Below are 72,089 nucleotides of genomic sequence, written 5' to 3'. Positions count from 1 at the left end.
TATTTGCTTTTTGGCAGACATCTGTGGACAATAAGTAATTTAAACATCTGATCTAACATTCATGTACCTCCCAACTAAGAATGTTCCTTATGGATTGCAGCAATTCAATGAACAATCCCTCAGTGAACGTTAAGCAGGCACACATTGATAAAGTGAAGGCATAACATATTAAATATATTTAATTCGACCACTCTGAAATTCATTTTTCACCAAGCTGACAAAATGACTTGATTTTGACTTGAGAGTTTGGAAAAAATGTCGAAATTTAATTATTTAACAATTTCTAAAGCTAGTCATGAGTTTAAACTAGAAGTACCTTAAAGGCAACCTCAGATCGCCCCCGCGCACCCCAGACTCTGACTCACTGAGGGCAGGGAATGTCACTGTTTATTGTTGTATTGTACTTTCCCAAGTGCTCAGTTCAGGTCTTTGCACACAGTAAGTGCTTAATAAATACAATTGAATGAATGAATGTAATTCGTACTTAAGGAAAAAAAAGCAAAATCATGTATAATTAGTACTGATTCTCCAGATAAAGGGGGAATGAGGGAGGTTGAAAGAGTGGATATGTCCTAAATTCCTATTGAATGATTTTCTCTAACGAGGTGGAAAGAAACTTCTAATTCTTTAAAATTTGAATTTCCTTGGGAGGGTAGACTAGTAGATTTACTAAGAGGAGGGAAATCAGAAGGTTGATTTATAGTTAGATATTTGGAAAATACAGCGTTTTGTTCAGAATATAATTACCAATTTTGGAAGGAAGGTGCTATGATATTCCAGGGAGTCGTGATAGCTCCAAAATTAACAGGAGAAATTTTCCAAAAACCAAATCTGGGTTCCAAATTAGCTTTACATTTGTAAGCCAACTGGGCAGTAAAAAACAGCTAGGGAACTTGATTGATTAATTGATTAGCCCCATTGTGAAAGTTTCCAGGGACAGGAGAGTAGTGAACAGTCTTGTAAAAATTTCTTGGGAAAATAATTCTTGCCAGTTATTCGGCTTAAATGATTTTGTCATTATTACATAGCTTGGTTGTCTTGCATTAATGTACTGGGAAAACTCTCGTCTTCCTCCAGAGTGCCAAATAGTTTAAAACTACTAACCATCAATACCCCCTCATATGTCTCTAAAGATTTGGGCTTTTTGGACATTTGCATGCTGAAGTCTTACATGAGTTGAGTTTTGAACTTTGAACTTCAGCCCTACCCATGGGAAGGTGAGCTGGGAGTGGGCGGCAGCAGAAAGGATCGCTCAGGCCCAGCTGGCAAACCTAATCTGGTGAAAGGCCCCTCTGCGAGGGCTGAGGTCGGGATGCTACCGGATGGATCACGTGCCTGAAGGGCCCACTGGATGGAACGACAAATTTCAGCAGCTCCCAGGGTCCTCGGGACATACTTGAGGTAAAGTGGTCATTTCTCTGGGCTTGCCAATGGTGCACCACCAAACCAAAGAAAGTCCTTATTTCTCTAATTACAAATCATTTAGGTGGCATAAAGTCTCCCAAATAATTTCTATTTGCCAAGAAGCGGCAGAAGAGGGGACTGCACAAAATTTCTGTGAATGAGTGGAGTGAGGAGTAACTGATAGGTCAAGGTTGTAAGTGCACAGATCAGCTTGACTCACCTAATCTGCATTATATTCCACCCCCGATTTGGGTGCTTGGTTTCCACACTGAAGCCAATGGAAAGGCATTTTCATTGTTCAGAAACTGAAAGGGGAAGGCTTGGGAAGAGTCCTCCAGGTTCATCTGCCCTGCCCTACTGTTGGGAGCTCAGGTGAGCTGGAGGGAAGGAGGGAAGGAATGGTTTACTTGGCAAGGCAGGGGGGAGGTTATGACCCAGACCTCCTAATTACCATAATTCTAAGGGAGGATATGCCAATGATATGGTAATTTTCAGGTGCAACTCTGCTTTTCTTGAAAGTTAGGAAGCATCTTGCAATATGTGGATATACTAATTGATCGATCATTAGTATTTATCGAGCATTTACTGTAAGCAGAGCATTGTAATAAGTGGTCAAGAGGATATAATACTATAGAATTGGTAGACATGATACTGACCCATGGGGAGCTTGCAGTCTAGAGTCTATATGTACTGAGTAACCTAGTAAAAAGAATGGGTCTGGGAGTCATTACTTTTACAGCATTTGTGGGGGCTTTCCATAAGGATGAAATAAAAATAAATTTGATGGGCTGGGCCATTTTTCATGCATATTGAAAAACTGCAGTTCTTAATTAGATAGAGATAGGAATCAGAGGATCCATAATATACATGTTTAATAGTCATATAGGAGCTAAAGGTCTCACCAGTTAGCTCAAAAGCATTTTTCTTTTTGTCTATCTAATCAAGCCTTCCCTGGTGTTTTTTTTTTTAAAAAAAAAACACCTTAGGAAATAGGGGAAGATGGAAAAACCATAGAGAATAGCTTTGGGAGATTAATGAAGCAAGATCATTCATCCCAAAATAAGTCTGCATTAAAGAAATAAAATCTGAAGAAATTTGGCACTGAACATTTTTCCACACTGAAAAGATGTGCAGCAAACAAGGATGAGACAATTGCATAGTTCCGACAAAACAATTTAACATAATTATTTTGCAGTAAGAAAACATATCCCCTACATGGTACTGTAACTCTATTGGAAGTAATGATAATTACATAGTTACTGAATTTATAGCCACCCAAGCAATCTCCTGGGAGCTATGCAAATTCTCTCTGTTGATATAACAGTGGAGAAGTTCAGGGCAAATTTCTCTTTTCAGCTTTCCATTAGGGAGATTTTCTATATACACTATGGATCTTGCTCACATTTTCATCTCTTATTCCACAAGAAAATCTCCCAAGATTTCCCCGGGAGCTAAACAAGTGGTAGCAGGGGAAGACATTATGCAATGCTGATCCAGTCCGATCGTCACAGTTTTCAGAATACACTTTGAGAAACACTGTACTCCAATCAGAATGAAAGTATAAAATAATCACATTAAATAGGGTGAGAACAGAATCTGAGATTCCCTGTTATCCATAAATAGTAGTTTCTAGTTACTCTGAATCAATTAGAAAATATAAAGAATGCTACTATTATCTCCAAAGCTGTGCTGACAATATGCTTTTATTGAAATTCTGATCACCCGTGAAATTCTAAACTATTTTTAAAGCCATTGATATTACTCTTGTTTTTTTAAAAAAGCAGAGCACATAAGGCAATAAATGTATGTTAGCCAGATTAAAGTCAAAAGGAGAAGGGAACGATTATTCTATTTTCCAATTTGGGAGATTGCGATGTAGTATAAAAAGTGGTTCAAAAGTCTGTCCGGGGGTGTGAGTGCGATTTCTGTGTCTGTGACTTTAATTTTATGTAAACAGGGGAGACAGGAAATTATAGGGCTGCTTGCAGCAAAGTAGAGAGCAGTTGTGCAAGCTTCCCCACAGTTCTGCCAGATGCTTCTGTGACGCACAGGACCTTTCTATCCGAATCTGGCAATCGCCCGTCCTGAGCTGACACTGACCCTTCTGTCATGGGTGGCTTTGGGTCCAAGTCATGTGTCCTTAAGAAAAGGTTGAGATCGCCAGTCCCATATCACTTCTGAGTCAGGCAAAACTGGAAAAGAAGCCTGCCAGAGGAAAGGCTAAAATGTTAACCATTTACTCCCCGACCTATAATTAATTAGATTTGGGTCATTGAGGTTTAGTACAAATTGTCCATTTCCTTACCATTTCCTTTTGTCCTGTATCTAATGTGGGGCCATCCAAAAGTGATATTTTCATTTGCAAAAGCTTCCAAAAAGGCTTTTCCTTTTATACCGTTTCATTGACAGGACAGTCACAATTTCTGTCAATCGATGGTATTTATTGAGTGCTTACTGTGTGCTGAGCATTATACTAAGCGGTTGAGAGAGTACAAGAGTTGGTAGATGTTCCCTGCACTCAGTATGTAAGCACTCATTAAATCCCACTGATTGATAGGCTCCAGCCAGGTCCCCCAAGCTGGCCGGGAAAAAGCTGGGCTCCCCAAGGTGCATCCCCAACAAGCCAGCTAACAGAGAGCTACTTTGGGGGGATGTACAGACTGTCCATGCCCAGGGATTTTGGCTTGTGAGGGTCTGCCAGGAGTTTGGGTAATTGCAGATGACCTGCAGTGGGCCCCAGGTGTCCCAGGGAGACCAGGGCCAAATCAGAATGGCTTCTAAATCTGCATCACCCCATCACAGGGCTTCAAGAAGAGAGCCTGAGCTCCTCTTTCTGTCAGCCTGGCTCTGGGTCATCCCGTTCAAAAGACAAGCGGCATGGCAAGAGGACAGGAAGGGGTATCAGGACACCTGGGTTCTAGTCCCAGCTCTGCCATTTCTCTGTTGTGTGACTTTGGTTAAGTCACTTAACTTATCTGTGCTTTGGTTTCCTCCCTTGTGAAAGGGGGATTAAATGCCTGTTCTCCCTCCCCCACAGCTAGTGAGTTCCACATGGGAGAGGGACTGTGTCCAGTTTTTTTTTAAATGGTATTTGTTAAGCGCTTACTCTGTGCCAGGCCCTGGACTAAGCTCTGGGGTAGATACAAGTTAAGCAGGTTGGACACAGTCCCATATGGAGCTCACAGTCTTAATCCCCATTTCACAGATGAGGTAAGTGAGGCACAGAGAAGTGACTTACAGCACTTCCAATCCACCACTTGTGTATCCCAGATCCCTCTGACTTTGAGGCCCACGACCTGATTATCTTGTACATAACCATATCTTGGTGCAATGCTTGGCACATAGTTATTGCTATTATTATTACTGTTATTATTAAAAGAGTCCCCCACCTGAAGAGTTGGGCTCACTAATAATGAGACCATTGCATTTTTCCAAGTTAGAAGACAAAACCAACGCAGGGTTAAAACAGGAGTGTGGTCTGTCACCAAAACTAGGTGAGAGGGTAATTGCATGAAAATCAAACCTTCCTTGAGCTTAGAAAACAATATACAATCACATAGCAGAGAGCTCTGGAGGTGACAAAGTAATAAAATAGGTCTGAAAAAATAAATGAGAACAGTACTAAAAGTAAACACACATCCAAACCCAGAAAACATTTAAATCTGGAATGATTGGTCTTCTGAACTTTTCAGAAATGGCAGCCTATTAGATTCTCCATTTTAGATGAGGTGCATGACCTATAGCAGCGGTAGTGATGGAGTTATCATGCCTTCAGCCTGGATATTAGTCTTCCCAAAACACCAGCACTGCAAGGAAATGATGCAACTGAATCACCTTAACTTGGTGTGAAAGCTAAATTTTGACATAACTGATTTAGCACTAATCCAGATCTCTGGCTAAAACAGACTATTTGGAAGCAAATTCAATTTCAGAATGGAGGATCTCACGTGTTTAGAGGGCAACTTTTCTGATACACAACCACCTAAGCTTGTTCGTACTCAAATACTTAGATGTGATGTTAAAGAGGAATATAAACTTGTGCCTGCCTACCTCATTCTTCTACCTTTGCCTTGCAGAATCGTAAAATTTGAACCCAGAGGCCATGTAAATGTAAGGGTCTGTAGCAACCATTCTGCATTGAGAGCAACCTATGGTAGATTATAAATTTAGGAAAAATTGTGGTTGATACTAGTTTGAGAAGATACTGCCAGTATTCTGTTTTTATTTGTAGCAAAACAATGGAATTTCAACTTGTGTCTACCCCAGTGCTTAGTACAGTGCTTGACCGGTAGTAAGAGCTAAACAAAGACCACAGTTATGAACTAAACAACTTCAGATTCCCCTCCCTTCCTTCTGTAGACCACATCAGCTCCTCAGGGAATCGTGACTGCATCCCTAGATAATCTCCCCAGGCCAAGAGCATGAAGCGAGGGAGAAAGAAATACATTACCTGTACCCCAAGCTTCTTCCACATTCAATTCCGAACTTTATGGCTTTAAAGAAAAGGGCTGGAGAGGCTCACAAACCTTTCTACCCACTGAATATTTTGATGGGTAAATGGTAAATACTCGAACAAAATGGATATATTTTGAAACAAACATGTAAGGGTTTGAATATTGTGGGAATACGTATTTGGGGCAAAACATGTTTAGACTTTTAATAAAACTAGGTGTATTTGAAGAACAGTTTAAACTACTGTGGGATTCACCTGTCTTACTTCTCTGCAGCTATTGTAGATGAGACCTCTGCCTTTCATTAAAGAAATTCACAACTTCATTTCCCCTTTTCAGCTGAAGCACAGCTATAGTCTAAAATAAACCACGGCAACATATCTTAAATCTTTAACAAAACATCTCAGCGCAAATTAAATAATTGCATTTTAGTGACCGGTGATTACACAGATCGTTTGAGTTCTGAATACAAAATCCTTCAAAAAGAACTTTGAAGATTCTGTTCCTTGCTTTACTTTTGACAACTGAATGCAATACTCATCAGGTGTCTTCTTGGAAGCTGTCAAATTATTTAAATGAGAACACATCTGACATTTCCAGATGATAGTGCTCAATAAGTACCTTGAAAAGAGTGTTTTGAAGGTGTCTGCTTTGATGGACACCATTCAGACTTTTCAAAATAAAAGTTTTGAGCGCTTTAATTTTGGAATGACTTGCCATAGTTCAATATAGAGATTAAAATGCTCTTAGGTGCTCAGGAGAAGAATGTCAAAAAAAGTTTTATACTTTTATTACAAACAGACATACACTCAACAAAGCACTCTCGTGACACTTGAAAGGCACTGATGGTGGATAATAACTATTCATAATATACTTAGAAACTCTTAGTTCTTCATTGTTCCTTATGTATCTAATTATTACAGGTATTGTCATGTCAAAAAAAGTTTCATGTGACATATTGTTTCTTTTTAAAACTACTAAAGGCAGAGACTGTACCTCTGCCTATTGAGATTATCTGTAGAGTCACTATTTCAGGCCTGTAGCTTTCTAAACGACAATCACAAGGCAAGAATACATAGCACTTTTAAATACAAAATCATGAGAGAGAAATCATGAAAGATTATTGGCCCAATCCCCAGTTTCTAGGCATGTGAATGGCTAAGCCATCTAAGTCAGATGCTTTGTCGGTTCTTTCTATGATTCCCTGGGATTGGGACTCCCCAAGTCTCCATTCCTAGTTTGTTCTGCTTCACCCAATTCCCTGGAACCAAGCTGTAGGCTGGTGAGAGGTCATGGTAGGACCACAATTTTTGAGAATCTTGCTATCCTGGTGCAAAAGGGGGAATGGAGGGAAATTCAGACCAGTAGTGACAGAATGTTCTATTTTGTAGCCTCACACTGCTGTCCAGTAGCCGAAGGTTATGAAATCTTAATTCCACTATTTCTGGTTTCTACCTTCTCCCTACATATCTCCTTGGTGATATCCCTTAGTTTAGTGTTCAATCCGATTTTCAGGCTTTTCCTATCTATTCATTCATTCATTCATATTTATTCATCAATAGTATTTATTGAGCGGTTACTACGTGCTGAGCACTGTACTAAGTGCTTGGAAAGTACAATTCAGCCATAAAGAGAGACAATCCCTGCCCACAACGGGCTTACAGTCTAGAAGGGGGGAGACAGACATCAAAACAAGTAAACAGGCATCAACATAAATAGAATTATAGATATATACATATATACATAAGTACTGTGGGGCGGGGAGAGGGGGGAAAGGACAAAGGGAGCGAGTTGAGGTGACGCCGAAAAGAGGGGGAGCTGAGGAAAAGGGGAGCTTAGTCTGGGAAGGCCTCTTGGAGGAGGTGAACCTTCATTATGACTTTGAAGGGGGGAAGAGTGATTGGAGGATTGGAGGATTTCTATCTATATCTACTCATATCTCTCCTGTTTTAATTTAATTTATTTCCTCTGGTTTGATCTTCCAGGTCCATAGAGAACAGATCAGCATTCTTTCCATAAAAAAGTTAAATATAATCTCTATGCCTTCTCTTCTCCACATTAAACAGCTCTAATTTCTTTAAAAACTGTTTCATCTGGTTTAAAAATTAATGCACTATTTGTTTCTTATGGTCTGAAGGATTTCTATATTTCTGTATTATGTTGATCCCTAAGGAGTTCTAGAGTGGCACATGTACCAAATGAAAATTCCAGAATGAGGAAGCAATCAGGAATACCTTTCACTTCAGGCTACACATAAATGTCTTATTTCTTGTTCTTGATTTTTAAATGTAATTGTGGTATCTTCAAATGGTTCATATTTTGGGACTTCAGTGTTATCTCTTGCAAAACCATAGACATTGAATTACGCACATTTTTTCAAAGGATACGTGTGCCAGTGAGAAGTAGCCCATTATTATTGCCAAAGGCTATTTATTTATTATTGATGTGATAATATCATATGTAGTAATATGATACTACTCAAAATTTAGCTACACCTTACCTCTGAATTTAGAGGACAAAACATTAGACAGGAGGAATTTGAGGCAAAATGACATTATGAGGAGTTATTCAATGACCCAAACATTTATCAACATCTTTCATGTGGGTCTCCTTAGGAGATTTCATATTGGAAAACAAAAATGCAGTTGTCTTAGAGGTGGTATATAAGCACAAACGTGTCCTTGGGTATATGGTACAGGTAGTCTGTTTGTTGGGTGAAACTTTCAGCTATGGAAAATTTCCCCAAGTTTGCTTTGGACTTGAAATGTGAAGAAAAAGATTTAGGTAAGAACTAAACTAAGACAAAGAATGAAACTCCCCGTGGTATCTATGACATTTCTTCTTCAAAAATGTGAAACTAATTTTAGTATATTTGCATTTGATCTAGTAGAACTGTCAAAAAAATTACAAGTTATTTTTACCCATGTGCTCATGAACCGTCACACATTCCTGGAACTGAAGTTAACAAGAAGGTTCTAGAACATTTTGTTGGGTTTTTTCTGCCTTCGTCCAAAAGAGACCGGTCACGAGAGGACTGATGCAATAACTAAGAAAGCTATTATTTTGCATTTTTGCCCATCACAGTCCCGAGAGACCATGACCAATAGGGACAAGAGAGTTTGAGTGCTACTGTGTAAACCTTCACTATAATCAATCCCTTCACGCAGGTACATTCATTCATTCAATCGCATTTATTGAGCGCTTACTGCATGCAGAGCATTGTACTAAGCGCTTAGCAGTGTAGTAAGCTTCTGTACTAAGGTTCACAGTACTGAGGCCTCGGATCAAGTCTCATCCATCATTCAGCACAAGACTCCATCACCATCGTTTTCTTTGAGGATCATAACCTTGAGTTGCCTACTCAGAAGTCAGGTAACTTATTTGAGATTGAAGTTCCAATATTTTTTAGGCACTCGTATCTCTGGTTTGGTGTTCACTCCTCAAAGCTCAGTGGACCTTTAGTTGAAATTCCTTTGGCAAAAATTAACCTCACTTTTTACTTGATTAATTTATAAGTAGAACAGAGCACAGTTCAGAATGTGTCAACAGAAAGAACAGGGAAAACAGCAAAGCAGTAGAACACAAAATGCAGTTCAATAGACCATCCATTTAAAAAAATATATAAGGAAAATAAGTATTTAACTACTGCGAAACCCAGACTGGTACTTGGGCTGTTACAAAACACCTCACTGTTGCTTTTTAAGGGGGTGCGTCAGTATCCTCAGGGAGTGAAAGACTGGGTGTCAGATCAGTTATTCTTTCTTTACAGTAAGAAAGAGAGCCCACTAAAAGCTTTCTACCATCTCACTTCTTTAGAGAAACTAAACAGCTGACAACTCTATTCCAGATGCACTTCAGACACATACCTGGTTTGCTCCTGTAGACCCAAGTTAATTCCAGGCCTAAAATACATTTTGACTTCAATTACCCAGATAGTTCACATCAAACGCTTTTAACCTGAAATATCCAGGCTGCAAGCCCCATGCGGGTGGACAAGGATTATGTCTGACCTGATTATCTTGTATCGACCTCAGTATTTAGTGCAATGTTTGGCACAATAAGCACTTAACTCCCACTACTATTAATTATCATTACATTTCATTAATAAAATGTGGGGGGGGGCAGAATTATTCAGGTGATTTGTTAATTGTAAACCCAGCCTCAGATTTTCTGCCTGATAGGTGGTAAGACCTATCTCTTTCCAGAGATACTGATTTCAGACTGTCTGGTGCATGTTTTGAGCCAAAAATGTACTTGTAATTTGTCTGGGTTCTTAATTTCTCTCAAGACGAAATGACAGACTCCTCTGCTCTTCTCCTCTGTGTGCCCTTTTATTATTTCTATTTCTTTATTTTTCACTCTCTCCCACTCTTTTTACTCCTCGGCTTCCCAGCTGCATCCTATTGTTACATCAGCATTATCCTACTCTGTCTGCCTGGCAACCCACTATTATGCATTTATTTTATTACTTGGTTTCCTTTCCTTGATCTTGTGATTCATTTCTAACCTTTATTGAGTGTAATATAACCCTTTGCTACCTATTTCATTCCCGATATTTAATCTCCCTAACCCATAACTTGTACACTGTTATTCATTTTAAAATATGGTTTTAAAATCCTGAATAACAACTGGCCAGAAATATTCTTATCTTCTCTGTAGCCTTCCTTTGCACTCCCAGGACATCAAGTCTGAATTCATCTGTAATTAATGTTCACCATGGCCTTTAAATCTAGCAAAAACCAAGGCGTGAGAGAAGTATTAAATGAAGGAAAAAATAAACTGCACCTCCCCCAAAACAAAGCTATAAATTATCCAAGAATCAGTTAATGAACCCATGTTCAAAAGTCAACGCACACCTCTTGGTGCTTGTATTTGATAGCTTAGGCCAAACAGTTCAGAGAGAGGAACTTGATAAGGTAATATTTACAGTACAAACAGCACCATCCACTGGCTCTATTTCTAAGTATTATAGAATTTATTACTGCGAAATTGATAGGTTTTGGCAGACTTAGGAACTTCATGATACTGCCTGAGTAAAAAAAAAGTGTAATTTAAGGAACTCTTCCACTTTGTAGAAAAATAGAGAACATATTCAAAATGAACAATAAATAGAGTTGAAAGTGAACCAGCTTCTGTTCTATCTTCTTGAATGTTTTTGCCCCAGCAGCCGAAAGCTATATTAGGTGAATTAATTGAATTCAGGGGAAAATGATTCATTGCACGACATGATCCACGACTGAGAAAATCATTTTGGACTTTCTAAGGGATAGTCTTTAGATTCTGGGGACAAACATGGTAGCAAAAGGAAAACGGATTTTACTTGTGCACATCTGTCTTTCTTTTCTTCGTACCTGATAGTGGCATGAAGCTGATTTTTCAAACAGTTCAGATTGTGACTGGATAATAAAATTGGATTGGGTTTATTTTTGTAGAGTAAATGAAATAAAAGGCTCTACCAAATCACAAAACCAGAGGTTGGAGAGGCCGAAGAAGAAAGATCTAGTCCATCAGTTACTGCCTGGCTCTGTCCATTTGGGGCATTTTAGGTATTTTGAAGCCTAAAATGAGAAAAGAAAAGGCCAGAAAATTGGTGGCCAGGTCTAACTTCAACAATCTAAACCCAAAGTAGCTTTTAATCCTGATTCTAAGACTATGAATATCCCCGAAATACTTCCACCACTCATTCGTTAGAGACTATTCACTTCCATTCAGGATTTTTTTTTTGGTCCACTTTGATGAAGATTACAGATGGTCCTCCAATCATCTCCATCACACTTTCTAGTAAGTTAGTAAACACTCTTCTAGTAATGCTAGCCAACTCTACTTGTTAACATAAATATTATATTGTGGTAGCTACTTAAATGAATTTGAACAGAGCAAAAAAAATCCCTGCCAATTTATATATTCTGACTGTTCCCTAAATTCTTGATACTATGCAAAATGCTTTGGAAAATAGGACAGAAGTTATTCAGAGGTCTTGATCATTGCTGTTAAAACATTTATATTCTATTATGGGCAATGTTGCAGACATGAAGTAAAACAAAAGATTTCATAACTTGGGCAGTGTTTTATCCAATAAAGAAAGTCGACAGTGCGATATTACAGAATGTCATGCTCTGCATGTAGTAAGTGCTCAATAAAAACCATTGTTTTATGTCCAACACATTAATTAAAGAATACTAAAACATTTTTGGTCATTAGACTGAAAACTACACTGAGGAAAATTGCAATTGTTTTGAGAAAGTCCCACTTTCAGTGAAAATGTGACAACATCACCAATTTGAATCGATATTGGAATTACTTCTTTATGGTATTTATTAAGCACTTACTATGTGTCAAACACTGTTCTAAGTGCTGTGGTAGATACATATTAATTAAGTTGGTTAGAATCCCTGTCCCGTAAGGAGCTCAGTCTAAGAGTGAGAACAGGAGAACTGAGGCACAGAGAAGTTAAGTGACTTGGACCAAGTCATACAGCAAACATTTGGCAGAGAAAGCATTAGAACCCACACCCACGCTCTTTCCACTATGCCATGTTGCTTCTCAAATCTTGAATAAGCATCATAAACAATATTTAGCAAGTGCATAGTAAGCGCTCAATACTACAATTACTATTATTATTACTGTCTGCAGTCTACTGTACAAAATGCCTACAGAATATTCAGAAGAAATGTACAGCATAGCTCCTGCCCAGAAGAGTTTACAGGGAAGGACAAGCACATACATTTGTGAATGAATATGCAAGTTAAGAGAACATACAAGATAAAGGTTTGTAATTATGCTTTGTAATTGCCTTCCAACCCTGAAAATATCTTTAAGATAAAAATTTGGAATCAATAAAAGCATCTTTGAGAAGATCTCCCTCAGAGTAAAGACTCATCAGTACTGCCTATATTAACTATGAATATTTTCCTACAGTTTTTTCATTAAGATAACATGTTTGAGACCCAAATCTGCAAAGGGGACAAGTTCAGCACCAGGAGAGAGGACGGGCCTGGGAATCAGAAGGTCAGGGGTTCTAATCCCGGCTCGGCCACTTGTCTGCTGTGTGTTCTTGGACAAGTCACTTCACTTCTCTGTGTCTCAGATACCTCATCTGTAAAATGGGGGTGGAAGTTGTGAGCCCTACATGGAACAGGTATTGTGTCCAACCCAATTTGTCTGTATCCACCCCGGGGATTAGTGCAGTGTCTGGCACATAGTAAGAGCTTAACAAATACCCACAATTATTATTATTATTATTGTTATTATTACTATTATGTACAGCCTGATGCTATCTCAGCTCACACCATCCTGATCAAAATAATTGCTATTAGGGAGCTATGAGTTCATCACTGACTGCTGTAGGAACTTTGGTACCGGCTATCTGAATAATCATCATCTAACAGTTCGGAACTTTTCTGCTACTCTGTTTAATGTCAAAACAATCCCCATAACTTTAAAAAAGATTGGAAATAGGGTGAAGAGAGAGGCTCAGGGCTCCCACCAGTTCCAGGTTGCAGTTCTTAATGAGGTAGAGTCTTGGGCCATTTTAGAAACATTCAAAAAGACACCGTCGTTTCCAGGCAAACCCTGTCATTTTTTCAGGCCTACCATACTGAATTGCAGCAAATATGATATTGGGAATGAAACTCCCTTGACACAGACATTGAGTAGCAGTATGTCTTAGTGGAACTATCATGAGTTTGAGAGTCAAGGGACGTGATTTCGGTTCCCAACTCTGTCACTGGCCTGCTGTGTGACCATAGGTAAGTTACTGGTCTAACCTTCCTGTTCCTCTGTTCATCTGTATAATGGGCACAAAATACCTGATCCCCCTTCCTCTTAGACTGTGGGATTGAATCCTACCCAATCATCTTGAAGATGCCCGAATGAGGCCAAAATACTTTCATTCTATTTTTTCAACCTGCCATTGGTTTCGCCCAGGTCAAACCCAGCCATAACATCAATAAAAAAGGCTCAGTAGCAGATGCATGCTTCTTTCATGAAGCAAATTATTTGGCAACCAGTTTCTTATGAAATGTTTTCCCTACATTCGCTCAACCATGCAGAAAGCTGTTTTTTTTTTCTGCACTGGTAGCTCCTTGACATTCATCATCACAAGCATAGCAATTACAGGTACAGAAAGTACTCATTAGAATTAGCCAAAGTAAAGAGGAATTTATTCCTTAAGGTGTTCTTTATTTCAGTTCATCGGGTGATTACTAGTTTGTAAATATGAATTTGCTCTTCTATAATTTTTAAAATGCCATATTTAGTTTAATAATTTAGAGATAACTCAGTCTGTGAATTTCTACAGAACAAAGGAAAGAAACTAGAAAAACTCCTGTATAGGCAAATAAAATGGCAGAGTATAAAGGAGGAACTACTTTGTTCCTCCTTGTGGGAAATCCATGTGGGTTCAAACACACCACTCTGGCCTTACATTTCTGATTTTGGGTCCATTGTCTATTGTCCCTGAAGAATTTGCTAACTCAGAAGCATGCATTGCTCACCAACTTTAATCAACCAAATTGTTAACTAGCTATCAACACCTAGATGGGGCAGTTCTCAATATTTAAATCCACTTTGTTCTAAGGCAGCACCCCCAACGTATTCGATTCTTATTTTCAGTGATATTTGTTTTCTCTGAAGAATTTGCTAGCCCAGATGCATGCACTGCACAGCAACCCTAAAAACCTAAATTATTAACCAGCTACCAAAAACCTGGGGGGGTGGGGAGGCAGTTTCCAGGAGCAAGGATTTTTTGGTGGTACTTGTTAAGCCCTTTCTGTGTGCTAGGCACTGTACTAAGCACTGGAGTAGATGCAAGCTAATCAGATTGGATAGAGTCAGTGGGGCTCACAGTATCAATCCCCATTTTACAGATGAGGTAACTGAGGCACAGAGATGTTAAGTGACTTGCCCGAGGTCACACAGCAGACACGTGGAGGGGTCGGGATTAGAACCCATGGCTTCTCACTCCCAACCCCATGCTCTTTTCACTAAGCCATGCTGCTTCAAGGCTCTCAGTGCCTTCGCTTCCACAGTAATTCAGCGAGTCACAGGGGCCGATTCAATCATTCACTGTCGTGTCTATTGAGCCCTAACTGTGTGCAGAGCACTTTACTAAGTGCTTGGAAAGTACAATTAAGCAATAAAGAGAGACGATCCCTACCCCCACACCAGTTTTACAGTTTAGAAGACCAATGATTTAAGTGGGCAAGTCGTTTAACTTCTCTGCGCCTCAATTGCCTCAGCTGTAAAATGGGAATGGAAACTGTGAGCCCCATTTGGGACATGGACTGGGTCCAACCTGATTAGCTTGTATCTAACTCAAGGCCTAGCAGTCACTTATTAGTACCTCGGTTGTACAGTGTATATTGAGTGCTTACTGTGTGCACAGGACTGTGCTAAGCCCTTGGGAGAATACAATAGAACACTAAATAGACACATTGCCTGCCCACAACGAGTTTACAGTCTAGAGGGGGAGACAGACATTAATCTAAATAAATAGAGATGTCCGTAAGTGCTGTGGGGCTGGGAGGGGGGATGAAGCAAAGGGAGCAAGTAAGGGCCATGCAGAAGGGAATGGAAGAAGAGGAAAAGAGGGCTTAAGCAGGGAAAGACTCTTCCCTGGAGTACCTGGACAAAATTGTGAAGTATGGCCTGAAGAGCATCGTGACTGAAGATAGGGAGACCAGTACGGAGTCTGATGCAACAGTGTTTTGGATATTCCCTTCCACTGATTATAACAAATTTATGATTATTTTAGTGTATCTGGAAACAATAGCAATGAATAAATGGGTAGCTGTTTCTAGTTAAGAGCAATACTTCTAGGTATTTATTTTAAGAAATACCCAAATACCTTTCGCCTCAACATGCCAGTCTAAATTGGGTGGTATTGGAAACATTTTGGCCCTCAGATTAAAATTGATAATTTACTAATAAAAAGGCAAGATCATTTCGCTCTCTATTCTGGGCCACAGGACTCAGAGATAATTTGGTAGAGAAATAAAACTGGGCGGGAGCAACGTCTCCCTTTCCTTTTGCTAATCCTGGACATGTAAAGGTAGCGGAGAGAAGAGCTCCAGAGTTCTGAGCCTCATACCTTCTATTTTAAATGTATTCCTATCTTATATTTAGACTCAGCATTTTATTAACTCCTGAGTCTTTTATCTCGGTGCTTATATAATAGCCTTCCATGTGCAGTATAGGAGTGCAATAAGCTATTGGCTGATTGATAGATTGATTGATTATTAAACCCAGAGCAAGATTCTGAAGGTCTCATGAGGTAATGACCTCTAAACTTAAAACTTCTCAACCCCCACACCTTGCCACTTACTGCTCAAGCGGGTGGTGAGAATTCTTTTTTCTTGTTATAGAATTTGTTAAGCTCTTACAGGGCACTGTTGTAAGCTCTGTGGGTAGATCCAAAGTAATCAGGTTGGACACAGTCCCACATGGGGCTCAAAGTCTCAATCCCCATTTTACAAATGAGGTAATTGAGGCCCAGAGAAGTGAAGTAATAATAATAATGGTATTTGTTAAGCGCTTACTGTGTGCCAGGCACTGTTCTAAGCACTGGAGTAGATACAAATTAATCAGGTTGTCCCATATAGTAATAATGATAATAATAATAATGATGATGGTATTTGTTAAGTGCTTACTGTGTGTCAAGCACTGTTCTGGCACTGGGGTAGACACAAAGTAATCAGGTTGCCCACGTGGGGCTCATAGTCTTAATCCCCATTTTACAGATGACGTAACCGAGGCACAGAAGAAGTGAAGTGACTTGCCCAAAGTCACTCAGCTGACAAGTGGCGGGGCTGGGATTAGAACCCATGATCTCTGACTCCCAAACCCGGGCTCTTTCCACTAAGTCACGCCCATGGACCTCACAGTTTTAAATCCCCATTTTACAGATGAGGTAACTGAGGCACAGAGAAGTGAAGTGGCTTGCCTAAGGTCACATAGCAGACAAGTGGCAGAGCTGGGATTAGCAACCAGGTTCTTTGACTCCCAGGCCTGAGCTCTATCCACTAGGCCAAGCTGCTTCAAATATCTCAGTCGTTACCTCTACTCCAATTCCTTGTATATTCTTTATCCTAGCAAGAACCCAAGCGTTTAGTACAGATCGCAGTGCACAGTAAGTGCTTAATGTCTACCACTGATTGATTGATTGATCCCTTTTGCTGATAGGACGAATCCACCCATCATGAGGACCAGTTACAGCACCCCTGCTAAAGGTCCTGATTAAAAAAGAACACACTCTTTTTCAGTTTGGACAAAAGTTCAAAGTTTAATAACATACCCAAAACAATGCTTGCTTAACGGGCAAACTGGCACATCTAAAATGGACACGTTCTACTAGGCCACGCTACTTCTCGTTTAACTTTGATCATTTCACTTCAAGTCATTTTTCTCTGTGCCTCAATTTCCTCAGCTATAAAACAAGGATTCCACACCTCATGAGGCTGCTGGAGATTGTGGCCGAAAGATGTTAAAATGTGGCAGATAACTGAAGAAGTTAATTCTGAGGTTAAATGCTCTTAGGGAGCTGGAGCAATAGCTGGCGCTCTTGTTTCATGCAGGTCGAGTCCCCTTTGTATGCAACTGGCTCTCAAATTTTATATTTCTTTAAGTTGTTTAAAGCAGTGTGCCAAGTGGAGAGAGCACGGACCTGGAAGTCACAGTACTTGGGTTCTAATCCTAGCTCTGCCACTTGTCTGCTGTGGGACCTTGGACAAGTCACTTAACTTCTGGGCCTCAGATTCCTCATCTGTAAAATGGACTTTTTACAAATGGCGTAGTGGACTTTTTCAGAAACAGCATGGCGTAGTGGATCGAACATGGGCCTGGGAGTCAGAACATCATGGGTTCTATTTCTAGCTCCACCATTTGTCTGCTGTGTGACCTTAGGCAAATCACTTCTTTGGGCCTCAGTTGCCTCATCTGTAAGAAGGGGTTTGAGACTGTGAGCCTCATGTGGCACAGGGAATGGGTCCAACCCGATTTGCTTGTGTCCATTCCAGTGCTTAGTAAAGTGCTTCACACAGTGTAAGCGCTTAACTAACACCATAATTGTTTTTAAAATCCTACTCTTAGACTGTGAGCCCCCATGAGGGACAAGGTAACGTGTCCAACCAAGTTATCTTGTATCTACCCAAGCTCTTTATACGTGAGTGCTTGGTAAATAAAAAGGTATAAACAAGTACCATAATTATTATCAGTAGTAATTGCAACCCAAAGATGTTTTCACACCGGAGGTGAAATGTGCTTGAAACCAATTGATCTTCCTAACACATGCCCTTATCTGAAGTAAATTATACTTCTTTTGAGGGGCAGGCCATATCTTACACTGCTAAAATCAAATTATAAGGCCCTGTGGATAAAGTTACAGTTTCAATACTTTGAGCCATTAGTTTTTAGGCTAGATATACAATTCAGGTGTAGACAATATCTGTGGGGTTTTGTGTTTGTTTTATTTGGGTTAGTGTAAAGTTGGGTACGCTAGTCCTAATGACTGCCGATATGTACCAATATCAATACCAGATTTTGTTGTTTTTGTTTGGGTTAATGAACAGTTGTGTCCACCGGTAATAATAATTCTGTTGACTTTGTTAGTATCAATACAACAATAGCTGCCAGACTAATTTGCACTTTGAGAGAAATTCTTTGGGTCTGGTTTACACTCCTTTCAACCCTTACACTGAGAGGTGTAGAACCTTGAGCTCTTTGAAAGGCTCGTTCTTTCCACTGATCTATGGGGTAACTTATTCGGATGACAGTGTTTGCAAACTTACAAAGTAGTTCTATGAGTCTCCAGGATAATAAGATAAATTATTCTTCAATATACAGAGTTTCTAGCTACCGCCTGCTTCTGGAAAATCAACTAGAAGTGAGGAATATAAGGACAATTTAACAACTCCATCAAGATTTCCTTGTAGCCTCCTTCTGATGGAGATACTAAATTGCTATCATATTCCTCTCGATGATAATTCTTTCTGCCACTCAAATATAATTATATTAAATGCAAATTGCAGTTTCCGAGGGTTTTTTTTAATATCTGAAAGCTAACGTAGGGTCTTCTTATAAGCGAGTGCATTCAGATGGTGTTTGCTCAGGAACTAATCTCTGAAAATGTTTGCAAACTATCAGACATAATATCGCATTAAGTTAGTTTTGTAAAGAGAAATAAATGGAACAATCAAACACTAAAATTGTTTTTTCTGAGGAACAGAGTTGAAAGCATTTTCAAAATTAAAAAATAGATCAAAATTGTGGAATAACATCCAGTTTGGGTTTGAGAGTGCAACGGTCAAAATTCAAGAAAGATAGAGGGGAATTTTTACTATAAAGGTCAGTTGTTTGGTATGTTTCAAAGATATGTTTGATTACTTTTTAGGATGGAAAAAAATGCCATAATTATTATGGAATCATATCGAATTATACATACCGTTTGTCACTGAACTACTAGGAATTATCCCGAGCACAGAGATTAAATTATCGATTTGATTGGCACAATTATTACAGGCATTTGCCCATCTACAAGCCAAATTATATTTTATTAAGCCTCCTCAGCTCCTGTAGCAATCACTCAATCGTATTTTTGGAGCACTTACTGTGTGCAGAGCACTGTACTAAGCACTTGGGAAAGTACAGTATAAAAGAGTTGGTAGACACATTCCCTGCCCATGATGAGTTATACAGTCCAGAGGGGGATAAAGACACCGATGAAAATAAAATACATTATGGATATGTATGTAAATGCTGTGGGACTGAGGGAGGGGTAGATAAAGGGTGCAAAACCAAGGACAATGGTGACACATAAGGGAGAGGGAGGAGAGGAAGTGAGGACTTAGCCGGGGAAGGCCTCCTGGAGGAAATGTGTTTTGAATAAGGTTTTGAGTGGGGGGGAGAGTGATCATCTGATGGATATAAACAGGCAGGCCATTCCAGGCCAGAGGCAGGGTAGGGGTAAGATCCATGTCCAACAAGTAGGTTGGCATTAAAAGGAGCGAAGTGTGGGGGCTGTGTCGTAGCAGGAAATCAGGGAGGTAAGGTAAGAGAGGCAAGGCGATTGAGTGTTTTAAAGCTGATGGTAAAGAGTTTCAGTTTGATACAGAGATGGATCATGCAGAGGAAGGTCAGGAAAATCTGGGGGGACATTATTATTGGACAATGTAGCCACTCACCCGTTATATTAACCAAATTATGACACGCATTATTCCCCAATTTACCATCATCAGACTTTGGCACCGTCCTACACAACTGAATAAGGCCATCCTTGGAATTTTCAGTTAGGAGATTGATGACTAAGTGGAGTTAAGTAGAAGAGTATGTATACAGTAGACCATAACAACCATTATGGGATTTTTTACGGTCTATCGTGTCAGGATCTAATTAGGGAATTTTCAGTCTGCGGATCATTGACCCAAGAGGTTCCTTTGATTTGAGAGAGACTGAAGTGGGTGAAAATTTTTTTAGTCAGCATTATAAATTCCTGAAAATATGAGTTTATAATGGCAATGCTGACAGACCCTCAACTGTAAATGCTTGAGTGGGGCAGCAGTAATATGGCAAGATAATACTTAGATGCTGATAACTATCCAAGTGTAGAGTAACTCATTAAAATGACCTAAAGGAAGATATATTATTATTACAATCCATTTTCCTGGTGTCCTTCAAATACTTATCGTGCCTGTATATTACACATAGTTGCAAATTGAAATTACAATTCTCCAATATAAAAGCAGCCTGATCAAGATTCAAAGGCATCGTTGCTTGTTCAGGAAGAATTGCTCTAAACAGAATTTACTGATAGGTCATAAAATGCTATTTTGAATATTTTATTTCGATGACAATATAATAAATATTCAGAAATTACGCCTCTGGTTTTTTCCACGTAACAGCCCGTGGCTCTCCAGTCAAAGACTTCCATTGAATGCCATTTACACCAGGAGAAAGCTTCCAGCTCAATATAAAGGAACATGAATCACAGGTTCCTGAAGACTCTGGGCAATATACACCGCGGGCTGTGGGTTTATCCCATCCCAACGGCTGTTGAGGGAAGGCCTCCCTTACTCTGAAAAAAACATTCTAAAGGACCGCGGTTTGGGATGAAGGTCCGTTTGCTTCTTCGTTGTTATTTAGCTTTCTTCCTTGGCACATTTCTCTTGACCTCCAATTTCTCCGCAACCCCATCTATCACAATAATTCTATTCGTCAAGCACCGTGTGCCGAGCGCTGGAATGAACGCAACTTCAGCCTGCCACCAAACCAGTCGATTCTACCTTCAAAACGTCTTTAGAATGTGTCCGTCCCTCTCCATCTAAACTTGCTGCCTTTCTGGTTCAAGCACCAGTCCTGCAAACGTCATCAACAGCCTCGCTGTCCTCCTTGCCTCCAGCCTCTCCCCTCTCCATCTGCACTTCAACTCCTTGCCCGATGTGGATTCTTCCTCTCAATTAGTCTCTCTGGTGCTTTTCTTCCCCTCTCAGGGTCGCACCTGGAGAGTTTCCAGTCCTCTACCAGGCTCGACTACGGGAGGGAGAGTCAAGCAGAGGTGTGTCCATTCCATTCCTGGCTTGGGCAGTGGCTAGTGAGTAGAGGCCATCTGCTACGAGTCAGAACCCACCTGTGCTGGGCAGCAGCGGCACGGGAGAGAGTCAAGGGTGGAGATTCAAGTTGACTGTGCAGAAGGAGGAAATGGTGAACCACTTCCATATTTTTACCAAGAAAACCCTGTGGATACGCTACCTGGACAATTGTAGATGGAGATGGGGCGTTCTGGGAGAGATGCATCGACAGCGTAGGACAACAACTCTCCCAAGCGCTTAGTACAGTGGCCTCCAGGCAGTAAGCGATCAATAAATACGATCGATTGATTGAGCTCTTTCCACTGGGCCACGCTTCTTCCTTTCACCGTTTTCTTTCCTTCTCCCCCCGACCCCTACTCCGGCTTCTCCTTTCCCTTTGGTTCCCTTTCTTCACCGAGTTTTCCCGCCTTCGCTCGAAGCACATGGTTTAGAGAACGGAGCACGGGCCTGGGAATCTGAAGGACCTGGGTTCCAATGTGGACTCTGCCGCTCGTCGGCTGTGTGACCTGGGGCAAGTCATTTCCCCTCTCACCTACCCCCCCCGCCCCCGCCCTGGAAAATGGGAATGAAGATTGTGAGTCCCAAATGGGACAGGGCCTGTGTCCAACTGTGGCTCAATGGAAAGAGCCCGGGCTTGGGAATCAGAGGTCGTGGGTTCTAATCCCGGCTCTGCCACTCGTCTTCTGGGTGACCTTGGGCAAGTCACTTCACTTCTCTGTGCCTCAGTTACCTCATCTGCAAAAATGGGGATTAAAAAACGTGAGCCCCACGTGGAAACAATCTGATTACCTTGTGTCTACCCCGGCGCTTAGAACAGTGCTCAGCACATAGTAAGCGCTTAACAAATACCATTATTATTATTTCGCTTGTAGCTACCCCGGCGCTTAGAACGTTGCTTGACGCATTGAGAGCCCTTAGCAGAGGCATTATTATCGCTATTCTTTCATTATCACTGGTGATATTATTATTACCCATTGTGGCTCAGTGGAAAGAGCCCGGGCTTGGGAGCCAGAGGTCATGGGTTCGAATCTCCGCCACTTGTCAGCTGGGTGACTGCGGGCAAGTCACTTCACTTCTCTAGGCTTGTGACCTCATCTGGAAAATGGGGATGAAGACTGTGCGCCTCACGTGGGACAAGCTGATGACCCTGCAACCCCCCCAACGCTTAGAACAGTGCTTTGCACAGAGTAACCAATGCCATGATTATTATCAGTACTGGCTCCGGAGCCTGCGCAGTGGCGTTCCCGGCACGCGGCCCTGGCGGAGCCTGCGCAGTGGCGTCCCCGGCACGCGGCCTCGGCGGAGTCTCCGTAGTGGCGTCCCCGGCACGCGGCCCTGGCGGAGCCTGCGCAGTGGCGTCCCCGGCACGCGGCCTCGGCGGAGTCTCCGTAGTGGCGTCCCCGGCACGCGGCCCTGGCGGAGCCTGCGCAGTGGCGTCCCCGGCACGCGGCCCTGGCGGAGCCTGCGCAGTGGCGTCCCCGGCACGCGGCCTCGGCGGAGTCTCCGTAGTGGCGTTCCCGGCACGCGGCCCCTGGCGGAGCCTGCGCAGTGGCGTCTTCTGCACGCGGCCTCGGCGGAGCCTGCGCAGTGGCGTCTCCTGCACGCGGCGCGGGGGTGCGGAGCGCGTGCGCGGGGCCTGGGGGGAATCGGGCCGTCGCCTCCTCGGCGGCGTCGAAGGGGCCGAGCCGGGCCGGGCCGGGCCGGGCCGGGCCGGGCGGGAGAGAAGGAGAGAACACGACGGAGGGGCCTGAGGGGCGGCGGCCTCCCGGGGGGCGTCGGAGGGCGTCCCGGGGGCTGCCCGCGGGGCGGAGGACGGAAGGCCTCCCCCTCCCCCTCCCCCTCCCCCTTCCCCTCCCCTCAGGCCGGGCGGCGCCAAGATGGAGGCCTCCCGCCCCTTCGCCCCGCCCCCCGGGCCCGGAGCGGCCTCCGAGAGGCCGAGGGGCCCCGACGGCGCGGGCCCCGGAGAGGCGGAGAAGGGCCGGGCGGCGTCGGGGGGATGGGCGTCCGGTCCCCCGGGCCCGGAGGAGGCGAAGGCCCCCGGGCCGCGGGAGGAGCCCGGCGTGGTGCAGGCCTTCGTCGTGCTGCAGCCCAGGCTGCGGCGCTGCGTGGCCATCAGCATCCAGGACGAGCTCTATTTCCAGGAGATCGAGGTGGTGCGGCTCGACGGGCTGCAAGGAAGCGGCGCCGGGGGATCCCGGCAGAAGGAAACCCCCACCCCGACCACGGCCCCCGCCCAGGTACATTAATGTTGGTATTTGTTAAAGCGCTTACTATGTGCCAAGAACCGTTCTAAGCGCTGGGGTAGACACGGGGGCATCAGGTGGTCCCCCGTGGGGCTCCCAGTCTTCATCCCCATTTGACAGATGAGGGAACTGAGGCACCGAGAAGTGCCGTGACTCGCCCACAGTCCCACAGCTGACAAGTGGCCGAGCCGGGATTCGAACCCATGACCTCTGACTCCCAAGCCCGGGCTCTTTCCACCGAGCCACGCTGCTTCTCTGTACATGTGCCACCCTCGCACCGCGAGGCCGTAATGACAATAAGCATAATGGCGGTGCTGGTTGAGCGCTTACTAAGAACGATAATATTGGTATTTGTTCAGCGCTTACTAGGTCCCGAGCACTGTTCTAAGCGCCGGGGGAGGTACAGGGTCATCAGGTTGTGCCATGTGAGGCTCACAGTTAATCCCCATTTTACAGATGAGTTCACTGAGGCACAGAGAATAATAATAATGTTGGTGTTTGTTAAGCGCTTACTATGTCCTGAGCACTGTTCTAAGCGCTAGGGGAGATACAGGGTCATCAGGTTGTGCCATGTGAGGCTCACAGTTAATCCCCGTTTTACAGATGAGTTCACTGAGGCACAGAGAATAATAATAATAATAATGTTGGTGTTTGTTAAGCACTTACTATGTCCTGAGCACTGTTCTAAGCGCTAGGGGAGATACAGGGTCATCAGGTTGTCCCCCGTGAGGCTCGCAATCTTCATCCCCATTTGACAGATGAGGGAACGGAGGCCCAGAGAATAATAATAATAATGTTGGTATTTGTTAAGCGCTTACTATGTGCAGAGCACTGTTCTAAGCGCTGGGGGATCTCCATTTTACAGATGAGGGAACTGAGGCCCAAAGAAGTTAAGTGACCTGCCCAAGGTCACACAGCTGACAAGTGGCGGAGCCGGGATTAGAACCCACGGCCTCTGACTCCCAAGCCCGGGCTCTTGCCATTGAGCCAAGCTTACTATGTGCCGAGCACTGTTCTAAGCGCTGGGGGAGATACAGGGTCATGGGGTGATCCCACGTGAGACTCACAGTCCGTATCCCCATTTGACAGATGAGGTAACTGAGGCACAGAGAAGTTAAGTAACTTGCCCACAGTCACACAGCTGATGAGTAGCGGATCCGGAATTCGAACCCATGACTTCTGACTCTCAAGCCCCGCCTCTTGCCACTGAGCCACGCTGCTTCCTTGCGGTATTTACTGAGCGCTTCCTGTGTGCAGAGTGAAGACACAACGCCGACGAAGGTAGATTTGGCACCGTCAGATGGGCATTTATTCAGCAGTATTTCGTCAAATGTGCAATCATTCATCCATTCAGCAGTATTTATTGAGCGCTTACCATGTGCAGAGCACTGTCCTGAGCGCTCGGGACGTACAGTTCGGCAACGGATGGAGACAGTCCCTGCCCAGCGACAGGCTCACCGTCTAGCCGAGGGGGAAAGGGAACCAGGGGAAGCCGGAGGAGGTGTCGTCTTCTTTCATTCATTCAATAGTATTTATTGAGCGCTTACTATGTGCAGAGCACTGTACTAAGCGATTGGAATGAACAAGTCGGCAACAGATAGAGACAGTCCCTGCCGTTTGACGGGCTTACGGTCTAATCGGGGGAGACGGACAGACAAGAACAATGGCAATAAATAGAGTCAAGGGGAAGAACATCTCGTAAAAACAATGGCAACTAAATAGAATCAAGGTGATGTACATTTCATTAACAAAATAAATAGGGTAATGAAATATGTACAGTTGAGCAGAAGGGTAGAGAGAGTTCAAGGTGGTCTTATCGGGATATCAATAAAGCAGCGAGGCTCAGCGGAAAGAGCCCGGGCTTGGGAGTCAGAGGTGATGGGTTCGAATCCCTGCTCTGCCACTCGTCAGCTGTGTGACTGTGGACAAGTCACTTCACTTCTCTGGGCCTCAGTGACCTCATCTGGAGAATGGGGATGAAGACTGTGAGCCTCACGTGGGACAACCTGATGACCCTGGATCTTCCCCAGCCCTTAGAACAGTGTTCTGCACATAGTAAGCGCTTAACAAATACCAACATTGTTATTATTATTACAAGCTAGTGAAGTGTTGTCACGGGCTCTTTTCCAAAGCCACGACCATCTTCCATCCTCCCGCAAAATTTTGAGTTTGCGAAATTCTGTCGAACGAACTTCAGTTTTGTCCCATTGACCCGGAGACCGTATTTCAGAAATGATTCAACCTCTCAGAAGTGTGATTTCGTTATATCTCCCTAACAGGTCATAAGAGGAGACTATAAAATTCGAAGCATCAAAATGTCTAAATTAGTAACTACGCTACTAGTTTGGGCATTCACCTCACTTCTCAGTGCCTCAGTTACCTCATCTGGAAAATGGGAATTAAAACTGTGAGCCCCACGTGGGACAACCTGATCACCTTGTATCCCTCCCCGGCACTTAGAACAGTGCTGTGCACATAGTAAGCACTTAAAAAACCCCACCATTATTATGAATATTATACAGTTCATTGCCAGAATTACTACTGTTTTATTTGTGGTGTGCTTTTTATTCTCTGTTGTCATGAAAGATCGATTTTTCCCATATACCGCTTTTTTTGCACCAAGAAATCTATTTTTATTCGCTAGGTTTATGAGGGTCAAGATGTGATGGGGAGAGAGATCCACCATGTAGTTGGAGGGAAGGCACTTTCTGGACCAGAGACTCTTTTGGAAAGAACAAAAAGGAGCCACCTTATGGCAGAAGAAGGAAAGCACTTGGAAAGTGAAGAAAGAGTGAAAAGTAATCAGTCACGGTCCCACTCTGAGATTGAAGAACCACAGGATATGTCTCCGTCAGTACAGACGATCGCCGAAAGCAGATCCACCAAAGACCAAGTAAAGGGAATGGGTAGGCGACCTACAAATAGTTCATTTTGTATAAAGATTATACTCGTGATTATAGTCCAGATGGAAGCATGCTAGGAAAGGTCCTAACTAAATCGAGTGATTAAAAATGACAGAGTAAGTAATTTCAAATCATACAGATTTCAGATGGTTCTCAAAAGCTGAGCAAAAACTTAGAGAATTATTTTTGACTTTAGAGGTTACTGTGACTTGAAAGTAATAATTAATGATTTTGATATTTGTTAAGCCCTAACCGTGTGCCAGGCATTGTTCTAAGCTCTGAAAGCCAGAGGGTAGTTGAAGCTGTTAGCATAAGTTCATTCATTCATTCAATAGTATTTATTGAGCGTTTACTATGTGCAGAGCACTGTACTAAGCACTTGGAATGGACAATTCAGCAACAGATAGAGACCATCCCTGCCCATTGAGGGGCTCACAGTCTAATCGGGGAAGACGGACGGACAAAAACAAGACAACTTAATCACAATAAATAGAATCAAGGGGATGGACACCTCATTAACAAAATAAATAGGGTAATAAAAATATATACAAATGAGCACAGTGCTGAGGGAAGGGACGGGGGGAGGAGCAGAGGGAAAGGGGGGACAAGGGGCTTAGCTGAGGGGAGGTGAAGCAGGGGAAACCGTTTATGTTCCGCTTGCATAGTGAAATATATTTACATTGAAAAACTCCATTTAGATATTGTCCGTGGTCTCTAAGAGCTTTCATAAGACCCCGGTGTGAGATGATAGCAGTATATGCTGTTTGGTGATGAATATTGCTAACTTTGATTTGAAATCTCCATATCTACAATGGTCCAGGCTATAAACCAGCTTTTAAGCAATATAATACACAGGCTAGGCCAGAAGGTCCCTTATCCGCCAGGGCGGATACAGAGGGCATCGGACCTGGGTGAGATGGTTGCATTTCAGTCAGTAGAGGGGCAAGGGGCATTTGTCGAGGCACTATTTTGTCAAAAAGGAGCCTCCCCTAAGCTTGAAGTAGCCTGGGCCTCATTTCCAGAAGGCACCCTTGCATGTGGCTTAGTGGCAGAGCCCGGGCTTGAGAGTCAGAGGTTGTGGGTTCTATTCCTGGCTCCGCCACCTGTCTGCTGGGTGACCTTGGGCAAGTCACTTCACTTCTCCCTGCTTCAGTTACCTCATCTGTAAAAATGGGGATTAAAAAAAATGTGAGCCCCACTTGGGACAATTTGATTATTCTGTATCTACCCCAGTGCTTAGAACAGTGCTCTACACATAGTAAGCATTTAACAAATGCCGTAATTATGATTATTAGAAGCAGATGGGCTCAGTGGAAAGAGCCCGGGCTTGGGAGTCAGGTCATGGGTTTGAATTCCGGCTCTACCACTTGTCAGCTGTGTGACTGTGGGCAAGTCACTTCACTTCTCTGGGCCTCAGTTACCTCATCTGGAAAATGGGGATTAAGACTGTGAGCCTCACATGGGACAACCTGATTACGCGGTATCTCCCCCAGCGCTTAGAACAGTGCTGGGCACATAGTAAGCGCTTAACAAATACCAACATTATTATTATCATGTGTACACTAATCCCCTGCATTCCTGGAACAAAGCCTGCACCAAGCAGCGCTAGTTGGGCAGAACTCAGTGGCAGCAAGTTACCAGTTGAATTACGTGGTAATAATAAGGACATCTAAAATTTCGTATTCTTTTAGGAAAGTAGATGACTCTGGGAACGCAGTTATTTGTTTTATCGCTGCCCTATGATCTGCCCTTTGAAGACTTAGCAGGCGTACCCCACCCCAGGTTACGTTCCTTCAAAACGTGGCTGTATAATCATTGGTATAACCATGGGATACGTTTTCCTAGTTAGATTTCGCCTTAGAATTAGCCGGGCATGTCGGCTGAGTGCTACAGGTGAGTGGAAAATTACACTGTAAATCCCTCTCCGTCTAGTAGTGGTTGCTTCCTGTGCGCAAGGCACTGTAGTAAGCACTGGGAAAGGATACACAGGTGGGAATTAGACATTAGAGTCCCTGCCCCTTGCGGGGGGTTGGGAGTGGCGCTTCCTCTTTCCTCCCCTTTATTTAGAGACTTTTGCACCTAGTACTCCAGCTCCCTCCTTCCAGAAATTTTTTCTCTGTTTGAACTTCAGTCATAGCAGCAGCTTTTGTGGTGGGTTTAGCCCCTGCCGCCAGCCTCAACACAGCTCTTTTCCTTCCCCTCCGTGGTTTGTAGCCCCAACTCTCCTCCCTAGGTACGAAGCTGCCGAAGGCTGACACGATGACCCCGGCAGCTGGGCCCCGAGCCACAGCTGTGGACCCCATTGTATCCAAGTCTGCCCCTCTCCCCAGTCCCTCGCCTGCTCCTGGGATGCGTAGGAGGGGCACAGAAGGAAAAGGAGAAGTTGGGCGGTGCCATGTGCCGGCTTAGAGATGGCAATGCGGTACATGTCACTGGAGACGTGTTAAGCGCTTAACAAATACCAACATTATTATTATTAATAAAAGAGTGCTGGAGCCTGGGAGGTGGAGGGGGAGGAGTGTGAGCTCGGGTTGCAGGAGGGGGGCCAGAAAACGGCTGGGTATGGGAGCGAGTGAAGGGAGTAGGAGAAGCGACTCAGGGAGGCACTTAACTTACCTAGAGAAGCAGCGTGGCTCAGTGGAAAGAGCCCGGGCTTGGGAGTCCGAGGTCATGGGTTCGACTCCCGGCTCTGCCCCTTGTCAGCTGTGTGACTGTGGGCAAGTCACTTCACTTCTCTGGGTCTCAGTGACCTCATCTGGAAAATGGGGATGAAGACCGTGAGCCCCACGTGGGACAACCTGATGACCCTGTATCTACCCCAGCACGTAGAACAGTGCTCTGCACAGAGTGAGCGCTTACAAATACCAGCATTAACATTACCTTCGGTGCTTGGACGAAGTGTTCGAGGCTTACAGGTGCTGGGCTCTGGCAGCATGGTTCAAGATGTGTCCTGGGTTGCGTGAAACGTCGGGTAGCTGTAACCTGAAATGCGTCTGAACGCACATGCCCACAGAAATTTTCTGGTGGTTCATTTCGGGCTAAGGGATGTCTTTATCCCCAACTACATGGTTTATACTTCCAGAAGTCAAGGCAATTGCACATGCTTCATATGAAATTTCATTGCCCTGTGTATTTTAAATGACTTTATCAGCCCCCAGATTTACGTGCTTTCAGAAGGCATGAGGGTTTGAAAGCTAGGAGACCTGAGAAAGGAACTGCCAAACTGGGAATAGCTTTGGAGGAAACGAAATGGCTGAGAAAATTATTTTGACATCTATATTCAGTTAATTTAAATAGAAAAATAGCACTGACTCCATCATCAAAAATACCAGAATGAGCTGTGCTCCCGGAACCTGAGTGAAGGCCACAATGAAGAACATTTAGATGTCCTTTCGTCACTATTTGGCAGCTCTTGAATCTAGAGGAGAGCAGACAATTTCACATACCTACTTTTTTATGAGTATTACCTGAAAAAAAATTATTTTTATGTGAATTCAGAGGTGCAGTATCAACTGTTTTAAGTAATGCCATTCAGTGAAAGCAGTGTTATTTCTTAAGCGGTGAATTCATAAAGGTTTTAAATAATTGCTGTTAAGGTGTATTTTCCAGTGCTTTGTAATTTATTGGGGATTCATTTTATATTTAGACAGATATGGTAGTTTAACTTGTACCAGGTCCACCATTCAGAAGGATTTTCTCCCAGTTGCCAAGACTGGTATAAAAGTCATTTAAAGGCATATTTCATCTCCGGTGATTAGTTAAGTGACTGCTCTGGTATTAAAAAAAAATAGTAGCTGCTCCTTGAATTTACTTTGCAGGATTTACTGCTGGAACCCTTCTTTTAGAAAGGCAAATATGAGGAGAGTTTGATAACCCAAAATATCTATATTCTTATAGGAGTAAATAAGACCTTCCATTGTGACATCTGCAAATTCACCACTTCTAGACAGTCAAGTCTCAATCGCCACTTGAAAATACATTCTGACGTTAAACCCCACGTGTGCCATCTCTGTTTGAAAGCCTTCCGCAGTGCTACTCTTTTGAGGAATCACGTGAATACCCATACAGGTAAATCCACTGTGGTGCTTATTTACTTTACCTTGCTGCCTATCAGCTACTATCGGATTCCTCAGAAAAATAGTGATTCATTTATAGGATTTGAAACAGTTATGCTGTTTTTCCTATTTTATGGAATTCTTGTGTAGTCATTTGAAGATGAAACCCGTTAAGATACTTGCTTTCAGATACGAAGCCTTTCCAGGTATCATCCACATACGCAGGATGTGATTACTTGTTTGAAATATCTTTCCTGGAATAGTTATATTATGGTTTAAATAAGTCTTTTAGAAACCATTTTAAGATGTAATAAGGCTTGCGTAAATTAACATATACCTCAATTCCCAATCACTAAGAAATGTAATGAGTTTGCATAAATGGTCTGCATAAATTTAAAAGTGGAAAAACATTATGTTGTTACAGGAACCAAACCTTATAAATGCGGAGACTGTACTATGGCATTTGTGACCAGTGGTGAACTTGTGCGACACAGACGGTACAAGCACACTCATGAGAAACCTTTTCAGTGTACAATATGCAAATATGCCAGTGTAGAAGTAAGTATACTAAATATCTTCCCGGAGGTTTATATTTTGTTTTTGTAGATTCCTCAGGTTCAGTATGTCTCAAGAAATGCAAGAGATACTTTAAACATTCATTAATGATGAAAGCTAAAATAATAGCCCCTTATTTGCCTTTTTATAAAAAAGAAGTTACGTAAAGGAAACTAGCACTCCGGTAATTGATTTAGTGAAGAATTAAATCATATTTCTGTACTTGAAATATGGAAAAAAGCCATCATGTTATGCAGTTTCAAAGATAGTAGCAAATGTACTGCATTCATGGAAATTCTTTACTTAGAAGGAAAAAAATCCTTTTTAATCAAAGATTTTGATTTGTTTTACTTTAGAAAATACTTAAATGTTTTTGCCCTCTCCTCTCCACCCAATAGTAATACAAGAGATGGATTAAAACTTGGAAGCGAAACTGCCCTGTATTTGTAGCAGACTTGGTTGCGATTTCATAGTGAATCATTCTCTTTTTAAGAAAAACTTCATTATCAAATACTGCTTGTTATTTCCATCTGGAACTCAGTTGCATGTAAAACCAGAATGGATTTTTATTTGAATTTTAGATGTATAAAATTTAATCTGAACTAGTGATCAAGTTTTTCAGCATAACTCAGGTGCACTTGAAATTGACTTCTTTCAGTCCTTTCCAGTGAGGTGCAAGGGGACATGCTCAGTCACTTGGCCAATCCATTTGTGGGCAATTGCCAGCAAGGTTATTTTTCATTTTATTATGGGGAGGTTGCTTTTCTAAAATTGGGTCAGATGTGTATTTCAAATTTCACTGGAGCAATGCTCTAAAAATAATTCTTAGTGTTTGGTAATCAAATGACCAAAAAAATGTATACAGTACATTTAGTTTGTGTACAGAGGTGAAGTGGGACAGTAGATAAAGCAAATTTTTTTAAGAATTACTCTTTGAAAGTAGTCATTTTGCAATGTACTTTCTTGTGATGTCGATGAGTGCTTAGCACAGTGATCTGCACACAGTAAGTGCTCAGTAAATACCGTTGATTGATATGGAAGCCTGCAGTTACGTAACTGGAATCTTTTGGAAAGTGAGCTTGTTGTGGGCAGGGAATGTGTCTGCTTATTGTTATATTGTATTCTCCCAAGTGCTTAGTACAGTGCTTTACACACAGTAGATGCTCAATAAATATGATCGAATGAGTGAATGGATGATAGTGTCTATTGGTATTGGATATTTATCTTTCAGTTTAAGATACCAGCTAACCTGCATCTTTTTTGCTTTAGGTAAAACTTTGATATCTACATTATAAAGTGAAAAGTATGCATTTTAAAAATGTTTCTGCAGTAGAATCCTAGAGCCGGAAAGATCCTCAGAAGGTTTTTGTTAGGCAGAACTGAACGGAAGCATTCTTGGCCAAAGATAATGTATTGCAATATTTAAAGGCTCCCAGAGAAGAACATTCCTATAACTTCCTTAGGTATCCATTATGGTGTTATATTATTTCTTGTAGCTTAATCAAATACCTTAATTTTGAGGTTTAAGCAGATCCCCTCTTTTTCTGTTCTCTCACACGCTTTAAAAAAAGTCATTCCACGTCTTTCTCGGCTGGTTTTAATTCCAGTGGTTCTGTTGAGCTCTTACCATTTATGTGGGGAGCTCAGTACTAGGTGCTTGGAAACATATAGCAGAGAAGACAATCCTTGCTTTCGAGGAACTTAGGCCTTTTTGAGCTAAGTGTGTCAGAGCCATACTTTACCAGCATTTAGTTATTTTACTGGCCTTCTCTTAAGCTCTTTCCAAATCCTTCTACCTGGCCCTCATGAATTGTGGAAGCGAGAACTATGCCGCGGTACCGTAGTAGAAGTTTGATCAGGGATTTACTGAATTTACTTAAACAATTCATAGCACGAATACAGACTAATAAAGTTAAATTTGGGGCAGGGAGGAAATGGGCAGGCGAGGGGAAGGCCCTAGACAGAGAAGCATTCAAAAATCCTTTAAAAAAGGCTTCCAAACTGTAGAAGAGCATCCCTGCCACCCTATAATCTCAAGAAGGCTTACCAGACAAGTAACTGCTTATCCTCTGATCCACTCAGTTATGTTCTTGTACAAGGTGGACATTTGCTATTCAGGCGGTGGCAGAGTAATTTTATGTATATGAAGCTTCCTAACCATTTTTAATTGGTGACATATCAGTGCTTGTTGCCATTATGGTTGATTTTTACATTGTTTTTTGGATATTTGTTAAGTACTTACTATGCGCCAGACACTGTATTAAGCATTGAGGTAGATATGCGCTAATCAGGTTGGGCAAAGTCCATGTCCCACATGGAAATGACAGACTCAGTCCCATTTTCCAAATGGGGTAGTTGAGGGACAGAGAAGTTAAGTGACTCGCCCAAGGGCACACAGCAGAAAAGTGTGGAGCTGAGATTAGAACCCAGGTCCTTCTGACTCCCAGGCCTGAGCTCTATCCACGAGGCCACACTGCCTCTCCACCAGTCATGCTGCTCACACTCGTGCAGTGTAGAGAACAGGAGCAATCTCAGACATTTAGATTGAAATAGAAGATAGTGGCTTAGCAAAATACCAGAACCTTCCAGGAACTTATTCACTGTCCTCTAGGGCGCCATGGCACATAGCTTGGTAAGCACTGTTTCTTGAATCCTGGAGATCAAAGAATTCTATGTAAGCCTCCCAAATTCTTAGTTTTGATTTTTCATTTCTGTCATGTGAACTATGTGGGAAGTAGTGAGTCCTGCCATAGAAACAAAAATAAAATGACTTAGTTCACTGAGGAATAAAAAAGGGATTTTTTTCCTCTGGAGGATGGAGAAAAATGCAGTCAGATCTTTCACTATAAAACGTTTCACTACGCCAATCAATCGATGGTGTTTTTGAGCGCTTACAGTGTTCAGAACACTGTACTAAGCGCTTGGTAGGGTGCAGTACAACCAAGTTGATGTATATGTTCCCACCCACAAGGAGCTTTGTATTGAACGCTACTGTGGAATCCCAGTGATGCACAGATTTGCGTAGATTTGATGATGTTAGGAAAAATTGACCAACAGTGTTGGTTATGGCGTAATTACCGAAGTACGAGTTTTCCCTAATGTGGCGTTCTTCAAGACCTAATCCTTGTGTGGTTGGAGAGCTGACTCTACTCATTTACCTATTGCTGAATTTCCCTGTTTGCAGTAAACTAGTAAGAAGCACTTTTTAGTTTTAACTGTATTCCATTCATTTTCAAAATCTGTTTATCGGTCAGTTGTATTTCTTGAGCACTTACCGTGTGCAGCACAGCGTACTAAGTGCTTGGGAAAATAAGTAGGCGTTTTGACTGCTTTTGAACATTATTGCCTTTTGTTCTCTCGACTCTGACTTACTCTCAAAGAGCCTAAGACTATAGCCGTCTTTCTCTCTACCCCCTTCCTTATTCTCTGAAGCAGGCCGATCTCAGTACCTGGCTTCAGCCCTTTTCGGCCCTTCGTTGAACAGCTATGTTAAGAAGGCTTAGGGTGAGGAAGCCATGACCACGTTGGTCAGAGCAGAGCTGCCATCAGTCCTCTGGCCTCGGCCACACCTCCCTCATTCAAGGAGATGTGGCTCCCCCTCCCCTGCCCCCACGTACACGTTAAAAGGTTCTTGGTGCATGGAAATACCACGTGATCTCTTCCCGCCCCCCTCTCTCTTACGTACAAGGTAACCCTCTATGAATTTGCATCACAGCCTCATTCCCCTTGTCCATGCAGCAGAGGGGGAGAAGGTGGGCGATTGAGAAAAGTTCGAGGCGATACACATTTTTCCTTCTGTAAAACTTGGCCGCTATTGCGATAACCTTTTCGTTTATTTTCAGGCTAGCAAGTTGAAGCGACACATCCGTTCTCACACCGGAGAACGCCCTTTTCGCTGTCGTCTCTGTAGCTACGCTAGCAGAGATACCTACAAACTGAAAAGACACATGAGAACTCATTCAGGTAAACTTGTAAATATCAAAGATGAATGAATTACCCAATGATTTGAGAAGCACAGAGTTGTGATCGCGATACCCCTCTGTCTAGCTTGATTCCACAGCCTTGTTTCCAGGCAGTTAATTCGTAGTATTTATTGAACACCTGTCTGTGGAGCACTGTGCTCAGTGCTTGGGAAAGTTCAGTAGCGTCAGCTGAGATGAATGTTTTTGCCAAACTGAGTAGAGTTTTCCAGATGAAAGTCTTATTGGCGTTCAGAAGTCTTGGTTCATGTCTGGCCTAACTGTAATAACTTCTCAGTATGAAGGGCAGAAGCATTTTGAGACAAATAATTCTTACACTATGAAAACAGTACTTTCCAATAAACACAGACTTAATTATGAACTCTGAAGTTTACTCTTAAACAGGTTTGGGGGATAAATTATAATATTGATGGTTTTATTTGGGCTAAGTATCCTATTTTGTGGGCCCTATCTTGATGTTTAAAATCTCATCAAGTTGTGACTTCCGGTCAAATGAGCATGTGGAAGTATGACGACGGAGGTTATGTCTGCACAAGGTAAACCTAATCAAACTGAAAAAAATCAGTGGCATCCGTTCTATTTCAACAACGTTTAATTGAATCTGAATTCTTAGCCAGCTAATGCCAGAAAGATTTACTGTCTGTACTTTTTGCAGTTCAGCATCGCTGAGCCATAACATTTGCAGTTTAACTGATGTGGATGTATCTCATGCATCACTCCTTTTTTGCACTGGGCACCCAGCTGATAGATGTCAGCTTCTTGGGGGAGGGGGTGGCTTAGAAGCCTTGCGTTTTGCCTACCCCCACCTGAAGCCCTGGATTCTGAGATCCCGAGACAGCAGAGTTGGGAAATGCTGAAATGGGTGGAAAAACCTAAAGCACGCATTGCCTGTCGGTTAGACAGCCATGCTGATATCGAGGTTCCCAGGGTTCAGAAAACGTTAGTTTTGCCTTCCCGGCACAGTCCCCACGTCAGCTTGGGCACTCCTCTTCGCATTTCTCTTGCGCAGATTCAGACCAAAAGCCAATTTTTCTCCTGAAAAGTTATCTTCAAAACATGTGTTACCTAAGCAGAAATGGCCAACATCCAACCCAAAAGTGTTCCAGAACGTTGAAATTAAAGTGATGAATTCATTTTCCCGAAGTACTCTCTGCTCCTCTGAATTTTGGGGGTGTTCAAGTACGAAGTGAAATCTTATTACTAATCTGCATTTTGAAAGCACTTATCCAAGTGCGAGTTGTTTTCTTCAGTTTTTAATTTTCTGGTAAATGAGTTTTTTAAGTTAATTGAGGGCTCTTAAAACTACGTGAATATAGTTTAACCAGATACATTAAACATTTGCAGGATTATATGCATTTCTGTATTATTCATTTCTTCATTCTCGATCATAGGGGAAAAACCATACGAATGCTCTGTGTGCCAAACCAAATTCACCCAAAGAGGTACTATGAAAATTCATATGTTGCAGAAGCATACCGAAAATGCCCCCAAACACCAGTGTCCACATTGTGGTACCATGATTGCGAGGAAGAGTGACCTACGTGAGTGCTTTTTTGTTTTACTTAAAGTTTTTTCCTTGAAGGGTCAGCGTCAGACCGTTAAGTATGGGGTGATCTGGAGTCCTGATACGGACCGTCATCGCGAGCGCCTCGATTGGTCTGATGGAGAGACTTTTCAGATCTTTGGCTATAACTGGATCCAGTGCTTTCAGCCTTCAGCCTCCTAGTGAAGAAAAAGGGGAGCTCTTGGCCCCAGAATATTTATGCTCTTCACCCTCCTTTTTTGTCAGGACATTTAAGGCAGTGCCTTAATGAGCAAATACTGAAGAGAGAGAGGGTGTTTTATTCCCTTTTAACTTTCCTCCTTCCCACTTCATAAGCGGTGTTATTAATTTTATTCTCCTCTTGGTCCAAATGAATTCTACAAGTTCCATACCACCCGGGCCTGTTTGGGAGGACTTAAGAGTTGTGCCCGGAGGGGGAAAGGATAGCAAACCCTTGGCCTGGGCCCTTCTGTGCACTTAGAGCTTAGGACCTAAGCCTCCTTTTTGTTCCTTCTTCTCCTGAGCGACTCCTGCTGCTCTTTAATAATAATGATGTTGGTATTTGTTAAGCGCTTACTATGTGCTGAGCACCGTTCCAAGCGCTGGCGTAGATACAGGGTAATCGGGTCGTCCCTGGTGAGGCTCCCCGTCTTCATCCCCATTTTCCAGATGAGGTCACCGAAGCCCAGAGAAGTGAAACGACTTGCCCACAGTCACCCAGCGGACGAGCGACGGAGCTGGGATTCGAACCTATGACCTCTGACTCCCCAGCCCGGGCTCTTTCCGCCGAGCCACGCTGCTTCTCTGTAGTTGGCCTCTGAAATGAAGATGACATCCAGGGAATAATCATTTTATTCTGAGCCTGCGGCTCTATGGGACATATTGTATTAGGACTGTTTCTCTCTCAATCTTTTTCTCTCGCGGGCTGGGGAGTCAGAGGTCATGGGTTCGAATCCCGGCTCCGCCGCTCGTCAGCTGGGTGACTGTGGGCAAGTCACTTCACTTCTCTGGGCCTCAGTGACCTCATCTGGAAAATGGGGATGAAAACTCTGAGCCCCACGTGGGACCACCTGATCACCTTCTATCCCCCCAGCGCTTAGAACAGTGCTTTGCACATTGTAAACGCTTAACAAATGCCATCATCATTATTATTATTACAGCGTGGCTCAGGGGAAAGAGCCCGGGCTTGGGAGTCCCAGGTCATGGGTTTGAATGCCGGCTCCGCTGCTTGTCGACGGTGGGCAAGTCACTTCACTTCTCTGTGCCTGTTACCTCATCTGGAAAATGGGGGTGAAGACTGTGAGCCTCACGTGGGGCAGCCTGATGACCCTGTATCCCCCCCAGCGCTTAGAACAGTGCTCTGCACAGAGTAAGCGCTTAACAAACGCCAGCATGATTACGAGTGAAGAAGGGATGGAAAAGGACTGACTTCACTGGGGAGGTTTTTCCTGCCGAGGTGGGATGCTGCCATCTTGTGGCTTTTTTGCAAAGTACACCTCATGCCTCTCGGAGGTAACACCACCGACACCCCGGCCCTAAATACCCCGACGGCTGATTCTGTTCACTTAAAATCTCCCTATGAGGAGATTTCCTTCTGTGGACGATGTGGAGATCACAAAGAGCCAGTCAGCGTGGCTCAGTGGCCGGAGCCCGGGCGTCAGAGGTCGTGGGTTCCAATCCCGGCTCCGCCCCTTCCCAGCTGGGTGACTTTGGGCAACTCACTTCACTTCTCTGGGCCTCAGTGACCTCATCTGGAAAGTGGGGATGAAAACCGGGAGCCCCACGTGGATCGCCTCCTATCCCCCGGCGCGTAGAACGGTGCTCGGCACATCGTGAGCGCTTAACAGATACCACCGTTTATTTATTTTTATTTATAATGTCAGTCCTTCAGTGGAGAAATCGATGCAAGCCGCTTTCAGAATCGCACGGCGTGTACATCCAGATTTGAGACTATTCCGTTTGTGGGTATTCAGAACTCGGTAAACTCATTGTTTTATTTGGATCCCCTTTCTGAGGGTGCCCTATTGATTCTATTTATCGATTCTATTTATTGCTATTGTTTTTGTCTGTCTCCCCCGATTAGACTGTAAGCCCGTCACTGGGCAGGGACTGTCTCTGTCTGTTGCCGATTTGTACATTCCAAGCGCTTAGTACAGTGCTCTGCACATAGTAAGCGCTCAATAAATACTATTGAATGAATGAATGATTAGATTGTAAGCCCGTCACTGGGCAGGGACTGTCTCTATCTGTTGCCGATTTGTACATTCCAAGCGCTTAGTACAGTGTTCTGCACAAAGTAAATACTACTGAATGAATAATACTTCTAAAGGTTACCCATTCTGGAAAGGCTTGAGTACTTATGGGTCTCTCTTGATCCTACTTTTTCTCCTTTCCTACCCTCCCCTTCTTTGCTCCTTCCCTCCCTAGCCCCAAATGCACCTTAACGTCTCGTCGGTACCGTACGGCACGTGTCAGGCTGAGTGTTACGTAAATCGATCAGATTGGGGACGGTGAGTAGATAGTTCAGTGGTGAGATTTGTTTGCCTCTTTACACCCTTTTTCCAAACCAGCAAAATAGTGAATATTAGCTCTAGTTTACTTTTAGCCCTGAATGTTCTTGTCACGGTTACCATAGTTACTCTGAACTGCATAGCGCATCCCCTGTGGGACTTTAAAAGAGTACATGGATTCGCATTCATAAGCAATTCAGTTAGTACTAACTTGCCAACCTTTGATGTCATTTTGTCAAGAATTGCCCATATCGCCTCCTTAATTATGTAAAAGTCCACTCTAGGTACAGAGATTAGAGGGATTATATTTACATCCCGCCAGATGATATTACATTGTAAATTCAGTGTAAAAATAATCTTAAAAGCCACAGTTTTAAGTAGCAGTCAATATGATTAAAGATACACGGCGAAAGTACTCGGCCTAGAAGACGCTTTTATAGCTAATATTTTCATAAGCGATTTTTAAACTATTCGAATTGTACTCTGGCTTTTGAGTAAAGTGGTAGAAATGAAAGAATTATATTCAGGTGTCGTGTTGTCTACCGTATGCTAATGAGCAACAAGAATCCTATTACAAAGACCTGGAAAAGAAGTCATAGTCCATATTTCTCTTGTAAATAGAATTGAATCATATATGTACATGCATGTGCATACATAAAGAGTGTATATATAAATATATATTATATATGTATAGTACGACCTTCATTGTCAGATATGAAGCTACCAGCAGTAAAATCCCACCCATGTTTGCAAGTGAGTGTGGCTGAAAAGACTGATGTGGGACCATCGCATCCCGGCTCACTGTCTGCACTTAGGCATTGATTTTCCCTTTGATACCGAACCACAAGATAAAGGCTCAACAGGCATGGTGCTCTGGTGAGCCAGGCTTGAGTCAGTGCCCGTAGAGCACTTAATTTGAAATGCGGTCTGAAAATCTTTATTAAACTTATAAAGTCAATTGTTTTTTCACCGCATTCACATGCATAATTTCTTCCTCGCCCTATCTCCCGGGCCCGCAGTTTTGAGGAGGAAATTAAAAAAAGAGTATTTTGTAATTAGTGATATGATAGGAGGGCACACCAGAAGAGTACGGTTAAAACACTGGATGAGCTCGTCGTGGGCAGCGGTGTGTCTGTTGTAAAATTGTACTCTCCCAGGCGCTTAGTACAGTGCTTTGCGGACAGTAAGCCATCAATGAATACGATTAAATGAATGAGTAGAGGTTGTGGAGATGAGTGAACTGTGGGGTAGGGAGAGAAGGGTCCAATTATAGGCTCATAAAGATGTACAGACTCCGTGGTGGAAAAAGGAGAGAGAAGGGGGGCCGGTGTGTTCTGTAATTGGCTAAATGCGCGTTGGGTACAGCACTTAGGAGAGTACAGTAGAAACGAGACCAGTCTCAAGCCTCTTCTTACCTATCTCCTCCTCCCCTCCTTTCCTCTTTTCGTCCTTTTTTCCTCCTGTTCTCCTGATTGCTAGACCTAATTCCTCAAGTAATAGCCTCTTCCCTCTTTGAGGGTTGCAAAAATGTTGCAAGACAGTGGGAAAATTAAGCAAGTAAATACAGCAAATACAGCTTATGCAATGCCCACCCAAAACAATGAACACTCCCTTCTCCTATAATGTAAGGATAGAGTTCTTGCAAAACCTTGCATTTAGGAAAACTCGCCCGTTTCTGTGATTTGTGCCGCACACAGATTTCTTGGGTAAAAGCCAAACGAGCTCGTGTTGGAAGAACGTTCCCTAATTCCCCAGTTGAGTTCTATTCAAATTGCATTATGGCACAATAGTGTATTAGAAATACAAGTTAGTGTAGGTGGGGTGAAGCAGAAGACACCTTCCATGTTAGACTTAAAAAAAAAAAAAATTGACCTCTGTATAAAGTTAAACAGAATAGTCTCAATATATCATCTGTTAGGCCTTCGTAGCCACCTCAGGATCAGTGAAACAGACTGTTGTTAGTAACTTATTTAGTTCTCGTTATGTCTGTGGACCTTTTGATTTAGCTAATTTGAAACTGAAAGCTAGGAGAAATATCTCATTTTTCTGACTGAATGATGAAATCCTACTTTGAAAATAAAAAATTAGTTTGTGTCGTGGGGTGAAAGAATGATCTTATCCGAAGCCGAGATATTCTTCAAATATTATGATCTTCCTATTTTTAGGTGTCCACTTGAAGAATCTACATTCTTACAAGACCACAGAGATTAAATGTCATTACTGTTCTGCTGCCTTTCATGAGCGCTACCTACTCCTACAGCACCAGAAAACACACAGAGATGAAAAAAGGTTCAAATGTGGTGATTGTGATTATGCCTGCAAACAGGTACATCTATTTTTCATTTATGATTAAGGTTTATAATTATGTGATGTTTCTTTGGCTTGGCGGCCATTCTTTCAGCCTGTAACTACAGGACGGTCACGATAAATATCATCATCACTGGTATTTATTGAACATTTATGTTGGGCAGACCACAGTACTAAGTGCTTAGGAAAGTTCAGTACAACAGAGTTGGAAGACATATTCCCTGTCCACAATGAGCATACAGACTAGAGAGGGAGACAGACATTAGTATAATGTATAATATGTTCTTTATAGATATGCATTGTGGAGTTGGGGCAAATAGCAAATGCCCAAAGGTCACAGATGCAAGTGTGCAGATGACAAAGAAGGGAGAGGGAGCTGGTGAAAAGAGGGGTTAATTGGAGGCCTCTTGGAGGAGATGTCACCGTAATACGGCTTTGAAGATGGGGGAAGTGGTGTGGTATATTCATTCAGTCATATTTATTGAGCGCTTACTGTGTGCGGAGCGCTGTACTAAGGGCATGGAAAGTACACTTTGGCAATGATCCCTACCCAACAACGGGCTCCCAGTCTAGAAGGGGGAGACAGACAACAAAACAGTAGACAGGCATCAGTACCATCGAAATAGATAAATAGAATTATAGAAACATACATATCATTAAAAAAAACCTTGAGTTACCAGCTCTCCGTTTGGCCCCTGAAAGTGTAGAAAGCGGTAACACTTGTTCCCACAGTGTTCTATTGCAGAAAGCAATGAAAACATAGGGTTCAGATGGCACCCATTCCCAGCTCAGTGCATTGCCTGCCAACTTGATCCCCTTTCCTGTTACTGACCAGGAAGCAATCAAGTTCTTACCTCTGTCATAGCCTTTACCCGGTGTCACTGATCAAAATGGACCATGGTGGGTACAGAAAAAGTTCCTAGTATATTTGCTGGGCAGGTTTGTATGAATCCCAATCTTCCCTAAGTTTCTGCACAGAGAGAACACAGCCTAAAAATGATGGTCCCTTTCAAAACTGGACTGCCTTCTTCTCCTGCCGTCACCCGGCTAGAATTTTAAAACATTTGTTTTGCCTTCCATGTTATTGTCTTCCGTTCACCAGACAGAGGCAGTTTATTATCTTGCTGTTGATTTTTTCTTACGTAGCCTCTACCAAAAACTGAGTTACCAGAGAGCTGACCGTTCTAGGACGTTACCGTCTCTTATCCTGCCTTTGGTGATGTGTATGATTCGGTGGCGACGTTAGGAGGTTGGTTGAGAGACTGAAGTTCTGGGCCTCGGCCTTGGACGAGGTTGGACACCTCCACAGACTTTACAGGCTTTCTGTATGACGTGATATGTACACGTATATCCAGTTGTCCTGTAAAGGAATGTGTTCTTGCAGAACCCCGCATTAAGGAAAACTCATGGTCTAGTCCTTACCCCGTATGTAAGTCTTATGGACACGTGTGGGCACAGCCATTTCCTCCGATACGGTCTCAAATTATATCCGTAACTGTATCCGTGTTGGCAGAAGAACATTCTCCGATTCTGCCCTCGTGTTCCAGTCAAAATCCATGAAAATAGACATTCCATCGCACCCGAGAGTACCATATTGAAGGTGTCCAACTTACCGTACGTGTCTGTGTGGCTCCATCAATTTGATTATGTAACTGCAATCCCAATCAATTTCCAGATATCCGGTGCCTACCGCAAGGTGCTTTTGGGAGTGAGAATTGAGTTTAGGCGATAAATCAATTAAACAAGAACTGTTTGTACCTCCGTGTTCTGAATAGAATCTACTGCATCACTGGGGCTCAACTGATGTTTTGTTCTGTTTCGCTCCGCCGTCTGTCTCCCCCGTTCAGACTGTGAGCCCGTCATTGGGCAGGGATTGTCTCTATCTGTTGCCGAATTGTACATTCCAAGCGCCTAGTACAGTACTCTGTCCATAGTAAGCGTTCAGTAAATACAATCAACTGAATGACTGAATGAATAATCTGATTGTCCTTCAAATAGTACAGCACATAATTGTGAAATTAATAGTTCTAGTCGCTTTCAGTTACTTTGAACTCCCTGGTGTGGCAAAATGTGTGCAAAAGTTTGGTGTGTCTTTTTTTTGTTTTAGGAGCGTCACATGATAGTGCATAAGCGTACGCATACTGGGGAGAAACCCTTTTCCTGCCTTCACTGCAATAAACGTTTCCGTCAGAAGCGACTCTTAAGTGTTCACTTCAGGAAATATCACGATGAGAATTTTACTCCGATAGTTTATGAATGCCCCAAATGTGGGAAGGCCTTCTCACGCTTGGTAAGATTCAGTGGATTTTGTACGAAAGGTCCCATTTTCGCTATGTTGAGTGGAATTCAATATTTCTATGCTGCCGTTGTGCGAGATTATTCCAGTGTCCCAGTGTTTGTAATCTAAGGAGAACGAAGCGCTCGATATCGAGGTTGTCTGAAGCATCGTTTCGATCCAGCATCACGAAAGACGAGCAGCATGGCCTAGTGAGTAGAGCACGGGTTTGGGATTTAAAAGTACCTGGGTTCTAATCCCAGCTCCGTCACTTCTCTGCTGTGTGATCCCGAGCAAGTCGCTTCACTTCTCTGTGCCTCAGATAACCTCATCTGTACAGTGGGGGTTAAGACTGAACTCCACGTGGGACATGGAGTGTGTCTAACCTGATTAGCTTCTATCTACCCCAGCGCTTAGTACAGTGCCTGGCATAGTACTTAACAAAAACCATAAAAAGGAGCATTTTTTCTAGGAAAGATATAATAAACGATGCTTTCTCTTTAACGGGAATAATTTCAAGCAGTGGTATTTTATTGAGCACTGTACTAAGTGTTTGGAGAATACAGTACTATAGAGTTGATGGACATGTTCCCTGCCCACAGTGGGTTTACAGTCCAGAAGAATAATAGAAGCAAATATACTTTCATTTTAGGAATTGTAGTGGTGAAATTCATCCTGGAGGGCACCTGAGTTGGTTTAAGATTTCAGAATAGGAAGGAAAACGCTGTAAAAAGTTGGTTGTGGGCAGGGAACGTGTCTGCTAACTCTATTGTATCGTACTCTCCCAAGAGCTTAGCACAGTGCTCTGCACATAGTTAGCACTCAATAAATACCATCGATTGATAGATAAAGGTAACACTTATTCTGGAATTAATTGCTTTTATTGTCTTCTCTTCAATTTCACCAAATATGAGGCTCAATTTTTTTATCTTGAGTCAGCTTTCTAAGCTTAAAAAAAGCATTACATACAATAAGATGATCATTATATTAGCTGTATGTCTTTCCTGCATGCTAATGTTTATAACCTATCTATGGTCATTCTAATTCTTTTAAGTTTTTGAGTATCTCTGATGACAGTGGACTTTTTTTAAAGTCTCTTTTTAATTTTCTTAGTAAATTTGCACGTGAGCTCTCGGCTTTTATCTGTTCGCAGTCAAAATATGTAAGAAACAGGCAATACTTTATAAGGCATTGTATCTACTTTTAAAAAGGAGAGATGAAAGATTAATTCAAAGGGGTAGTTGAGGAATTATCCATGTAGATGTATGTAATTTACCAGGCAACGCACTTTTTATCAGATTTTTAAAAATCGGTAGTTTTGTATGCCTTACTTGTTTGGTATTGTTAAGGGCATATTACGTGCCAGGCGCTATAATGAGCGTTAGGGTAGATAGAAGATAATCAGGTTGGACAGTCCCTGGCCCACATGGGGCTCACAGTCTTAATCCCCATTTCTCAGATGAGGTGACTGAGGCACAGACAAGTGACTTGCCCGAGGAGCAGAGCCGGGATTAGCAAACTCCTTAGCCTGTGCTCTTTCCACTAGGCCACACTGACGTGCTGATAGATCTCATCCTTAGCCCGTCATTCCTGACTAATTCCTCTTATTCATAGAATTTGATCACTCTTAGAATGGCTTGTGAATTTAGCGGGGTGTTAAACCCCAGGGAGATTCAGAAAACACACTCTAAGTGCCCCTCCGTCTTTATCGACCTTACTAAAGTGCCTCAAACACCGTCAAGCACATCACTGGCAAAACATAAAGTTTTTTGTAGAGTCAGTGTGTGTGTCACAGGGGCCGGATTGCAGGTTAGAAATGGTTTTATTTACCGTTACCTAAATGTACCCGCAGAGAAATTCACCTGCTTGTGATGAGTGGCAATAATGTCTGTTGCATTTGTGTAGGAAAATAACGGGTGTGAGCCCTAACTTGTTTTCCTCTAGGTTAAGCATTCGGGGCAATGCAGTCAGAGCAACACTAACTTCATTGTGTTGGCTGGCTATGCCGGCTTTTACCTACAGACTAATATGAACAAACACCTGGAGCATTGCGAGCCGGATAAATCCAAGGCCGTCACATCGAGGAATGGAAGAGAGACTAAAAAGAAAGGATGGAAGAACGGCAAATGCAAAATTAAAAAAGAAGGTATTTTGTTAGCAGTTGGAATTTATGCGTGTGTTCACAGTCATACTGAAAATACTGAAGAGAGGCTCTCCTACATATACACACCACACTGGTCACTGATCGAATTGTTAGATGCCATTCAGAAATTATTTCGTTTGCCGACCCCTTGGTTTCATAAAAATCGCTGCTTGGGTTTTAAGTAAGTGTGCATGTTCCTTTATTTCCATGCCTTGAACTGTACTGAAGCAGAAGCAGCGTGGCTCAGTGGAAAGAGCCCGGGCTTGGGAGTCAGCGGTCATGGGTTCGAATTCCGGCTCTCCCACTTGTCAGCTGTGTGACTGTGGGCAAGTCACTTCACTTGTATGTGCCTCAGTTCCCTCAACTGTCAAATGGGGTTAAAGACTGTGAGCCTCACTTGGGACAACCTGATGACCCTGTATCTCCCCCAGCACTTAGAACAGTGCTCTGCACATAGAAGGTGCTTAAGAAATACCAACATTAACATTATTAATATCATTCCAGTTTCTTGAAGCCCTGATTTACGTGCAGATCCCCCAGTCCTGTACCCACATTTGGTTGTAGGTATAGTGGGTGAGGTGGGGGTGAGTGTGTTCAACTCACGGGAAGGAGGCTATCTGCAATTTCTGTAGGGATCCTTAAATCGGATATTCAAGCAGACATCACAATCACTGTCCCTGACCCCAAGAGGTTTATCAGCTATCGGTCTTGGGGTTTGAGTCTCCAGAACAGGCATGCAGCTGTTCCCAGAGAACCGCCTCAGACTGACGTTGATGTTCATAGCCTGTTGAGGTGAGAGGGTTTAACGGTCCTCGTTGTGTCCTGATAGCACAAAATTGGATTTACTCCAGCAGCAATCACTGGTATTTACCGAGCACTGTACTAAACACTTAGGAAAGTACAGTTCAACAGTGTTGTAGATACGTTCCCTGCCCACAAGGTGCTTGTAGTCTAGAGCGGGAGACGGATATTAAAATAATTTATAGGTACGTATTGAGGTGCTGTGGAGCGAGGGTCGGTTAGGACGCCCGTCCCATGGTTTCCTATTCCTCTCCAGTTCAAGCAGAAACTCTTCACCTATGGCTTTAAACCATTTTTTATGGTATTTGTTAAATGCATTCTGTATGTCAGACGCGGTTCTAAGTGCTGGGATAGGTACAAGTTAATCAGGTTGGACCCAATCCCTGTCCCGCGTGGGTCTCCGTCTAAGTTGGTGGGAGAATAGGAGAAGTGAGGAACAGGGGAGTTAAGTGACTTGCCCAAGGTCACCCAGCAAGCAGTTGACAGGACCCAGAGCCTGTCACTTCCAGGCCCTTGCTCTTTCCACCAGGCGAGAACTGCTTCTTCATTCCATCAGTCATATTTATTGAGCACTTACAGTGTGCCGAGCACTGTACTGGGCGCTTGGGAAAGTACAGTACAGCAATAAAGAGAGACTGTCGCTGCCTACAGCCAGCTCACAGTCTAGAGGGGGGAGACGGACATCAATACAAGTAAACAGACATCAATAGAAATAAATAAAATTACAGATCTATACGTAAGTGCTGTGGGGCTGGGAGGGGGGAATGGCAAAGGGAGCGTGTCAGGGCAACGCCGAAGGGAGTGGGTGATGAGGAAAAGTGGGGCTTTGTCTGAGAAGGCCTCTTGGAGGAGGTGTGTCCTCAGTAAGGCTTTGAGCCGGGGGGAGAGTAGCTGTCTGGTGGATTTGAGGAGAGAGGGCGTTCCGGGCCAGAGTACGACGCGGGTCGGTGGTCGGCGGCGAGACAGGCGAGATGGAGGCACAGGGAGCGAGGAGGTTAGCACCGGAGGAGCAAAGTGTGCGGACTGGGTTGTAGAAGGAGAGAAGTGAGGTGAGGTAGGAGGGGTCAAGGCATCCAGTCGTTCTGTTAAGTACTACTAAGTGCTTGGGAGAGTATTATATAACAATAAACAGGCACATTCCCTGCCCACAACAAGCTTACAGTCTAGTCCGTCCTTTCTCTCTTTACCTATTGTTTCCTTCCACCCTTCTCACTGCCTCTCTCTCAGATCTATGAGCTGCTGATCCCACGCTCACATCCTTCCCTTTTCCTAAAACCTCCCCTCCCCAACACTTGCCAGTTCGTCGTCGTCAAAGGCATCTTGAAAACCCTCCTCTTCCAAGAGGTGTTTCCCACTTAAACTTCATCTTCTCGAGTCATGTCAATTCCAACCCGTTCTAACTCTCGTTTATTTTCTTGGCTTAGACAAACTTATGCATATCTATTATACTTACTCCCTGGTCTCAGCAGCTGGAGTATTGTTTCTTTTCCTTGAACTGTTTGTAAATAATTTGTCCTTCAATCTCCCCCGTGAGGGTCTGGGATTGCCTCTCTCGTTCATTTGATCGCTAAGTACTCTGCACGCAGCATCCCTAGAGATACTGTTGACTGACAGGACGTGTTTTCTGTGCCTTTAATCATTTACATTGTTCTTCTCTAGACCCTTTCCACTGTCTCTAAATCCTTCTTAAAATGTGGTGGCGAAACTGGGCCCTGACCTCTAATAAAGAACTGGCAAATCTATAATATAATAGAAGCAGGTCCTTCGTGAAACTGAGTGATGCCCAATACGGAAGCAAGATTCAAAACAGAGTGAAGGTTTATTTGAACAATTTTCAAGAAGGCTGAATCCCACATCTGGGAATTTCCATCCCAGTTTGGGATCTGCCGATCTGCAACCCGACAGGGAAACTACTTTGCTGGGACAACCCTACCCACTCCCTCACCCCATTGGGAAAGGTTGACCCAGACCCACCTTAGCACACTTTCGGGGTAAGAGATGATACTGTCGGAAGGCAGTGGTGGCTTGGAAATAAACTGGGGACGGGAGTCCCTACCCTACCGAATCTGTGCTGCTCCTGGCAGGGAGCTGGCAGAGATGGGAGTCATTCAGGGGTGCCAAGAATTCCTGGGGGTTTCCCCACAGAGGACGGGGCAAAGTTGAGCTACATTACTTATCCACTCTCCCTCCCCTACTCCCCTTTGCCCCCCAAAGGACTAATTTCTGCCTGCTCTCCCCACTCTCAGTTGTACTGTACCGCATCTGACACAAACCCACAGAGAAACACTAATTACTTGCCCCCCAATTTAGCGGAAGATACCGTGGCTCAGGTAACCTGCGAGTGAACTGGACAGAAATTTCCTTCCTTCCTCCGGTGGGCCCAATTAGAGAGGTTTTACTATATTCGTGGGGAAAGGCGAGAATATTTAAGTAGCATTTTTCTAAAATACTTGATGACAGCGTTTTTGATTCTGTTTAATTCCTGGTTAACATGTCTCTTTTTTGTCTTTTAGTTAGTACGCAGACATCGGTTGGAGATACGTCCGAGATGAAATCAGAGCACGGTACAAGCCAAACTGTTCCTGTCTTAAGTGGAGAGATTTCAAGTGTTGTAGAGAAGGTGAAAAAAGAAATGTCACATGAAGTGATACTCAGCCAGATGGATAAATGAATCATAGAAGCTTTGTTTTCCAATTTCGTACCTGCTTTGTTAAAGAAACTTAGATATTTTCTGCCCCGTGGAAATATCTTATGAAGTCTGTTGTTCTAAAACTCCCTAAAATGTATTACAGGATGTGAATCTGTATGGCTGATGAGGCATCATACGATGGTAAGAAAAGTGTTGCTTTTTGTCTTAAGACTGCATCACTGATTTGAAAGCATAAACTTTAAGAAATTCATTCAGATATCAGTTCAGTAGTTCCTAATTGATTAAACAAGATTAAATCTCTTGAAAGAATAGACTGTTGATGTTTGTGATAAAACTAGGCAATTACAGTTAAAGTTAGGCTGGAACCTTATTGATGTTTATATTTTTAAAATGTACATAATTCTGAAAGTTGATATATGTCTCTTGTAAATACAAAGGTTGCCTGGGACCTTGAGTCTCTCTTTTCCAGTAATAATGGTTTTATTTAATTTTAAATGGATCTAGGTAGTAGGATAGATTCTAATAGGGCAAAGCATGTAAGAGAAGAAACAAGGAGGATTCAGTTTTTTTTAATGATGTATTTATTTTACATCACTTTGGGAGATACTTCACGAGATTGGTTTTTCTATTTGTTTTAGTCCACATATTTGAACATTCGTCTAAGTGTTTTAATGCAGTTATCTTTCTGAAATCGTCCATAGTTTGAGTCTGAAATAATGTATTAATTAATTCCTGTACTCTTCAGGTATTTCAGTAATAACTGATGGTGGGATGAAGTATTTTGATAAAAGTTAAGCATTTGTGTCTTTTAATGGTTTATATTGTGTGACTTGTTCTAATTAAAGGTTTCTATTTTGTCTGCTGTGCTCCTCTTCTGCAAGATAAAATGCCTCGTCATTTAAAATGAAATACTCTTTCTATAAGAGCCAAAATTTTCCATTCTACGGAGCTGAACAACGCCTTGTGGTGTGTTTAAGCACGGTCTCTGTATTTCAGAATAATCATTAAATCCCTATTTACGTTTGTTCCAAATTTATAGGTTCTGGGTTTATTCCCATTTGCGCAGCTTCTCTTCAGAATATGCTCGCTGCTCCCTTCGATCGGTCAGTCGTATTAAGCGCTTTTTGTGTGCATAGCACTGTGCTAAGTGCTTGGGAGAGTACAACACTAGAGTTGGTAGAGTCTTGTGATTTTCTGCCCACGGGGAGCTTACAGACTAGATGGGGATACAGACATTAAATTATGGATAGGTACCTAGGTCCCGGGGCTGAGGGTGGAATGAGTACTTAGGCGCATAAAGGTTCCGATCCTAATGCGTAGGTGATGCAGAATGGGGAGCGAGTAGGGAAAATAAAGGATCGGTCAGGGAAGACCTGAGGAAATGTGATTTTAGAAGGACTTTGAAGGTGGAAGGGGTGGCTCTCTACTGTATGTGAAGAGGGAGGGCATTCCGGGCCAGAGAGAGGACACGGGCAAGGGGTTGGAGGTAAGATAGACCAAAGTACGTTGAGTAGGTTGGCGCTGGAGGAGTGAAGTGCTGCGGCCGGGTTGTAGAGAAGTCATGGGGGTAAGACGGTCGAGGCGAGTGGATCGAGAGCTTCGAAGCCTACGGTAAGGAGTTTCTGTTCGACGTGGAGGCAGATGGAAGGTTTTGGAGCCGTGTGGCGACATGGACTCGGGTTCCTTTGCTAAACGATCAGGCAGCAGAATGAAGTACAGATGAGTGGGGAGAGACAGGAGGCGAGAAGGTTAGGAGGCCGATAATGAAATTTCGTAAACCACAACGTATGTTGTGGTCAGGTTGGTTTGCCGTTCCTAGGTCTGCGTTGCCCTTGCGATTGGATTTCCTCCGTTTATGCATCCCTCCCTTAGCCCCGTAGCGTTTGTGTACGTATCCATAATTAAATTTACGTTAAGGTCCGTTTCCCCTTCTAGACTCGAATCTTGTTGTGGGCAGGGAACACATCTATCAAATCTATTATATCGTACCCTACTAAATGCTTAGTGCAATGCGCCGCACACAATAAACCACAAATACCATTGATGGATAGTTTAAAATGTTTCCTCGCATCACGGTGGTTCTACACTGGTTGAATTTTCTGCTCGAGCAGAAGAAAAAATGACATCTTCAGGAAAGCTTAGGACGAAAGTGAAGTGGTATCGTCAGTTGTCACAAACAGTGTTCATTTCTGCTATTTAAAAGCCCAGAACGGGGGCTCGCTTTTAGTTAGTTAGTTTCAGGATGAATTTTGAGTTCTGTGTAGGCCTTCCAGCAGGGTGGTTTTGAAAACGCAGACCACATCGTTGTAAGTAGTAGGGTGATAAGTATTGGCCTCAGAATGGGAGCATTCACAGCGCTTCCCCTAAGGGGGCAGTAGAAGTTAAATTTCTCTCCGGGAAATGTATTTTCTGACTTGAAATTTTAAAAGAACCAATGCGTTTTTTACCCGGCTGAATCTCTCTTGCTTTTTTCCCTTGGAATAGATTTTCAAAAGACTCCACATTGAAGTCCCCGAATTTTCCATGCGAGATATCACTGCCTAAATCCGAGAAACGTCCACCGAATGGTAGAGAGCGATTTTGTTGAGCATTGCGCTGATCTCACATTCTTAATATTTAATGACTCTCCTTTTTCAGTGCTTTGAATTCAGATGCCCATCTGGGCACGTATAGTTCCGAACGATGACATTCACCTCTTGCACAAGTCACATTTTTTGGGATCTGCAGCAGTGTTTGAAAACATTTCAACTGACAAAAAATAGGCTTTTTAAACAAACTGCGTGCCATGCTGATTTTTTTAAAGCAATGGCCACTTGTCTGAGGTTAGTCACCTCAACAACTGCACACTGTATAGATGTGCAGGTGTTAACAAAACTGAAGAGTTTTCATTTTTTTTAAAAAAGTTTTCACGACCACTTCCTATTTAACAATAAAATCTCTTGTTAAATTGCTAGTTGCCCATAAAGTCGTGCCTTTTCAACTATATTTTCTATTTAAATGTTTGTATTTCTCCAAAACCTTTTTCTATCGAGGAACCCCTGTGATTCTCTTATCAAGTTCCAATTCTCTGTTATTTAAAAAAAAAAAAAAAAGTTGGTATTTGTTAAGCGCTTACTATGTGCCGAGCACTGTTCTAAGCGCTGGGATAGACAGAGGGGAATCAGCTTGTCCCACGTGGGGCTCACAGTCTTAATCCCCATTTTACAGATGAGGGAACTGAGGCACAGAGAAGTTAAGTGACTTGCCCACAGTCACACAGCTGACAAGTGGCAGAGCTGGGATTCGAACTCATGAGCCCTGACTCCAAAGCCCATGCTCTTTCCACTGAGCCACGCTGCTTCTCTTATTAATAACTTACTCTGCACTGGCATGTAAGCAACATCATAAAGGTCCCAACACAAGAAGTTATTTTTAAAGTTTCCCATTGGGCCTTCACCATCATGTCTTCTCTACTTGTTTTGTTTTCTTGTCTGTCTCCCCCTTCTAGACATTGAGCACATTGTTGGGCAGGGATTGTCTCTGTTGCTGAATTGTGCTTGCCAAGCGCCTAGTATGCACACAATAAGCGCTCAATAAATACGATTGAATGAATGAACTGTTCATTTGGCAGGGTCATTCGAGGTATTTTGGAAGGCCCTCTTACCAAACCTGGCCTCCCTGTATTTGGGAAAGCACTTAGGTTCCAACATGGCAATAATAATAATAATGTTGGTATTTGTTAAGCGCTTACTATGTGCAGAGCACTGTTCTAAGCCCTGGGGTAGATACAGGGTAATCAGGTTGTCCCACATGAGGCTCACAGTTAATCCCCATTTTACAGATGAGGAGCTGAGGCCCAGAGAAGTGAAGTGACTTGCCCACGGTCACACAGCTGACAAGTGGCAAAGCCGGGATTCGAACCCATGACCTCTGACTCCCAAGCCCAGGCTCTTTCCACTGAGCCACGCTGCTTCTCTACACATCCATCCTAAATTGACCCTCTCACCATTCCCTCTAGACTGCAAGCTTAGTGTGGGCAGGGAACAGGTCTGCCAACTCTATTTCGTATTCTCCCAAGTGCTTAGTACGGTGCTCTGCACACAGTAAGAGCTCAATAAATACCACTGATTGACTGATTTTAAGCTTCTCCCGGAAGATAGGAATAGCCCTCCACTTTGTTGCTTTATACATGTGGATTGGGATTCGATCGTGTTGACCTCGTTGTTGATGGCTACGGTTTAGTGAGTATCGCTGCCTGCTCTTTACCCACACGTAGCCCGCTGCCACGTGAATACATCCGTTACCTGACCAGAACCGCCACCTCATCAATCGAAAGTACTGACTGATCACCTACTGTGTAGAACCCTGTAATGAGCACTTGGGAGAGCACAGTAGAATTAGTAGACATGATCTCTATCCTGAAGGTGCTTCTAAATTTGGCCAGATATCTTAGAGCTGCACTTTTCTACCTGCATCCATTTCAAACTTTGAATTTTTCTGCTTCAGGATTAAAAGAAACTCTTAGCAGCCATCTGGAGCATCTTTTTCAGCCAGTGAATTGTTGGGCGAGTGCTACCTTTTTCCTTCTTTAACCAAGGATCCAAGGCAGAGTGGAATCTCAAAGTCTTAAAATGTGTATTCCCAGAAGACGAAACTGATAGTAGCTCACTGAGAAGACGTGAGGATTCATTCGGTCGTCTGTCCCGGATTAACTGAGGTATTAAGCACTCCTTATGTGCTCAGCACCGGGGTAGATAAGATGCAGTCAGATCAGAAACAGTCCCCGTCCCACATGGGATTCACAGACAGAGCGGGAAGGGAGAACAGGCTCATAAATCCTCATTTTACAGTTGAGGAGACGGGCTCAGAGAGTTGGCTAAAGACCCGGGTGTCCCGACTCCCAGGTCCATGCTCTTTCCACGGGGCCGTATCGCTCCCTAACTTGGGGGCGGTTTTATTGCGAGTGCCAGAAACGTGTCATTGTGGTTGCCCGCAGGAACACCGGCCGGGCCAAGAGGCAGTAAAGAAGACCGGTGACATCATCTCCATCCCTTTAGACCAGTGGAAAACAGTCGGTTCAGTTCCTCTCGCTAAGCGGGATTAGAATCACAAGTTTTCCGTTCAACTGTGGGAGTCCGGCCCTGGCAGCTTTAACCCCGTTCCCGGCCATTCCGATGCGGAGGAACTTCGAGTTGAATTGAGCAACCCTGAATTACTCTCGTTCATAGAAAAAGCCAACTTTCCCTTGGCCGCAGTGAAAATGGCAAGAGTTGGCCAGGCAACAGAAACTCTGTTGGGCCTCACTATTGCAGACCGGAGCCACAGAATGCTTCCAATATTCATGAGGAATATCCCCAATCAATAGGGCTGTTTAGAGGGGAAAGGTTGCTTTCCAAGCTAGAAGAACTTCTTGTCAAATTCAACACAAAACCTAAAGAAAAAAATGACATTTAAAAACATAAAGAGCAAGAGAAAGAAGAGATGAATTGTCACTCCCCGGAGTCCTGCGTGGATTCCATTCAGGCTGGGGGAAGGGTGTTCATTAAACACCGTGATGTCGCCTATGCTCTGGGGTTTGTTGTTACAGTGGAGTTTTTGCATATGAGCAGTTGCCAAGTCCCAGGCCAGAGAAGATCCATAATGGGAATGTCTAGACCACCCAAGCTCACTCCTGCTATTCTGCAAGCCGATTCCCAGAACGGGGCCCAGCCCGTGCGAAATGGCCCGATCCACCTTCCCCGATTTAAGAACGTAAGCAAGGCCTGAACCAACCGATCCGTGGTATTTATTGAACGCTGACTGTGGGCAGAGCACTCTACTGAGCGCTTGGGAAAATATAATACAATCGAGTCGCTAGACACAATCCCGCCCATAATCAATCAGTAGTTATTTATTGAGTGTTTACTCTGTGCAGAGCGCTGTATTGAGCACTTGGGAGAATACAACACCTTCCCTCCCTCAGTTACCTCAGTTACCCCTTCTGTAAAGATGGGATTGAGTTGGTGAGCCCCATGTGGGACGTGGACGGTGTCCAACCTGATTATCTTATATCTACCCCAGCTCTTAGTACAGGGTCAGACACACAGTACTTAAATACCAAAAAAAAAGCTTACAGTCTACAGAAGGCATTTCTGACCCCAAGAAGGTCCACCCGATCCAAAATCCAGTATTTGGTCTTCATCGGTGGCAACAAGATGCTTGGAGAAACAGAGTCATCTTTGCCCTCTTGGCATCCATCCTTCCTAAGGTTTTTGGGGCGTGGAGTATTACTGTACCCTCACCTCCCTTGAGGAGGTGTGATCCAGGCAGACTGTGATTTTTATTAGGGAACTGACAATGTCAGAGAAAGTGAAATCGTAGTTCTTCACCAGCACCTGAAATTGTGACATCCAAAGGGGCTTATTTAGATACAGTGCTAAAGCAGAAATGCGTTCCTCTCTCCTACCCCAGGGTGGGGGGCTGGGGTTGGGCAGGGAAGGGGGATGATCCCCATGCTAGTTTCATTCCTCTGTCAACTATACCAAAGCAGAAAATAACTTTTTTCTAAGAATCCACTGTGTACGTTTTGCTTTTTTTTTTTTTGGTTAGAAAAAGCAGATGGAACATCCTTTTTTCCTCCTTTCTGCCTATTTGAGAGCCCTTGATAGTAACACAAACTGCTCACAGTCTAAAAGTTTACTAATTTAGCAAAAAGATAAGGCCAGACCTTTTCTTTTTTCTTTTAACTGGGCCTTTTTCCAACGACTGGAGAAAATCCTATACACACTGGCTCGTTTCAAAGTACTGAAAAACCTGGGGATATTACAATTTCATAACTTCATTGACTAACAGCCGGGAAGAGAGTATAGTGGCTAGTGTCCCGTGTAGGGCGTTGCACACTGAGATGAAGATTGGGTGGAGGCCTAGCCTTCGGGTGGTCAATTTCCAATCCCAGTTCAACCACTGACTTGTTTCTAAATCGCTCGCCTAAATTTTTTTATGAGCAAAAAGGGTGAAACAGCTCATATCCTCAGTGAATAAACATTACCTTTATGTCCCAATTGCCATACGTTAACATTCTAAACCTCTTCAACTCTTAGAATGAAGCAGTATACAGCAGTCTAAAGAACTTAACCCTCTTTAAACTCTGAATTGATTCCATGAAAATCAATCAGTAGCGTTCACTGAGCGATTACTGCGTGTACAGCACCGTATTAAGTGCTTGGGAGAGTACAAATCACCGGTTCTCTGCCCTTGAAGACTTTATAATCTACTGAAGGAAACAAAGGAAGATTATAAATAACGAGAGCAGGAGAAGAACAAGGATGAAATAGAACGGTAAGCAAAATGCGCTAAATAATAGTTTCCGATAGGAAATAATGAATAAAACCGTAAGTGTATTTTAAAAAGATAAAAGCCCAATAGCTATAGTTGAGAGATCAGATAGCCATGTAAATATATTAGCAATAATAAAATATTTTGAACTAGATTGTTTTATGGATGGGTGCAAATATTTGCCTTTCAAAGTATTCTTAACATCTTAGCAAAAAGACACCTTGTGCTGATGTATTAAAGATCGGTGATTAAACCCATGCCAAACAGTGAACGACGGTTGTTAAAATGGACTTTGAATCTCTATTCGAATTAGTCAAGGTCTATCAAAGGTTGAGCGGGTAGGGATACGGCAGAATGTAAAAAGAGGAGGGTGTTTGAGTCAAGATAAATTTCATTCATTCATTCATTCAATAGTATTTATTGAGTGCTTACTATGTGCAGAGCACTGTACTAAGCGCTTGGAATGTACATATCAGTAACAGATAGAGACAGTCCCTGCCCTTTGACGGGCTTACGGTCTAATCGGGGGAGACGGGCAGACGAGAACAATAGCAATAAATAGAATCGAGGGGAAGAACATCCCATTAAAACAACAGCTAATAAATAGAATCAAGGTGATAGACTCGATTGCCAAGGTCTGAAGCCAGTCCTCCATTTTCCCCAAAATTCACACCTGCTGTAAAATCGGAGCGGTAACGTGTGCTCACAGAGAAACGTTGACGTGAAAACTCAGTTGCGCTCACAAAAGAGGGCTACACGAAGAGCATTATAGCAGAAGATCTCTGAATTCGTTTTCAAAATCTGGGCAGGGATAGATTACACCAACTGTGGCAAAATACTGTCTTTACTTGCATAATTGTTTCCACCACATAATGCCCCTTCTCCCGATTTATGAGGAGGAAGGAAAAGATTGTTTTAAATAAGAATAGCCCAGCGCACCTGACTAGAAAGAAGAGAAGGGTCAGAACACACGAACGTCCCAGGTACGGGCTCGCATCAGGGAGAGAGGTTCTTCACCGAGACATGAACCCTGGTGTCGGAAAAGGAGAAGGGAGCGGGGTTACGGTACTTTGTTGGGTGCCTGTTGGATGCAGAACTTGTGAAGTAGAAGAAGCGCGGTCTCAAGTGCTGTAGAAATTATAATTGTGGTATTTATTGAGCGCTTCCTATGTGCCAAGCGCTGTATCAACTGCTGGGGTAGATACAAGATAATCAGGTCCCAGTGGGACTCACGGTCTAGGTAAAAGGGAGACTAGCTATTAAATCCCCATTTTGTAGATGAGCGAATCGACACCCAGAGACGTTAAGTGACTTGTCCGAGGTCACGCAGCAGACAAGTGACAGAGCTAGGATTAGAACCCAGTTCTTCGACTCCCAAGCCTGTGCTCTTACCACTAGGTCAGGATGCTGAGAAGCAGCGTGGCTCGGTGGCAAGAGCCCGGGCTTGGGAGTCAGAGGTCAAGGGTTCTAATCCCGGCTCTGCCTCTTGTCGGGTGTGTGACTGTGGGCAAGTCACTTGACTTCTCTGTGCCTCAGTCACCTCATCTGTCAAATGGGGTTGAAGACTGTGAGCCTCACGTGGGACAACCCGATTACCTTGTATCTACCCCAGCGCTTAGAACAGTGCTTGGCACTTAGTAAGCGCTTAACAAATACCACCATTATTATTATTCTGAAGGTAAGGTGCCCTCTTACCTTTCTTTTCCTTCTCCTCTCCCTCCCCTTATTTCTTATCCTCTTTTTTCTCCAGCTCCCCTTACTGCTGGACTTAATTCTCGTAGGACCTCACCTCACACAATACACCCACCCTTGTTTGGGGGTTGCAAAAATTACATAGAAAATGGGATGATCACAGTAGCGCAGACCCTAAAAATTCAGTCGTGTCAGTAACCAAAGTAACATGCTCAGAAAAAGGGCAGCGGTGTGTGGCCCTGATCAGTAGAAGCACTGGTAGGCAAAAGGGCTTCCTGCTGGCTAAACAACAATGTATCTCTAGCTGGGATAAGGAAACATCAAAAAGGGCCCGGGCTCTGAATGCAGATGCGTTGTTCTCCACGGTCAACTGAAACAGCTCACTGTTCGGGGGCCGGTCTATAACAGATCTTCCGGTAGAACGTCACTCCCCCATATTTTCTTTTGTTATCACTCTTCAGTACCGACTGGAAGAATTCCTTGGCCTTGTCCAGAGATGGAAGGATAGCCAGTCACCGTGTCCCAAATACGATTGCTGCAGTTTCTATCGCAAAGACAAATGTCCGGGAATATCGTGCAGTAAAATGACTTACGCCAACTTGTTGGGCCGCAGCGTATTTTACGTATTTACTTTTCTAAGGTATTTGTTCAGTGCTTACTATGTGCCAGACACTATTCTAGGCACTGGACTAATAATAATGTTGGCATTTGTTAAGCGCTTACTCTGTGCAGAACACTGTTCTCAGTGCTGGGGAAGATACAGGGTCATCGGGTTGTCCCACATGAGGCTCACAGTTAATCCCCATTTTACAGATGAGGTCACTGAGGCCCAGAGAAGTGAAGTGACTAGCCCACAGTCACACAGCTGAGGAGTGGCCGAGCCGGGATTCGAACCCATGACCTCTGACTCCCAAGCCCGGGCTCTTAATAATGTTGGTATTTGTTAAGCGCTTACTATGTGCAGATCACTGTTCTAAGCGCTGGGGTAGACCCAGGGGAATCAGGCTGTCCCACGTGGGGCTCACAGTCTTAATCCCCATTTTACAGATGAGGGAACTGAGGCCCAGAGAAGTGAAGTGACTTGCCCACAGTCACACAGCTGACAAGTGGCAGAGCGGGGATTCGAACCCATGACCTCTGACTCCAAAGCCCGGGCTCTTTCCACTGAGCCACGCTGCTTCTCTTAGATGCAAGGTAATCAGGATGGACACAGTCCATGTCTGAAATGGGGCAGTGCTTAGTACAGGGCCTGGCACGTAGTAAGCGCTTTACAATACCGTAATTTTTCATTATAATTGTTATTAATGCCATTTTACAGATGAGGTAACTGAGGGACAGAGAAGTTAAGTGATGTGCTCAAGGTCACAGAGCAGATAAATGGTGGAGGTGGGATTAGAACCCAGGTCCTTCTGACTCCCTGGTCTGTGTTCTATCCACTAGGCCACTCTGCTTCTCTTTTTTTATTCCAAGTTCTGGCTGATGACATTATAAACTACTGAGGAATAAATAAATGATCAAAGCAGGTTAGTGAACGATATTAAGTAGCTTATCTCACCAGATGGAACTTTAAAAATCGGATTAAGAAGGGCATTCGCAGTTCACGACGCAGTTCAGTTGAGAAGCGGTGTGACCTACTGGATAGAGCCCGGGCCTGGGAGTCAGAAGGACCTGGGTTCTAATGCCGGTTCCGCCACCTGCCTGCTGTGTGACCTCGGGCAAGTCACTTAACCTCTCCGGGTCTCAGTGACCTCATCCGTGAAACATGGTGAGCCCCATGTGGGACAGGGGCTGTGTCCATCCGGATTGTAGCTTGCGCCTACCCCAGTGCTTAGTACGATGTCTGGCACATAGTAAGTCCAAACAAGTTCCACGAAAAAGGTGGTGTGTGGAGCTGAACCCGTAGGTTGCCCAGAGGACAGAGAGAGGAGGTCCTCGGTATTCAAGTGCTGCCTCGACACTGTGGCTGTGAGATTCCAGAAGCTGACCACGGCCACTGAATGGGCAGACGTTCCAAGCGCTCAGTACAGCGCTCTGCACTAAGTGCTCAGTAAATACGACCGGCTGACTGAATGAATAATTTGAGCAGTACCGAGTTTTCAAACACCAGGTTAAAAGCTGGAGAATAGCGGGACCGGGTGGAAAGAGTGGAAAGACCCAGGGAAGCAGCGTGGCTGAGCGGAAAGAGCTTGGGCTTGGGAGTCAGAGGTCATGAGTTCGAATCCCGGCTCTGCCGCTTGTCAGCTGTGTGACTTTGGGCAAGTCACTTCACTTCTCTGTGCCTCAGTTACCACATCTGTAAAATGGGGATTAACTGTGAGCCTCACGTGGGACGACCCGATTACCCCGTATCTCCCCCAGCGCTTAGAACAGTGCTCTGCACCTAGTAAGCGCTTAACTAATACCAACATTATTTAAAGAGTACAGGCTTGGGAGTCAGAAGACCTGGATCCTAATTCCGACACGACAGCTCCACGCTTGCCGGCTGGGTGGCCCTGAGCAAGTCACTTCTCTTCCCTCTGCCTCGGTTTTCCCATCTGTAAAATGGGGATTAAATATCCTTTCTCCGTTGTCCTCAGACTGTGAGCTCCAAGTGGGGAAGGGACCGAGCCTGACCTGAGTATCTCCTATCTACTCCAGAGTTTAGCACAGTGATTAACACTTAACAAATGCCACAGTTCTTCTTCCTCTTCCCCCTCCCCGCAGGAAAGGAGACTGAGCACTGAATATCTGGCTACCAAGGGGCAAAGAGTTAAAGTGGGTTATCCACATACTGTCTTACCCTTCTGCCTTAATATACTCTAATTATAGAGCTCCCCGAGCAGGCGGAGCAGCTCGCGGGACGGATGAGCATTGAAAACAAGACGTTCAAGTAACTGGTTGCATTTAATCTCTAATAAATTACCGTGTTTGGATGGCACGATTCTAGAAGACGGCGATGCTCCCCAGGGAAGCTGACAGTACCAGTTTTACAATAAGCCTGCTCAAATTGCAGGAAACGAGAGTTAGTCCATCCCTTCCCGCCCTTTTCCTCGCCATCCCCATTTGTGTCTCTGTCGCTAAGGAAACCGAGCCGGCCAACTCCATCTGCTGAACACGTTCGGGATCCCGGAAAACTGATCCCGGGGGTAACGATTCATTCATTCAATCGTATTTATGGAGCGCTCACTGTGTGCAGAGCACTGTACTAGGCGCTTAATGATGGAGAGTTACCCCAGGGTAATCCTGACCCCTATAACCTCGTGGATAGAGCACGGCCGGGGAGTCAGAAGGACCTGGGCCTGGGGCAAGTCGCTCGACATCTCTGCGCCTCGGTTACCTCTTCTGTAAAATTCATTCATTCAGTCGTATTTATTGAGCGCTTACCGTGTGCAGAAAATGGTGATTAAGACCGTAAGCCCCAGGTGGGACGTGGACCGTGTCCAACCTGATTAGTTTGTATTTACCCCAGCACTTGAGTTCAGTGCACGGCACGTAGTAAGAACTCAACAGATACCATAAAAAAAGGATACCAGTTTAGGAAACTGGAGAGGTTGTTTAAAAGGGCCGGGTGGAATTCATACGTCACTGTCCCTTTCTCTTCGATCTCTCACCTCCGTCCATTCCCCCGCTGAAGCCGTTCCCTCGACTTGAAACCCCCTACCCCCAAATCTGAGACCAATCACAGCTCTCCCCACACTAAAAGCCTTCCTTTTCATTTTTTCATTCAGTCAGTCGTATTTAGCGAGAGCTTACAGTGTGCAGAACACTGTACTAAGCGTTTGGGAAAGCACGACACAGCAATAAAGAGACAATCCCTGCCCACAACGAGCTCACAGCCTAGAGGGGGGCTTCCTGAAAATCCACCTTCCCCGATATGCCTTTCCTGGTGAATTCCCATTATTCCTCATCATGTCAATCCAACAGTCATCTCTAGTGCTTATGTACCTGCTTTCTATATCCTCAGCACTTAGGTAACAACTTTAATTCATTCATTCATTCATTCAATAGTATTTATTGAGCGCTTACTATGTGCAGAGCACTGTACTAAGCGCTTGGGATGAACAAGTCGGCAACAGATAGAGACAGTCCCCGCCGTTTGACGGGCTAACAGTCTGATCGGGGGAGACGGACAGACAAGAACAATGGCAATAAATAGAGTCGAGGGGAAGAACATCTCGTAAAAATAATGGCAACTAAATAGAATCAAGGCGATGTACAATTCATTAACAAAATAAATAGGAGGTGACACGGAAGGGAGGGGAAGCTGAGGAAAAGGCGGCTTTAGTCCGGGATAGGCTCTGAAAGGGGGGGAGAAGAGTGATTGTTCGGCGGATCTGAGGAGAGAAGGCGTTACAGGCCAGAGGTAGGATTTGGGCCGGGGGTCGGCAGCGAGACGGGAGAGATCGAAGGACGGCGAGAAGGTTAGCGCCAGAGGAGCGGAGTCTGCCGGCTCGGATGTAGAAGGAGAGGAGGGAGGTGAGGTAAGAAGGGGCAAGGCGATGGACGGCTTTAAAGCCAACAGGGAGAAGTTTTTGTTTGATACGGGGGTTGATAGGCAACCGCCGGGGAGTTTGGGATCTGTACCACATAGCGTTCACTCTCTACCGAGAAAGGAGGACAGGTATATGATACCCCCTTTACAGATGTAGAAACCGAGGCACCGAAAAGTTTAGTGACTCGCCCAAAGTCATACAGCAGGCAAGAGGGGACCTGGGATTGGAAGAAAGTACTCCTGACTCCCAGGCCTGTGCTCTTTCCTCGTGGCCATGCCGCTTCTCTGTTGGATGCTTGCAAATTCACAGAAATCATACCTTCCAACCCTTGGGACAGGCTTCAGGTGCTCAATAAATCCAATCACTACAACTCACCGCAGGTGGATTCCAAGGGGGGCTTTGCTACCTCCTAATGACTAGCCTGAGTCCTCCTCACAGGGATGGCTCCCAACAGATTGATTTACATAACCGCCTCAGAGGAACGAAGTTGGGGTCAACGAATTTTACCGAGGATTGAACAAGATCAGGCCCCATCCGAGGCAGTGGCCTCTGGGAGGTGGAGATTCAGATGATTTTTTAGTAGGAAGAAAAGAAAATCACCATAACTGTATTAGGGCTGACTCCAAGTCACTCCGGGAGGGAAAAATCTTTCCAAAAAAGCTGCTTTGGTGTTTGTTTGGGGGGGCGGGGGGATGAAGATAGGAACTCCACTGTTGCCCAAGAAAAAGTATTCAGTTTGTAAAGGTGGATCGTTTTTCCCTATGGAAGCAGGAGATTTTTGTTCCAGAGCTAGGTTGAATATCCAGCCTTCCCACTAGGATCTCTGTGGTCTGGACCTCTTCTTTCCTAGGAGACAATTCCCAGATCCTCGCTCAATGTTTCCCGCGTTGGCAATACTGGTCTGCGGTGTCCTGGAGGAGTGGCTTCGCTTCATCCATTAGACCGTTCGTCTAACGGCACTGAAAGGTAAAGGAATGATCTTGTTGGGGTCATGAATGGGATCGCGGAGTGAAATGCGAGCTATTCTGCTAAGACTCCGTGGATTATCCGTTTTGTGTGCTTCCAAGTGGGTGCGTGTCCAGAGAAGTCTCCTAACAACTATCAGTCACAGGGTTCTGCGTAGGGGCTTGAACTGAGCTTAAAGAGGATCTTCTAAGGAAGTGGGCCTGATCCTCTCGCCAAAAAGACACCCAATCCTGGGATAGACTGGTTTCTCTGAGGGAATGGAAGAAAAAACACTATGGATTCACCCCAGTAGGGTGGTGTGAGCCTCTGGTCCGGAGTCTTCTCTGTTAAATTCTGATTGCTGCGAGTGGCATCGATCACACCCGTGCACACGGTATCGCGCCAAGATTCTTAAACAAGAGATGGGTCGATAGTGGCCGACCTCCAGGGCTTGGTCTAAAATGCTCTAAATCTCACAGCTGAATAAGGGCAGCCGGAGTCGGTCCAAGATGGATGGTGTGGGGTACGTGGAAAGGAGGAGTGGAACGTGGTAGTCGGCAAGGGTGGTGGGGAACTGGCAGAAACGTTTTTCCTGTTCGTGCTGTTTTTTTTCTGAATGCTGATGGACGTTCACAATTTGAGTTTCACAAGCTGCTCCTCTGCCTATGAATCTTTGAATGCGGAAATGTGGAAAGATATATGCCGTCGTGGAGTAGGGGTTGTTGATGTGAGGTGTCCTGGGCCTCAGCTGCTGGTGAAGTCTCCTGCTGTTACTTTAGGAAAACAGTGACCTTGATTTTCATCCAGTGCAAGGATCCTGTTCCCTTCCAGGTATTTCTTCTGGGCCTCTCTTACTGAAAGAAGAAATTGGAAGTTGAAATGCCTCAAGCATGGCAAAACTCCAAGCTTAAGCATTTTGCATCTTCAGAAACAAAGAGGGAGAGAAAGGGTGTAATTATTGTGAAAAGGGAATGAAACGTATTGCCGATGGAACTTAAAGCGGCAACTCGTTATCCTAATAGACCCCGTTCCTTTTGCAGATCAGGGTGCCAGAGCTTGATGGTGTTTGTTTCTTGGCCTCCTGGTTGTTTTTGAAGTTCAGCGAAACTTACCCTACATTTTGTTAAGGTTTATTAGACTGGCTAATAACACTGCTTTTTCTGCTTTGCTAGTTTCACGTGGGTAGAAAAACAAGACCTTAATCCTCTATAGCTCTTTAATCTTTTCAAAGACTCAAGCTGGTAGAATGATCTGTTGATAAGCTTCCTACTTGTTCCTGGTTTACTGTATAATTATTGTCCTATTGTGTTTAGAGTTCTGTTCGTGGGGTAACCACAGATATTTCTTTTTTTTTTTTTTAAACCTGCTACTAAGAGGTAGAGGTCTGAAAGCCCCGGGAACCTTATGAGAATTGCAAAGGGAGGTATTTTTCAGTCAATCAATAAGTCTTTCCTGAGAATCTGCAGGTGCTTTAGCAGTGAAACAGGCTCCACCTTTTGTCTGCTCTGTGACCTTGGCCAAATCACTTGATATTTTGGTGCCTCGGTTTTCTCATCTGTAAAATGGGGATTGAATCCTCCTCCCTCTGACTTAAAATGTGAGCTCCGTAGGGGACAGGGACTTGTCCGACCTGCTTACCTTGTATCTACCTCAGAGCTTAGAGTGCCTAGCACATAGTAAAAGCTTAACATATTTAAAAAATGAATGCAGGCACACACTTAAAAAAAAGAATGGTGGCTCCCATTAATAATTTGAAACATTAAAATGAAGCGAGGCCCTCGTTGAGGGCAGGTAACGTGTTTGCGGTATTGTACCCTCCCAAGTGCTTAGTACACTGCTTTGCACACAGAAAGCGCTCAAATACAGTTGAATGAACCTCTAAGTAGCCTGTTTATTCCTTTTAGAGGCAGACTATTGCTGCAGACTGACTTATTTCCGCAGTTAAACCGACTCTCGTTTGTAGGACGAAGATTGTCTGCAGAAATCTAGAGCCCGAAGCTTTAATCCTGAATAACGTTGCCCGGTCCGTTACATCCACTGAAATTAGATCCCGCGACTGTCGATCTGCAATCACCCATGTAAACACTGCTTTTGAGTCACAAAAAAACCAAAATAGTTAAACTTGCATTAAGTCGTTCTCTGGTGATATTTCAAGGTCACAAGAGAAATGAATGTTTTATCCCTCTACCATATACAGTGACCGCAGGGGCCAGGTACAGCCTTGGTGGGGCTCCACCCTGAAGCATATTTATTCTCTTGAAGCCAACTGGATCTGGTCACAGGTGGAGGTGGGCAGTTAGAGCAGTTGGTAGTGTCAAGGCGAGCCAGGTGAAAGTGCTTGAAATCAGGAAGGGAGTGAGCAAACTCCAAATGAGGTGAGTGTAGCATGTGTTCCTGCTTTATCATTGTCAGTGGTATTGATTAAGCACCTACAGTGTGCAGAGAAGTGTACTGAGGGCTTGGGAGAGCACAATGTATTTGATTGATCCAGTCCGTGCTCTTAAGGAGTTTACTGTCTAGCGGGTTATGGTTTGCTATATCGGCTAAGGTTTGGCCGGCACAAAAGAAACATTACTTGCTAATAAACGACGTACCCGCTTAGGGACCTGTTTATTTGCCGTGGTCAGACACGGAGAGAAATATTCACGAAGCAGGGTCAGGACTCAGGGGCCGGATGTGGAATGGACTCGGAGAGGACAGCTGTCCCGTCTCTCTCCTGTGCTGGCTGAGGCGAAGCAGCGTGGCTTAATGGAGAGAACGCGGGAAGTCGAGATCTGGATTCTATTTCCGGCTTGGTCGCTAGCCTGCTGTGGGACCTGGAGCAAGTCACTTCACTTCTCTGAGCCTCAGTTACCTCTTCAGTAAATGGGGAATGAGACTGTGATCCCCATGTGGGACAGGGACTGCATCCAGGATGATTTGCTTGTATGTAGCGGCGTGGCTCAGTGGAAAGAGCCCGGGCTTGGGGGTCGGAGGTCATGGGTTCGAATCCCTGCTCTGACACTTGGCAGCTGTGTGACTGAGGGCAAGTCACTTCACTTCTCTGGGCCTCAGTGACCTCATCTGGAAAATGGGGATGAAGACTGTGAGCCTCACGTGGGACAACCTGATGACCCTGTATCTCCCCCAGCGCTTAGAACAGTGCTCTGCACATGGTAAGCGCTTAAATACCAGCATTATTATTATCTACTCCCAGCATTTAGTACAGTGCCTGACACACAGTAAGCGTTTTACAAATACCATTTTAAAAAAAAGTTAGTATTCAAATACTACTGATTGATTTGGGAAGGGAACTGATTATCTTGTAGTTAAACCCAGTGCTTAGCACAATGGTTGACATATAGTATGTGCTTAACCCTCAGTCTAATACCTCAGTCCCACGCAGGTAGAACAGTAAACGTGAAGTGGTCCCATGGGCCGGCCTGAATCATCTGGCGCAGGAAGCTGAGGGAGAGTTTCCTGGTGTGAGGGCTACTGCTCCCATGATGATGGCCTTGCCCAGGCCCATGGGCATGACTCCTCTCCATGGGAAGTTCTGGGGGGGGGGGGGAGTCATATCTACTAACTCTACCATTCTCTTCTAAGGACTTAGTACAGTGCTCTGAATCAAAATACTATTGATTTGAATTGACCCTAATTTAAAAAAAAAAATGATTGGAGAGGTGGAATCAGAAGTAACATGGGATAAACTGCCTTGGAAAACTTTCCTGATGTTGTCCAGGATTTGGTTGGAGTTTTGGCACTGGATTGATGATGGCAAGTAAGTTGGCCACAGCACCTGAACCTCGATTTCTGCCCGGAACACATCCTCCTACAGCCGTAGTTTGAGTTAGGACATCTGTCTCTAGGTACGGAATCATCATGGAGGCTCCTCCGCCATTTTTCTGTCCCTACTAGGACTGGGGCTAGTTAGCACCCTGACTCTCCCTGGAACCAGAAATACCCATTTGATTGTCTCTTTACCCTAGTCATTCTAGATGCTCTAACTCTTAAAAAAAACAACAACAACAAAAAACAACTAAGGGTTGTTTGCAGAGCATGAACTAGATTTTCGGACGGCTCAAACGCGAAGTTCTCAGATTCCAGGTAGCCCTGCTTGGGCAAATTAAGCTATCAGGAGTTTTCTGGACACTCTGTATACCTTGGGGCAGATGTCATTTATTTAGACTATCCAGAACGATTGCAAGGCGTTGGAGGTGGGGCGTTCAGGGAGAGACGTGTCCATGGTGTCGCTATGGGTCGGAGACGACTCGACGGCGTAAGTCAAGATGAGATCCAGACTAGGGTATATGTAGCTCGGCTCCTGAATGTTCTATCCCTTTCCAGCCAGTTAGTTTTAAGTTGTTTGCAGATAGTTTATCTGAAGCCAAGAAGAAGCTGAGCAGACAACAATTTGGAGTGTGATAATTTTAGACTCGTATCCACTGCCGCTTTGCAATTTTGGTTCCATATGCTGGTTAGCAATAATAATTAATAACATCATGCGGTATTTACATTTAGCATTTGAATCTGACCCTGGGCTCCTTTTCTTTATTTTATAGCTCTGTTTTGTAACGCTTGATAGGACATCTGTTTATTTTCCGAAGGCAAGCCAGACATCTTTCGGCATTTATAACTGCAATGATCATTTTTTCGTCGGGGGAAACGAGAGCTTCTAACCAAAACAGAGTGAATTTTTGTGGGATCTAGCATGAAGCGTCTTCTGCTCATCAAGAGCAAGTGACTGCCATGATCTTTAGAAATTCTGGGTGGACTCTGACTCATTTTTTAACATAAATGGAAAATGATATCACCGGCAGTAGTCCAGTGTATTTCCCTTTAACTGAGCCCATACTCACACTTGGACTGTAGGATCAAGCCAGAGCTAAACTTGTACATCCAATAAATCCTGCCATAAACCTTAACAAAGCCACCTCTCTCACACACACACACACTTTTTTCTCTCTTTATTATTCTTTCTGAGCTGAAAGCTGGTGAACCCTGGGTCTGGGCAGGAAGTTACTTGGAGCTGTGAGTAAGAGTTCACTTCTTGCATCCTCTACTTAGCCTGTTTCTGGTGGATGGTCAGCGGTCATCCAACTTTCCTGAGCAAGTTGGCAGATTGTGTTAAGTGCGAGGGTGAGCTGCTATGTTTATTATAAATATCTTCTTAGATTGGACCCGGCAGAGAGTTTTGTTCTCATTTCTGGACCCGGAAGAGAGTTTTGCTCTGATTTTTGCTCCGGTGGAAAACAATAGCCTGCAATTTCATATCAGCACAAATCTGTTCTTAAAGTCAAAGGGATGTGTGAATCCAGGCAGAAAAATAATCACCCACAAATCATTTGGGTTAGGACCCAGAATATAAGGGCTGGATTTAAACTGCTGTAGTAAGAGTAATATTTCGAGGGAGGGGTCACGGTATGTGTTAAGTGCTTACTATGTGCCAGGCACTATACTAAACACTGGGGTAGATACAAATTACTCAGGTTAGACATAGTCCAAGTCCCACACGGCGCTCACGGTCTTGATCCCCATTTTACGGATGAGGTAACTGAGGTGCTGGGAATCAAAGTGACTTGCCCAAGGTCATCCAGCAGACAAGCGATGGATTTGGGATTAGAATCCAGATCCTTCTGACTCCCAGGCCCGTGCTGTAGCTACTGGGCCACGCTAGTTCTCGTTCTGAATGTTCTGACTGAAACATTTGGGAGACACCCAAATATATTGCTAAAGGAGATTACCTAAAGGGAGTTTAGTTGTCTTTCTCGGAGGATGTGAATGCATGTCTGCCTGGAGGTTGGGGATTAGGCAAGATGACCCCTTGGGGCCCCTTTCAGATCCAGCATTCAAGGACGGCACTGAAATCACAGGATCACATTCAGTAGGAACTGAGAATTCTGATATTTCTGTTTGCCAGTTGTCTAGCAGAATCAACTATTCCATTTTCATTTGGAAACAACACTCTGTGGGTGTGGGTGCGATTGTGTTTGTGTGCATGTGCCCGCCACACTTCGTTTAGACTGCGAGCCCATCATTGGGCAGGGATTGTCTCTAACTGTTGCCAAATTGTACATTCCAAGCGCTTAGTACAGTGCTCTGCACATAGTAAATGCTCAAATACTATTGAATACTATTGAACTTCTCAGGATATAATTCAAATGTAAGGTCTTTAGTAGAAAGTTTTAATTAGAAATGGCTGCCCGGGAATTGCACAGCTCTCTGCAATTTGTTATAAATAAAAACATTAAACAATGTAGCTGTTAATATATCTGCAATTTTGTTTTGTGTTGTAAGAGAAAGGAGAGAAAGCCCAGACATTTGGTAATCCCCTCTTTTGTCGCTTACAGGAAATTTCAGTAAAAAGTAGTAATTTCCATATCATTTGTAAGGCCATGGCAGCCCGTCCATGTTAAAATGAAAATGTAAAACGCCTATAATCAGTAAAAATACATGCAAATTGTTTTCCTTCAAATGTTTAACCCTTTTATAAGCTTCACTGGTACCTCTAATCCCCTTCATAGTTTCTAAAATTAAATTTCTCTTGAAAATTTCACTGAGACTATAATGCCCACCATAGCCACTCTTAAGAGTTTGCAAAGAAACTATCTTGGTTTAAAATGGCATACTACTATGCCTGAGATCTTTATAGTTTGGTGGGGAGAAGCTCATTTCCATCTCTTGGATACTGGTGCATTTTGATTTAATTCTGTGGACAAATGAGCATAAGATTCCTATTTATAGAGGTTTATGAAACTTGCATCCAATAATAATGTTGGTATTTGTTAAGCGCTTACTATGTGCAGAGCACTGTTCTAAGCACTGGGGTGGCTACAGGGTAATCAGGTTGTCCCTCGCGAGGCTCACAGTCTTAATCCCCGATTTCCAGATGAGGTAACTGAGGCCCAGAGAAGTTAAGTGACTTGCCCACAGTTACACAGCTGACAAGTGGCAGAGCTGGGATTCGAACCATGACCTCTGACTCCCAACCCCATGCTCTTTCCACTGAGCTTCTCTGATCCAAATGATAACATCAGAAATGTTGTTTTTGATGAGACCGATGGTCCATCTTACCCAATAATCTGTCTCCTGCAGTATTCTTGGGGCAAGTAGGAGATGGGTAACCTTTTTATAAATCCTTTGGGATATTTAGGGATGTCCCCTGTATCATCCCTAACTTTCCCTCTATGTTGAAAAAACCCAAACCCCTCTTGGTCCTGTATTTTCCACCACAAAACATTCACGGTAATGAATTCCATAGGCATATCCCACATTGGGTCAAGAAATATTTCTTTTTTTTTTTTTTTTTTTGCTTTGAATCTATCATTTTCAAGCTTCAGCATGTGGCCCTTTTCATTGGTGCTGTGAACTTTGGAGAAAAATGATTCTATATCTTCCCAGTCTGCTCGTTTCTTGACCTTTTTTCTTTGAAAGCTTCAATCATTTCTTCTGCCTCATTAGCCTTTGTCCTTCCAGACTTAAGTGTCCTAATTCTATTGGTGGGTGAGTCCTGAAGCAGGAGGCATAGGTGGGGATGTTATTTTGCATTAACGATAGCCGCTCTACCGACTTTAACCTTGTTTTAGGGGAGGCCAGAAAATTCAACATGAGAATATTTAAGGCCCTAACTGCCTGCCAAGTGTTCCAATTGCCTATTTTATTTTTGGTCTCCGAGTGTTAGCGTAGAACATTTCCACATTCTGGCTTTGCTTTTTTGCCAGTTTCCACGTCGTCCAGCTTCCTTGTATGGTGGTCAGTCTCACCCTCCCTTCTGGTTTTCCCCAAACGCCCCATCAGATTACCTCAGATGCCTACAGCACCCCCAAGCCTTCAAGCCACCTCTCTCCTGGGAGTTGGGTCATTCTGAATCTGATACTAACACCCTGACCAAATTTCCAGCAGGTTTTCAACAACTACCCCCCATTTTCATTTTTTTTTTCTGCCAGCAGCCTGCCACCCTTTTGGTTCAAGTGGCTCTGGGTCCTCCTTGACAAATTTCACCTGCCTCAAAGTTGCCCCGCTTCCTAAAAGTGTCTAAACCCCTCGTGTTTGCTCTATCGTTGAGAAAGTTGCCTGTACTGTTCCCTCCACTTCCTCTCCTTCAATTCTCTCCTTGCCCCCCTGCAATCTATCTTCTACCCCCTCCACTCCACAGAAACTGCCCTCTCTAAAATCACCTCCTTTTTGCCAAATCCAGTGATTTCTATTTTACCCTAATCCTCCTTGACCTCTCAGCTGCCTCTGACACCGTGGACCATCCCTTTCTTCTGGAAATATCGTCTAACCTTGGTTTCACTGACCCTGCCC

The 72,089-nt window shown here is 43.8% G+C and overlaps 1 protein-coding gene across 1 annotated transcript; it reads left to right on the top strand.

Moving 5' to 3' along the window:
- The first annotated feature begins 23,313 nt into the window (after positions 1-23,313).
- Positions 23,314-50,276, top strand: CTCFL (CCCTC-binding factor like). Its single transcript, XM_039912883.1, has 10 exons — positions 23,314-23,673; positions 26,324-26,585; positions 30,480-30,650; positions 31,062-31,195; positions 35,035-35,155; positions 36,564-36,713; positions 41,391-41,551; positions 43,640-43,822; positions 45,830-45,953; positions 49,265-50,276. The coding sequence occupies exons 1-10, from the start codon at positions 23,314-23,316 to the stop codon at positions 49,420-49,422; spliced, it is 1,824 nt and encodes a 607-aa protein (XP_039768817.1). The 3' UTR covers positions 49,423-50,276.
- Positions 50,277-72,089: the final 21,813 nt, after the last annotated feature.

Source organism: Ornithorhynchus anatinus, chromosome 8, assembly GCF_004115215.2.
Source record: "Ornithorhynchus anatinus isolate Pmale09 chromosome 8, mOrnAna1.pri.v4, whole genome shotgun sequence".
NCBI lineage: Eukaryota > Metazoa > Chordata > Mammalia > Monotremata > Ornithorhynchidae > Ornithorhynchus > Ornithorhynchus anatinus.
The sequence above is the reverse complement of the archived record's forward strand: the minus strand, read 5'-3'. Positions and strand labels throughout refer to the sequence as shown.

Coding starts and splice junctions, on each gene's coding strand:
- CTCFL (XM_039912883.1), top strand. CDS start 23,314: ATGGAGGCCTCCCGCCCCTTCGCCCCGCCCCCCGGGCCCGGAGCGGCC. Junction 31,196..35,034: donor GCAAATATGCCAGTGTAGAA/GTAAGTATACTA, acceptor GTTTATTTTCAG/GCTAGCAAGTTGAAGCGACA. Junction 36,714..41,390: donor TGCGAGGAAGAGTGACCTAC/GTGAGTGCTTTT, acceptor TCCTATTTTTAG/GTGTCCACTTGAAGAATCTA.